Raw genomic sequence first — 72089 nt, 5'->3', positions numbered from 1 at the left:
TAGTTCAATTGCCTTAATACAGGTTAAAGTAACATGCATTACAAGCGTCCAAAGAATAGTCTTACAAACAAATACAATACATGTGTGAAAATGTGTTGGCCTATTAACAAGCTTCTGAATTAAGGGAAAATTTCAAGACACATCCTTACACCATTACATCATTAACCCCGATAGCGAGGTGTTGGAGTCACTGCTCCCTCCTCAAAGAAAAGATTACAGACTCTCAAGGCTATGTGGGACGAGCCAAGGTGAAAAGTCCTTTGCATATACAAATGAGGGGTATATATAGCCAAGGGTGAACTTGACCCTTGTGACTCTTTGACTTCCCTCATGACTGTTTGACTTACATGACTCTTCAACTTTATATGTGGGTATCTTGGACTTCCACGTTACATTATATTGATTACAACAGTATGGCCCACAGTGGTGATGTGACCGCCGAGATGACTCATGACATGAATCGACATGACAATGCTGGTATGTTCACGCTGATGATTGTGTCCATGTTGAGTTGCAGTGCTGCTGTGTGATGATTGTGCTTTTGTGTATCATAGCTTCACCATCTGCATGGCAAGGTGTGTGGAGTCTTCGATGATCTTGGTGTTTGCTTGATGTTGCACATGCATGTATCCCCTTCGTTGGTACTTGGCATGCTTCATGTGTTCATCCGTTCCCGAACAAGTCTCATAGCATGTGCTCCTTATTCATCTCGTTCGTCGTCGCACCATGTCTCATCCATGTACATGTATTTGCAATCACTTATGACAAGACGACATCAAATACATAAATCTCAGAGTCTACCGTGATGCATCATCTTTTGTTTTTGGGTGCAAGCGACCGGGAGAGAGGACAAGGCCCTGAAACTATGTAGAGCATTTCAGGCTAGGATGTGAGCTCTGAGGCATTGACAAGGAAAATTGTGCAAGGGTCACTAGGAGGTTGGGATGAGCAGTCCGGAATAGTAGTCACATTCTACAGGATCTGGCTCAGTTGGGAGGTAGAACTGCGCAATTTTTTTAGGGAGGCAGTGTGGGCAATAGGGAGGACATTGGAAGTGAAAACTGCGCAGATTCTTAGGGGAAGGTGGGAGTGGGATCTTGCTGGCCAAAACTACGCAGAACTGGGAGGTAGGCATGCAGGACATGTCTACGCAGTTTCTAAGCTGAGCGGGGTGTCAAGTAGCTAGTGGGTCATCCAAGAAAACTGTGTAATTTTCAAGAGGAGCAAAAGGCAATTGGTAGGGGTACTGACTAACAGAACTACACAATTTTCAGAGAGAGTGCAATGACAGGAAACAGGTGCCTATCCCTCATGTCTATGCAATTTCTTTAGCTAGTAGAGGTGGGCATGCTGACATCTTTTGCGTAATTTTTTTGAGGAGTGAAGCCCGGGGTCACTGCCTATTAAAAATCTTCAGTTGACCTGTGGTAGGCTTGATGGATTGGCTTGTGGGAAACACAAATTGAGATGGCTTCTTGGGAAACTTTTGCATTGTTATGGGTGATAATCAGCTAGGTCGACTCTAGGATTGCGCAGTGCAGATTTCCCGGGAGGCAGCCTAAAGATTTATGCAATTCTGGGTAGCAGTACTTGGTCACTGAGGGCTAAGGCTACTCAGTGCAACTCAGCAAAGGTCCGGCTGATGGAGGGTGGTTCAGTCGACAGGTCTTCGACAAAAATGACTAAGTGTGTGACTAAGTGGACTTGTGTATACATGACCTTGTGGACACACTTTCAACACGACTTGACGACGAGACACCTCAAACTAGCAAGACAACATATGCTCAGTGTGACTAACTGAAGGAAGCGAGCGAAAAGTGCGAGACTTGAGATAGATCGTTGAACGACCATGACAAAACTTGCGTGACATTGCATACAAATTCGTGTGTGAGTGCGACAGATGCTTACATAGCGAATACAACTTGTACACACGAAGATAGACCTTCAACATAGCCAGAACATGACTACAAGCATGACATTGTGACCAACATGCTAAAAGATGTCTGATGAACGGTCAAGCAAAGAGGGTGTCAAGGCTCAACATGAGCTCATGGGATGAGCTTAAGTGTTTGAAAACATCATGGAAAAAACCAAGGAAGGCTCTGAAATTGGACGCAGGCCAAAATTTTGGAGGGTGTTGCAACTGCTACAACACTTGGTGACACACTAGTTGAATACCAACTTCTCAGTTTTGGTGCATTGACAACATAGGGCCTTGGTCTATCAGGGAGTTTCGAATCGTTGTGCGGGTTACTTTGGCTGGATAGACATGGTTCACCTTTTTCCAACTCAGTCAAACACAACAACAAGTTTCAGCTTGACCATAGTGTTTCAAAATCAGGAAGGGTAGTTTGGCTTGTGAGTTTAAAATTTTTAGAGTATAAGTTTTCATCTCTGGTGTTGCTTTGTTGCCATCAAGCCTAGACAGTACCCCAACAGAGTCACAAAGGAACACACAAATGTCTCCACTACCAACGAGCCTGGTCAGTACCCCGGTGGAGTTGCATGCTTCACCTCTCTGCGCAGGAAGCCTTTCTCTTCTTTCACCTTTGTATTTTTAAAAGAGGACTATGCATAAGCACTTATTTATTTTTGGGGCAGAAGAGGGATCTTGACTTATTGAGAGCAGAAGAGGTTGTTCCTTCAGAGAAGCATGTAAGACCTCTCATATAGATTTTCTCGTTTAGATTTTCCCCTTCTCCATTTCTACTAGTTGGATGAGTTTGAACACATAGAGCAGAAGGCTGAGTACAGGCATGGGGTTTCCCAGTGTGGACATAGGTTCATGGTTGGACCAGAGCTTCCCTTGTAGACAACTTGTATTTTTCCGTCAATACTTCATTGGCCAAAGGTTATAACCAAGAACAAAGAAGACGAAAACAGGACTGGGCAAGTGCTTCAGTGTCATAGGACTCTTTTAATCTCAGCCACATACTCATTCGAAAGCCGGAACTCATTAGAGGGCAGAACTTATAGGAAAAACCAAAAATATCATGATATTAAGCAAACAAAACAAAGTGAAGAAAAATAATAAAGTAAAGTGAAAAGACAACAAGCAAGCAAAGCGAGCAAGCAGACAAACCAAACCAAGTCAGCAAGCAAACAAACATGAAAACCAGAAAGAAAAGAAAAGAAAGAAAGAAAGCACTACTCCTACCCCTACGCTAAACAATCAGGGTTACGTGAAATCAAATTTCTAGTGAAGCCATTGTAGGCATACTTGACCTGCAACCACAAAGATACAAGTGATTATAATAGATAAAAAATAGTGTGCAACAGAAAATACCAAAACTTGACAATCTTGCACATGAGAGAGAAGGTCTTGCCTGTGGGAAGAAAGATGTGTCACAACCACCCAACACACATGCTTACCTCTTCGATGACTACCATTTTTCAACAAACCTCGGAAGCCTCTTGTGAGTGTGTGTTCATCTGCACCAAGTTTCTTAGCGAGCTTGTGGAAGGATTGAATCTTGTTACCTGCAACATGACTCGCCAAGGTAGATTGTTCCATCCATGCAGCGATTGGATCATAAAATTTGTGATGGTTGTTTTGAAAGACTTGTGATCTTTGAGAAGATGGATTCCTGATTTGAGAGAGGGGATCATGATGGGAATCTGGTACAGATAGATAGATCTGATCATTCTCATCAGTCATGTCAAGACAGTGAGGACTTGCCATAGCCATTAGCATAGGCTAAAGTGCCTCACCTGCTTGACAGAAGTCTAAGGAGAAATATGTTACACGGTGAAGATCATAGTGTGTGAAGAAACTCTCATTGGATGTGCTATTGGGAAAATGATAAACTGCATGACAGTCACCCAAGATAGAAGAAAGATCAGACCAGTTGGTCGAGATTCCAGATTCCCTATTTGACATGAACAAAGAAATTTTTTGAACAACCTTGTTAACGCTTTGAATGATGGAACCAAGTTCGTTGTGCACTAGATATGATAGAACACCCACTTGTAACTGGTGAAAAATTGTGCAGGCACCATTATCATCACAGAAACGTAGAAAGGATTCTAGCATTATGAATGTGTGAAGCTAGTTGGGGTGTGTTGAAATGAGAGGAACTTGATTCGTGTGATAGCTTATGCACTCGTCATCACACAGGGAGATTGTTGGCGTGATGAGTGGGCATATTTGATGTGTAAGATTCGCAAGAAGACGAAGGAGTTGATCATGAGAGAGAACATATGATAAGTATGATTCCAGAAAAAGATAGTCTTTGAGATGATCAAATTCACAGTTCCATGATTTCATGAGAGATAGACACTCCCAAACCGAATTGGATGTAAGAGAAGTGCATGAAGGCAAACACACTGTAATAGAGTCATGGATTCAGTCATTAGCAAAAATTTGAAAATTTGAAATATCACACTCGGAATAGTAAACATTTTTTACATGGGGATCCTTGTCAAGTGCAACCATGCAGATAAATGGATTGTGCGTGAGAAACCAAATTCAATTTGGTTCGAGGGGCATGCCAGACTCATGAGATCCTAACATAGCCATCAATGGACGTTGAAGTGCCTCGACTCCTTCGCATGTTTGGAAACTTTCTAGAATTGAAAAATGGAAATTTGAGATGTGAACCAGATCATGCATGGCTTGAGGATGCCTATTGTCGTTGATTTCAAAACTGATCTTAGGATGGCATCCATCTCTGTGACAAGCTTCATCAAACTTTTTAGCTTCAACACGCTGCCTTGACTAGTTGTCTTCATGCAACATACAAGATGATGACAAGTGGGAAGAGTCCTTTACATTGAGATTTTTTTCATCATGGACAACCTCACTGCCTTTTGTTGATCGAGGAGATAACTCATCGGATGAAGAAACAAGACAACGCGGAGTATCTCAGACGCATGTCGATGCATTGTGGATGGTAGGACACATGGACAAGTGGGGTGAAGAGGAGGTTTCAATATGGATGTCTACTTTTACCAGTGCACATTCCATATATGAGTTAGAGCATATATGAGAGAACAACAGATTATGTGATGTGTTCGGGCGTTCATCACCACATACAAAAGCATGGGAGTGATGACACCAAGACTGGAGGTTGATCGAAAGAATTAATTTTGCATGATGTTTCACCAAGATTAGCGGATTGAGAATCGATCAAGAATGGAATCTCATTGCCTTGATGTGAACCATTTTGAAACATAGAAGAGGAATTTATTGTGTCTTCACCTTCCCTCTCCTTCGCCTGTGTAGTGAGACTATCTTGCACAAGACCAACTTGAGAATCAAGGGAATGCGCATAACTAGCTTGTGAAGCGGATTGATCAAGTGATTCATGGTACAAAGAGTCATGACTTATAGATGATGGAGGATGGGAGAGATGCAGATCAAAATCGAGACTTAAGCTATGAACAGTGATGTCCTCTTACAGAATGGAGGAATGAGTCTTCACCATAGGCTTTCTGAGCCATTCTGGAATTTCCTCCATTGGAGTGAGAGACGACTAAGAAGATGAGTTGGGAACATGCTACACAGATTTCTCAGCCTTGCGACCGCTGTGAGGGGGTACCCGCTACACATATTTCTTAGCTTTGCGACCACTGAGAGGGGGCACCTTCTTTGATACGAAAAGGGAGGAGTACAAGGAACAAACAGGGTGTTGGGCTCCTCCTCTACAAATTGAGGGGCCTCATGGTCTGCAAGTTTCGAGGGAGAAGGGAAATCAGGAGGTTCACCGTGTTGGGAAACATGAACCAAGTGTTTCAACTCTTGGCTCATGAAGTCAAGGTCCATAAACTGTTCAGGATGTTAGCTACCTATACCAATAGGTTTCATATTTCATGATTGGCACTGAAAAGGTCCAAATATGCTCTGCTTTGATGATGCAAAGATCACATATTTCCATAAGAATACAAGCTGTGCTCGTAGCCTGGTATGGACTCAAATTTTGATGGATGGTACAACAGTCTAAGCTGGATCATGTCATGTTTTAAATTTTCAGTTGTAGAATAGAGAAAGGAGTCTGTCCAAACTGTTTAATCTTGGCAGACAAGTAGTTCAGGTAGAGAAGAAAAGGCTCCCAACAGCTTAATCTGGGACCTTGGAAGAAATAAGGGTAGAAGTAGATAGAAAAACAAAAGAAAAAGCCAAAGAAAAGAAAAGGCAAGTAAGGGTCTGCAAGCCTAAATGCACCCTTCAAGAAGAAACAAAAAATGCTAGGCAAAGTAGCTGGGTAAGTAGATGGGGTTGCAGAAGTGGTATTCATTTCAGATTTAACCTTGATGGTCAAGATGAGAAAAGAAAAACAAAGAAGCATGTCTAACTTCCCAATTATCCCTTTTTCCCACTCATTACTAGCATCCCCTCATCAATTGAATTGCTTAGAAAACTTGAGGTTTGATGGTGGTTTTATTCATTGAAAAGCCACATTTCTTGTCTAAAAATTCTTTTCATTTTGATCTACTCCCTAAAATTAAGTGAGTTTCAAATAAACTTAGTAATCCCCCCCCTCATTCACATTTCCCCCCATATTAACTCTAACTCTACTATGTAATTCCCCTATGTTACCTTTCCCCTACTATTATTAACACCATGGTGTATAAACCCCAAATTTTGTATAAATATCCCTCCCCTTGGCATTATAGCCAATAAATCCTCTGTCAGGGATCAAATTGGCATCTAGTCACTTTGATGAACCTAAACCTCACCCCTCTCCCTTCTTTGAAGTCATTCCACCCATTAAGCCTTTGTTTGTAAAGAAAAAACCTTGTAAAAAAACCATTCCTAGCCATAACCCCCTCTGAAATTATGAAATTACCCAAAAAACCCACCTTTTGGCACTTATCCAAAGTTTCGGGCGCTATATTGGTTTTATTGAAAATACATTGAAAAACCTTACAAAGCACCATACCCCGATGGTCTTCCGCTAAGCGCGCATCCCAAAAAATATATTTTTTAAATCCCGCCCCCCTTCCGTATCGCTCGATCGTTTCATTAACCCGTCAGCCGTCCAATCGAGCGCCTCTGATCGGACGGCCCTTATGCATATCGGGTTGGTCCCCACGCCCGACAGTTAGCGCCCGAGAAAATGACGAAGGGTTACGTCAGTCCTCGGCCACGCGTCGCCTTCTCAAGTCTCTCGGAGCGGCCTCTGACAAAACCGGGGCCGTATTGTAAGCGGTCCGAGAAAACCGTTACCACTATTGCACTTACCGCCCGATTTGCTGGTCCCCTGTCACGCCCACGTCGGAGCCACGTCGCCGCCACCCCGCCGTCGCATCACCTCATTCGTCCGTCCCTCCGCTGACATGTCCGCCACTTCAGCATATCCATGGACCTGCCACATCACCCGGTGACGTCATGCTGACGTCATCCGACTCCGACCCCACCTGATGACGTCATCCCAAAAACGCGCCAATATTGCCAAAAATCTATTTTAAGCCAAAATTTCGTGTTTTTTCTACTTTTGCCGAAAGAGACTGTTGTTATTCCTGCATGAATTTAACGACCATACCAGCGCCAACCTGCACTGTTCGACTCCAAACCGCAGGCGCCTCCGTCGTACCTGCATCTGCAACTGTCAGTGGCAATCCGCAAGGTATTTCTCGAAATTATTCTCTGCACCTGGTTTTTATCCAAATTTCTGCAAACAAACTGTTAAGGGAGTGTTAAGACGCTGAATTCACCGTCTAGTATCCAGTAACCTGCACCTATTTCCCTCTGGCAAGGCAACGAACAGTTTACGAAACCTGCATTTGACTAAAACAACCTGAATTCACAGGTAGCTCGCGCAATTGTGAGCTAGAAACCTCTGCTGGCTAAATTCACCTGAGAAAAGTTCTGGTCAGCCCTGCTATTTGTCTTTATCAATCTATTAAACAGTATTTCAATTGTTGTGTGCTCAATTAACCCTATGGTCCCTAAAATTCATACTTTCATTGTAAGGAATCACCTCTGTGTTGTTCTGCATACTTCAACCAGTTCACCTGCAAGTCAGAAGCTAAATAGACCATGGAAACTCCAATTGCACTGAACATCAAGCCCCTCAATACCCCTCACAGGGAGTTAGAATGGAAAGCTCTGGGAGATATGGATTATCAGATGTTAGACTATTTTCCATTAGGCTCCAAATATAATATTCAGTTGCTAAATGAGTTGAAAGCCCAGCACCTTAGTGGAGCTGATATCCTAGGGATTTGGGACTCAAACTTGCCCATCTACAACCTCCCCCAGGTAAATCCTATGCCAGAATTGATCCACAGATGCCAGGAGTGCTATGATCCATGCCAAAGAGCTGTTCTCAGCCCCACAGGCTCAATTCTGTTCCATATCGCCCCAGAGAGCATAAATGAGATCTGCATTTCCACACTGCAAAACCATTGACCCCCCTCTACATGCAGAACTTGATAAAGAAGGGGACTAAGTTGTCAAATGACCAGATCATCAAAATCAATCAGCTGTTCATACAACCAGGCTCTGAAGCCATCAGAACTCCTCCTATTGGATATGCATACTTAAATGAATTGGGCAGAATGCTAGTGGATTTGATCAGCTATGTCCTAGGGTTCAGGGGAGTGGAGGATGTGGATGATAGTATAATGGCAATGTTGTCTATGTTCTCTCCTGGAAAGCCTCCAGCTGTACATTATGACTATGCCACATATATTGCAGATAGGATCCATGACCAGCTAATGAATCTGCAAAGGGAAAGACTGTTCAGATACACTTTGTACATTTACCATTTATTCTTGTTTTATCAACTAGGCAGCTTCCTCATTCCCCTGAAGCAAGTTAATGCCCAGGGGAATCCAAGGTCAGTTGTGTTTTGGACCTCTGTTTTTCATTGCACCTCTGTATCACCATACACATACTGTGAGTTCATAGACTTGTTCATTCATCCAGCTATGACATTATTGTATGGTGTTTCTCCTCCAAGGCTAACTGATGACATGAGGAGAATTCTCCATCTAAACAAAACCTACAGCATTGGTAATTGGTACTTTTACCAACACCACACAGTGATCAGAGTTTATGGCTGTGAGTTGAAGCCTTATAGGCTGCCAAGGTATGTCCCTATGAGACTTTTTGCCCTAGAATACTTCAGGCAATTTGGGAATGCCGACTACCTCCACTTCCAAAGTAAGAACAAGAAGGCACAGTTAAAGGTAAGGAGCCAGCTGGGCCCTTTCCTATATAACAAAAAAGAGGAGGGATGGAAAGAGGCAAATAGTATCCTAGAGGCCCTCAAACTGCAAACTAGTTTTGAGTGGATACCCTATGACCCCAATCATTTTGTTTCCCTCAGGAGGATAAAATACAAATTGGGTACCTATTCACATATGAGGCAGCCTGAGATTGAGCAGTATGCCAATGCATTGAGCTGGAAAAAGGGCACCCTAGAGGAGGAAATTACTAGTGAAGAGCTGCTAGAAAGAGAGGCTAGAAATATTCAAAAATAAGCTGACTTGGAAACTTGTGGACAGGTCCCCCTCTCATATCAAAGACAACTTGGAGCAGCTGCCTCATCCTCAACAACACATCATCAAGATGCCATGAATACTCCACAGACATCCAACAAAGGCAAAGAAAAGCAGGTGGAACAGCCACCTCCTATGACTGAAGAGCAAATGGAAACACTAGTGCAACAACAAGAAGAAATGATGCAGCAGGAAGTGCAGCAACAAACACAACACCAACAACAAGAAGAACAAAGACAGGAGCAACCTGTCCAGCAAGAGCAAATAGTGGAAGCCCCTAAATCCACTGAACAAACTGTGCCTCCAAGGCAAGAAACTTCAGCTGAGGCATCAATCCTCCAAACTCCACAAAAGGAGGATACAAGCAGGAAAAGGGACAGAGAGACTCCCCTTACAACATCAACAACTCATGGGGAGAAAAGACAGAGAATCAATCCCTTCTCAGAGGAAGAAATGCCAATGGGACAGTCTTTTGGTATAGTCCCACCCAACAGGGAAGCATCAGCAAGTTCCTTTCAACAGGAACAAGATAGAGCAATGGGAGGAGAAGTGAGTTCCTCAAATCAGCAAAGGGAAGGTGGACTCAGCATTAAACAGCAGTTCATCGACATTAAGAGGAGAAATGAGCCCATCAAGATACAGCTGTATAACCATCTGTTAAACATGGCTCCCACCAATCAACAAAGACTCATGTCTGCATATGATGTGCAGGAAGGCAAAATGATCATGAGTCATTTTATGCCAACAGCAGTGCAGCCCCAATCTGCCTCTGAGTACTTGAGGACCAACCTGGAGGTCCTTGCCAAGGATATCCACCCAATGGACAAAATAGAACTGCATAAGCAAACGGGTGAGATGGTCTATGCTTCCCTGGCAGACCAAACATTGGATAACTACAGACTACAAAATAGCCTTAACAACACAGCTGCTCAGCTTGAGTTGGAGAAGGCATCCTCTCAAGCAAAGGACAACAGAATTAGGTCCTTAGAAGACATCATCATAGAGATTGGGCATGATCCCAAAGACATCAAGGGCATACAAGAGATATTAAAATTGAGGGATGCAGACATGGCAGCTTTGAGGAGAAAGATCAAACTCCCAGCCACAATTCACCCTCAAACAGATGATGTTTCCCAGCAAAGACATGATCAAGAGGCCACAACCTTGTTGATATCTCTGTACAAGCAGCTAATCCAAACCCAAGAAAAACTGGGAGAATCAGAGGCTGCACAGGCAGCATTACAGGCAACCTTGAAACAAAGAGAAGAAGGCCAGACTTCTCAGCCTCCTCCTCAAATCATTAATCTTGAGGAAACTGCTCCCATTGTTACTCCTCCTCCTCAACAAACAGAACCAACAGCACCAACTACATCGACAGCTGCACCAACAACAGAGCAGACTCATAGTCTGGATATGCAGAAGCTTCAAAATGAAATTCAAGTCCTGGAAGCTCAAATGTTAGAGCTCAATCAAGCCAAAGAATCTTTGGCTAAAGTAAATGAAAGATATGATAAGAGCAAACAGAATGTGGCTGAGAAGGAAAGAGAGATAAAAGCTCTCAAAAAGAGAATAACTGAGCTTGAGAAAGAGCTCACACTAGATAAGGTGACAGCAGAGCTCAAAACAGTCCTATGGGCCAATATTGGCCAGTCCATTACTGATCAGTGGCAGTTCATTGAGACCATAGATGAACAGTCAGCACTTATTACAAAGGCAAATAGGGAGATACACAGAGCAAGAGCAAGCCTTGGCAACATGCCTGATGCTGCCAATAGAATGATCAACATACTAAATAATAGGACAAGCTCTCAACTGACCACCATGGGAATTGCTCACAGGACTGAGACAATCTCAATGGTTAAAAGGGTCCTGACATTAAGAAACCTGGTTGGAACATTAGAAAGGAGAACCCAAGACATGCAGACCGAAATCAACAAGTTCATGGACAGGTTTCAGGTGTTACAAAACAGAGGCCTCCCCAGCATACTAAGCAGTGTGGGAAGACTGCTTACCCATGAAAATTATGCTAAAAGGGTCAATGCCTTTGCTGCAAGTCAAATTGCAGGACAGCCCAGCACTTCAGCAGAATCAGGACCAGCATCAGGGCAGACTCTATATAATAGGGTGGAAAACCTGTTTTTCATCATGAACGAGATCAATCATCTGTTCGATGTGCCTCCAAATTTCTATAAATATACAGAAGCAGATGAAACCATAGAGGCAATTGTGAAGCACCAATTGCCCACACAGGAAGTCTGGAACAAATTGACACAGCTAATACTATCAAGCCAGAACCTGTAATGTTATGTTTTGTCAAATTTATAAGTGATCATACACACGGAAAATTTTGGTAGATAAGCATACAAAGGAAGGATGAAAGGCTGAGCCAACTCAGCAGGGTTATTCGGTCACCACAGAAGCAAGCACAGTCACAGGTGGCAGGGCCGAGAAGATACAGCGCAGCAAACGTAAAGGCACATTTTCCAGCATTAAAGCCAAGCGTTCCAACCAACTCAGTGACCTCCAAAGGTCAAAATATCCTCTGACAGACTTAAAGAGCAGTTATGTTGCATTCAAAGCTGCAATAACTTCTTTTCTACTTTTCTGTACGAAGTAATGAAGATATTTCTCTCTCAGATGACTCAATGCCTGAGATATTTTGTATAAACATTTCTATAAAGTCCCCTTCGCATGAGTTTGCAAGGGTTGTTGTTGATTTCATTTCTATATTTCTGTTGCTGTACAACTCTCAGAGAAATAATACAAAAGGTGGATGGAATTTCCAAAGCTCTGTGTTCCTTGATGCACTGTGGTGGCTGGCTGAATGTTACAGGATTCCTGCATGTTTCATAGCACAATAAGTCTTCTTTAAAACTCTGTGTTATATGTTTTCCAGTCTTTCATCTTCTTTCATGTTTATGAGTTTTACACTTAATGGCAAAGTAAAAGAATAGTTCCAGGATTTGATCACAGATTACCCTGAACTCAATCTAAGCTGTTATAAATGTTTTCTTCAGATAGAGTAAATAAGGTGTAATTCTTAATTGCTACACTTTTCAAGCTATATCTTTCACTGTGATAAATATTTTCAGGAATTCAAGTTTGCTCCTGAGGCATCTATCTCTTTCCCACACCCCAGCTTAGTGGAAAATTCTTGAATGCTTTTCACTGGTTGTTCACATATCACCATCATAATCTAACTTTGTTATATGAAGTATTTAAATGGCCCTGTAATTTCAGCAAATCATCTCAAGGTTTCTAAACACTTGTAGCCACAGACTCCATTGCCCAATGAAATAAACTCATCTGCAGGTTGCACACTTCAAGTACAGAAAGATATCCCTCAACCAAAGCACAAAACTAAATACCATCATTTCATAACTAGCCTAAAATCTCCACAAAACAGAGACAAATTATAAAGAGAGAGCCCTCTCTGATTACAGTGTGGCTAGGCACTGTAATCCAAAGATTGGTTAGTGGTTACCCCGGCCGTATTCCCTTGGGAGTCATAGGGAACAACCTGGGTGTTAACATAATTGGCGACTCCACTGGGGACTTCTTAGGATTTTCCAATTTCTATACATCCCTCAAAGCCTGAAATCAAGCCTGAAACAAGTCAGGAGGCCTTCAAAACTGTTTCTGTGTCACATTGACAGTTTTAGGGAAGAGCTCTTTCAGTGCATCTTCATCTCAGCTTTGAAATATATATAGCCATTCCAAAATCTTTATCCAGTCCTTGCAAATATAAAAAACTTCCTATAAAATCCAAAAACAGTTAGAAGCTGGCTCCCAAGAAAAATCCACGGCATACTAGGGCAAATCCTGACCCTAATCCACCCATCATTGTTGATAATCCAAATACCATCCCTAGAAACATTAGGAGGCAGCAAAGGCAGGAGCAGCCTGCTGATTTAACCTCAGATTCAGATCATCCCAGCCTCATCTCTACCCCATGCAAGGTCCTTTTCCGGTCTACCCCTAGTTCCCCTAGTTCACCATCCACATCTCAAAGTCCTCCTCTCACATCTTCATCCACTGCACATATCCCCTTGACCAACACTCTAGGTTCACCCTTACTTGTCACCCCTGTGGTACCCACTGTTCCTAATATCCCAGCTGCCCCTGTTAATCCTCAAAACCCTGTAAATATGGCTAACAGATATGCACCCTTGCAGATACCAGCTAATGTTGCAGCTCTACCCCAAGATTACCAAACCAAAATCTCATACTTTGACTTTAATGGCCCTCTGACAGCTGTCCAGCATGCTAAGAGGATGCAAGACCATTTTGAGACCTATGAAATAGATGATGACAGTGTCAGAATGAGGATGTTTGTTCAAAGCTTAACTGGGGATGTAAGAACTTGGTTTAGATCCCTGAATGCAAACTCAATCACAACTCTTGATGAACTGTATAATGCCTTTACTAGTAGATGGGAGAAGAATAAAGATCCTCTGCACATACTTGGGGAATATGACACTATCAAAAGAGGTCCCCAAGAGACTGTTTTGGAGTATTGTGCAAGATTTAACAATGTATATAACGCGATTCCACAAAATTTAAGACCTCCTCCTGATTTAGCCTTGTACAAATTCCCTGATGGTTTTGACCCTGACATGGCCTATCAGTTGAAGGAAAGAGATCCTCAATCCCTTGCAGAGGCCCAAAGGGTTGCTGTTACGGTGGAGGCCAACCTAATTGCCAAAAGGAACAGGGCAAGGTTGGAAAAGAGGACTGTTTTCAAAGAGGAACCCTCTGCCTTTGATCAAAAGCTAGATGCAATACTCAATGGAATGAAGAGATTAGGTGACAGAGTGGAATCGGTTGAGAGAAAATCATCATGGGAAGCACCACAAAACAACCCTCCTAGGAATCCAAATTTCAGGAGAACTCAGAACCCAAATGTTGGCAAGGCTAGTGCTGACCAAGACATAAGGCCCCCTTTTCAAGAAAATTATGCAGAAACTTCCACATCAATAGAGCCCAATGAAGATCCTGAGATTAACTTAATGGGTCTAGATGGTGAAAGTCAAGTTTTCTTAACACAAGAAGATCATGAGGACGATGAAGTCAAACTGTTCCAAACTAAATCAGGTGAATCCTTTGACTTTAAACAAGGCTATGACACTGTTGTTTATGAAGTCCATAAACAATACAAGCTGAGGAGCAGAACTGTGAATGTAAACCAGCCTGAAAAGATAAAGGATAATCAGCAGCCTGAAAGAGTCATAGTCACAGAGCCTAATGATAAAACAAATTCACCTGCCGAAGAAGTGATTATTGTAGAGATCACTGAACCACTGTCCTCAAAACAGCAGCCTGTGGCCACTTCACCTTCTCAGCCTAACTTGAATGATACTCCCCAAGAGATGAGTAAAAGAGGCAAGTCCCAAAGTTAAGATAAAAATCAAGAAGAAGATTTAACGAACAAGGAAAGGACTATTATCCATAACCCCAAGACCCAATCTAAAAAACCTTTTGATCTAGAGACTGAAATTGGCAAACTAAAGATAACAATTCCTCTCTCAGAACTAGCCAAGCATGACATCTATAAACTACAGATCAAAAAGTCCCTTCAACTCACTAGCAACAAAGATGATGTCAATGTGCTGGATGACACCCCAGAATTACTGTTTGGCCCGGAAGTGGATGGAAAAACGGTAGTCGCAGGGGTATTACCTTTCTATGTCAGTTTACATATTCATGATAAAATATTACATAATGCAATGTTTGACTCAGGTGCCTCTCACAATCTCATGCCAAAAGCAGTCATGGAAAGATTGAATCTAGACATAACAAGACCATACAAGGACCTGTTTTCCTTTGACTCCAGCCAAGTCAAGTGTCTAGGTCTCATAAAAGATTTATGTGTGTCTCTGGTTCAATACCCAAACAAGACAATCCTCATGGATGTGGTAGTTGTTGATATTCCACCTAAGTATGGGATGCTGTTATCAAGATCTTGGGGAGCTAAACTCCAAGGTTCCCTACAATTAGACATGTCATATGCCACCATCTCTGTTTTTGGGCAACCAAAAAGACTGTACAGAGAAACACTCATGAAATACATGGTCAGCAGTGAAGAAAAGCCTCAAAACTTTCCCATATATGCTGTCCATTCAGACATAGACTCATACATTCTCTTCAATGACAGCACAACTCCCTCAAAAGGTGAGGTTGAAACCAACATACTCATACAGGAGGAAGACTCAAATGAAAGAATTACCACCCATGAAACAACAGTCAATCAGACACTAGATAATGCTACTGTTCTAAATATCAAGCATACTCAATCAAATGATGAAATTGTCCTAGAAGACAAGCTAGATGAAAAACCACAACTGCTACTCACATTGCCAGCCCATGAACAGATCATTAAATCTCCTTCCCAACAGGATATTCTATGGTTCCTTGAATTTGATGGCTCAGTCAACAAGTTAGGGGCAGGAGCTGGAGTTTGGGTACACAATAAAGAAAATAGTCATGCAGAAGGCAGAGCCTATAGATTAAACTTCAGATGTACTAATAATATGGCAGAATATGAAGCTCTTTTACTAGGCCTCAAGTTAGTAAAGTTCTTACAAGCTGCCAGGGTTTCAATCATGGGTGATTCAGATTTAGTTATTCAACAAGTGAAGGGAAACTTTGTCACCAATGACAAAAGACTAAGGACTTATAGGTTTGCTGTTGCTGAGGTGCTAAACTTTTTCTCTGAATTCCAAATCACTAAAATTCCTAGAACCCACAATCTACACGCTCATAGTTTAGCCACCTTTGCAAGTACCTGCAAACTGCCGTTTGAGCCCCATCATTGTTTTACAGCTGAGGTAAAACACAGGCCCTCCATTCCAAACAACATTAATGATTGGCAAGTATTTGAGGATGACAAGCAAATAAACCATTTTTTAACTCTGCAACAAGAATTTGCAGGATTAAATATTGACACTGATACAGCAAGTCAATCACAAATACTTGATACAACAAGTCAATCACAAATACTTGATGGAGCAAGTCCATCACAAATACAGTTTCAACAGATTGCTCACCCAATATCACCTAGAACAGCAAAACAAATACTAAATCCAACTATTTTCAACATAGACAACATTCAGCAAATTCAATCAATTAATTGTGAGGAAGTGGCCAATGCTGAAACTGAAATCATAGAGCTGAAAGACAATTTTCTACCAACAGGCCTAACTCCACTAGAAGACATCTTTGACTCAAATGATATCCCCAGAAAACCAAAAATGCAGCCCTTAAATACAGCCATTCAAGAATGCAACATAGGTACAATTGACAAACCCAAAATAATTAAATTGTCTGCTTCTCTACCTCCTGACCAAAAGCCTAAATACATTGACCTCTTTAAAGAGTTCCAGGATGTCTTTGCATGGAGTTATGAGGACCTAAAGTCCTATGACACCTCTGTTATCCAGCATACAATCCCTCTCAAACCTGATCAAAAGCCCTTTAAACAAAAATTGAGGAGAATCAATCCTATGCTTCTCCCAGCAATGGAACAAGAGGTACAGAAAATGTTCAAAGCTGGCATCATAGCACCAATCAGATTCTCTGAATGGATCTCCAACTTAGTCCCTACAAGAAAGAAAACTGGGGAAATAAGGTTGTGTGTGGATTTGAGAAATCTGAACCAAGTATCCCTCAAAGACAACTATCCATTACCCAAGATGGATCACATTCTCCAAAGAGTGGTAGGGGCCTCAAGGATCTCATTACTGGATGGATTTTCAGGCTTCAATCAAATCCTGGTACACCCTGATGATCAAGACAAAACGGCATTCACTACCCCATGGGGAACTTTCAAATATGTAAAGATGCCTTTTGGATTAAAAAATGCAGGGGCAACTTTTCAAAGAGCCATGGATATTGCTTTTGCCAAGGAGATTCATGACTTTTTAGTCATTTACCTAGATGACCTTACACCTTTCTCAAAATCAGACCAAGAACATATAAAACATTTGAGACAGATCTTCCTAAAATGCAGAAAATATGGAATTTCCTTGAATCCCAAGAAATCCCTGTTTGGTTTGGAGGAAGGTAAGCTATTAGGCCACATCATTTCTAAAGATGGCATCAGAATTGACCCAGATAGGATACAGGCTATCCTACAAATGCCCCACCCAAGAAATGTCAAAGAGTTGCAAGGATTCTTGGGAAAAATCAATTTCTTGAGAAGGTTTATCCCAAACTTAGCAGAACTAATCAGATTATTAAATAACATGCTAAAGAAAGATTCAAAAGTCAAATGGACTGTTGAAGCCAATCAAGCCTTTGAAAGTATAAAACTGGCCCTTACCCAAACCCCAGTGTTGACCAATCCTCAGTTTGACAGAGAATTTATCATTTTCTCTTTTGCTTCCCAGCATACTATTGCTGTTGTTTTATTGCAAAAGGATGACCAAGGAAATGAGAAGCCAATTGCTTTCTTTAGCAAAGCTCTTAGAGATGCACCTTTAAAGTATCAAATCATGGAAAAGCAAGCTTATGCTTTGGTCAAAGCCATTAAAGACTTTAGGATTTATATCCTTTATTCCCATGTTATAGCATATGTGCCAAGTCCTATTGTCAAAGACATTCTCACCCAAGAAAATTTAGAGGGCAGAAGAGGTAAGTGGATTGCCAACATCTTGGAATTTGATATTGAGATAAAACCTACAAAACTAATAAAAGGGCAAGGCTTGGCTAAATTAATGACAGAAGCAAATTTCCAAGCCTTAGACATTAACCAGCTGGACAGTGAACCGGAGCTGGCGACTCCAAAGATCAATGTAGCCTTTGAACAATCCCCTTGGTACTCTGACATATGTTATGTATTGCAAAACCTGTGTGCTCCCCCAGGATTGTCCAGAACTAAATGTAGGTTTTTAAAAATGAAAGCTTCTAAATTTTGTGTTATGGATGGAAATTTATTGTGGAAAAACCATGAAGGAATATTGCTAAACTGCCTAATTGAGAATGAAACTGACAATATCATAAAGGAATTTCATGCAGGTGACTGTGGTGGACACTTGTACTGGAAGTCCACTGTGGATAAAATACTAAGGGCTGGGTACTATTGGCCCACCATGTTCTCTGATGTCAAGAAATTCACCACCTCATGTCATAAATGTCAAGTGTTTGAGGGAAAGAGACAGTTGCTGCCACTCCCCTTAAGGCCTATTGCAACAGAGAGACCTTTTCAACAATGGGGCTTGGATTTCATTGGGGAAATTCATCCCTCATCCTCAGGCCAACATAGATGGATCTTAACAGCCACAGACTACTTCACCAAGTGGATTGAAGCTGTTCCATGCAGACAAACAAATGATTCCACTATCATTCAGTTCTTGGAGAACAACATATTGGCTAGATTTGGCTGTCCTGATAAAATAATAACAGACAATGCTGCTGCTTTCAGATCCAAGAAAATGGTGAACTTCTGCCATAAATTTCACATCACCTTGGGCCATTCTACTGCATACTATCCCCAAGGTAATGGCCTTGCTGAGTCATCAAATAAAAGTCTGGTAAACATCATAAAGAAAGTGCTAGAAGACAACAAAAAGAATTGGCATAAGAAGCTTGTGAATGCCCTATGGGCAGATAGACTAACAACCAAAAGATCAATTGGGACCAGCCCATATAAGTTGGTTTATGGATTAGAGGCCAAATTTCCTTCATCACTAGGAGTGCCTGTTATGAAACTTCTTCAAGAAAGCCAAGCTGAACCAAATGATATGCAAAGAAGAATCAATCAAATCATATGTTTACAGCAAACTAGAGACCAAGTTTTCAGCAGAGTTCAAGTTCTACAAGAAAAATTAAAGAAGGCCTTTGATAGAAGAACTAAGGCAGAAGATTTCAACATTGGTGACAAAGTCCTCAAGTGGGATTCAAGAAGAGAGGATAAGGGAAAACATGGAAAATTTGATTCCCTTTGGAGAGGACCATTTGTTGTCCAAGCAGTACAAGGAAACAACACTTATTTCCTTAAGAGTCTAAATGAAACTGATTTGGATGAAGGTCCTGTGAATGGCAGGATGCTGAAGCACTATTTTGAATATCACCCATAAGTGCAGCCTGAGTTTTCCCTTGTACATATCCAGATGTATATATTATTCTCTGTCAACATGTAAAAATGCAATTTCTCAAAGTTTTCTTAAACTGCCAGCAAAAGGTGAATAGAATCAGAGGTCTACCAAGAAGAGAAGCACACAATTTTGGCATTTCAAAGCAGCAAACTTCAAGATTGGCAAGAGCAGTCAAGGTGCAAGGCAATCTGACCTGTTGTTCTTGGTCTTTCAAATGAAACACCACCCCCATGTGGAGCCACTGTTAGCTACCTATACCAATAGGTTTCATATTTCATGATTGGCACTGAAAAGGTCCAAATATGCTCTGCTTTGATGATGCAAAGATCACATATTTCCATAAGAATACAAGCTGTGCTCATAGCCTGGTATGGACTCAAATTTTGATGGATGGTCCAACAGTCTAAGCTGGATCATGTCATGTTTTAAATTTTCAGTTGTAGAATAGAGAAAGGAGTCTGTCCAAACTGTTTAATCTTGGCAGACAAGTAGTTCAGGTAGAGAAGAAAAGGCTCCCAACAGCTTAATCTGGGACCTTGGAAGAAATAAGGGTAGAAGTAGATAGAAAAACAAAAGAAAAAGCCAAAGAAAAGAAAAGGAAAGTAAGGGTCTGCAAGCCTAAATGCACCCTTCAAGAAGAAACAAAAAATGCTAGGCAAAGTAGCTGGGTAAGTAGATGGGGTTGCAGAAGTGGTATTCATTTCAGATTTAACCTTGATGGTCAAGATGAGAAAAGAAAAACAAAGAAGCATGTCTAACTTCCCAATTATCCCTTTTTCCCACTCATTACTAACATCCCCTCATCAATTGAATTGCTTAGAAAACTTGAGGTTTGATGGTGGTTTTATTCATTGAAAAGCCACATTTCTTGTCTAAAAATTCTTTTCATTTTGATCTACTCCCTAAAACTAAGTGAGTTTCAAATAAACTTAGTAATCCCCCCCCTCATTCACATTTCCCCCCATATTAACTCTAACTCTACTATGTAATTCCCCTATGTTACCTTTCCCCTACTATTATTAACACCATGGTGTATAAACCCCAAATTTTGTATAAATATCCCTCCCCTTGGCATTATAGCCAATAAATCCTCTGTCAGGGATCAAATTGGCATCTGGTCACTTTGATGAACCTAAACCTCACCCCTCTCCCTTCTTTGAAGTCATTCCACCCATTAAGCCTTTGTTTGTAAAGAAAAAACCTTGTAAAAAACCCTTCCTAGCCATAACCCCCTTTGAAATTATGAAATTACCCAAAAAACCCACCTTTTGGCACTTATCCAAAGTTTCGGGCGCTATATTGGTTTTATTGAAAATACATTGAAAAACCTTACAAAGCACCATACCCCGATGGTCTTCCGCTAAGCGCGCATCCCAAAAAATATATTTTTTAAATCCCGCCCCCCTTCCGTATCGCTCGATCGTTTCATTAACCCGTCAGCCGTCCGATCGAGCGCCTCTGATCGGACGGCCCTTATGCATATCGGGTTGGTCCCCACGCCCGACAGTTAGCGCCCGAGAAAATGACGAAGGGTTACGTCAGTCCTCGGCCACGCGTCGCCTTCTCAAGTCTCTCGGAGCGGCCTCTGACAAAACCGGGGCCGTATTGTAAGCGGTCCGAGAAAACCGTTACCACTATTGCACTTACCGCCCGGTTTGCTGGTCCCCTGTCACGCCCACGTCGGAGCCACGTCGCCGCCACCCCGCCGTCGCATCACCTCATTCGTCCGTCCCTCCGCTGACATGTCCGCCACTTCAGCATATCCATGGACCTGCCACATCACCCGGTGACGTCATGCTGACGTCATCCGACTCCGACCCCACCTGATGACGTCATGCTGACGTCATCCCAAAAACGCGCCAATATTGCCAAAAATCTATTTTAAGCCAAAATTTCGTGTTTTTTCTACTTTTGCCGAAAGAGACTGTTGTTGTTCCTGCATGAATTTAACGACCATACCAGCGCCAACCTGCACTGTTCGACTCCAAACCGCGGGCGCCTCCGTCGTACCTGCATCTGCAACTGTCAGTGGCAATCCGCAAGGTATTTCTCGAAATTATTCTCTGCACCTGGTTTTTATCCAAATTTCTGCAAACAAACTGTTAAGGGAGTGTTAAGACACTGAATTCTCCGTCTAGTATCTAGTAACCTGCACCTATTTCCCTCTGGCAAGGCAACGAACAGTTTACGAAACCTGCATTTGACTGAAACAACCTGAATTCGCAGGTAGCTCGCGCAATCATGAGCTAGAAACCTTTGCTGGCTAAATTCACCTGAGAAAAGTTCTGGTCAGCCCTGCTATTTGTCTTTATCAATCTGTTAAACAATATTTCAATTGTTGTGTGCTCAATTAACCCTCTGGTCCCTAAAATTCATACTTTCAATATAAGGAATCACCTCTGTGTTGTTTTGCATACTTCAACCAGTTCACCTGCAAGTCAGAAGCTAAATAGACCATGGAAACTCCAATTGCACTGAACATCAAGCCCCTCAATACCCCTCACAGGGAGTTAGAATGGAAAGCTCTGGGAGATATGGATTATCAGATGTTAGACTATTTTCCATTAGGCTCCAAATATAATATTCAGTTGCTAAATGAGTTGAAAGCCCAGCACCTTAGTGGAGCTGATATCCTAGGGATTTGGGACTCAAACTTGCCCATCTACAACCTCCCCCAGGTAAATCCTATGCCAGAATTGATCCACAGATGCCAGGAGTGCTATGATCCATGCCAAAGAGTTGTTCTCAGCCCCACAGGCTCAATTCTGTTCCATATCACCCCAGAGAGCATAAATGAGATGCTGCATTTCCACACTGCAAAACCATTGACCCCCCTCTACATGCAGAACTTGATAAAGAAGGGGACTAAGTTGTCAAATGACCAGATCATCAAAATCAATCAGCTGTTCATACAACCAGGCTCTGAAGCCATCAGAACTCCTCCTATTGGATATGCATACTTAAATGAATTGGGCAGAATGCTAGTGGATTTGATCAGCTATGTCCTAGGGTTCAGGGGAGTGGAGGATGTGGATGATAGTATAATGGCAATGATGTCTATGTTCTCTCCTGGAAAGCCTCCAACTGTACATTATGACTATGCCACATATATTGCAGATAGGATCCATGACCAGCTAATGAATCTGCAAAGGGAAAGACTGTTCAGATACACTTCGTACATTTACCATTTATTCTTGTTTTATCAACCAGGCAGCTTCCTCATTCCCCTGAAGAAAGTTAATGCCCAGGGGAATCCAAGGTCAGTTGTGTTTTGGACCTCTGTTTTTCATTGCACCTCTGTATCACCATACACATACTGTGAGTTCATAGACTTGTTCATTCATCCAGCTATGACATTATTGTATGGTGTTTCTCCTCCAAGGCTAACTGATGACATGAGGAGAATTCTCCATCTAAACAAAACCTACAGCATTGGTAATTGGTACTTTTACCAACACCACACAGTGATCAGAGTTTATGGCTGTGAGTTGAAGCCTTATAGGCTGCCAAGGTATGTCCCTATGAGACTTTTTGCCCTAGAATACTTCAGGCAATTTGGGAATGCCGACTACCTCCACTTCCAAAGTAAGAACAAGAAGGCACAGTTAAAGGTAAGGAGCCAGCTGGGCCCTTTCCTATATAACAAAAAAGAGGAGGGATGGAAAGAGGCAAATAGTATCCTAGAGGCCCTCAAACTGCAAACTAGTTTTGAGTGGATACCCTATGACCCCAATCATTTTGTTTCCCTCAGGAGGATAAAATACAAATTGGGTACCTATTCACATATGAGGCAGCCTGAGATTGAGCAGTATGCCAATGCATTGAGCTGGAAAAAGGGCACCCTAGAGGAGGAAATTACTAGTGAAGAGCTGCTAGAAAGAGAGGCTAGAAATATTCAAAAATAAGCTGACTTGGAAACTTGTGGACAGGTCCCCCTCTCATATCAAAGACAACTTGGAGCAGCTGCCTCATCCTCAACAACACATCATCAAGCTGCCATGAATACTCCACAGACATCCAACAAAGGCAAAGAAAAGCAGGTGGAACAGCCACCTCCTATGACTGAAGAGCAAATGGAAACACTAGTGCAACAACAAGAAGAAATGATGCAGCAGGAAGTGCAGCAACAAACACAACATCAACAGCAAGAAGAACAAAGACAGGAGCAGCCTGTCCAGCAAGAGCAAATAGTGGAAGCCCCTAAATCCACTGAACAAACTGTGCCTCCAAGGCAAGAAACTTCAGCTGAGGCATCAATCCTCCAAACTCCACAAAAGGAGGATACAAGCAGGAAAAGGGATAGAGAGACTCCCCTTACAACATCAGCAACTCATGGGGAGAAAAGACAGAGAATCAATCCCTTCTCAGAGGAAGAAATGCCAATGGGACAGTCTTTTGGTATAGTCCCACCCAGCAGGGAAGCATCAGCAAGTTCCTTTCAACAGGAACAGGATAGAGCAATGGGAGGAGAAGTGAGTTCCTCAAATCAGCAAAGGGAAGGTGGACGCAGCATTAAACAGCGGTTCATCGACATTAAGAGGAGAAATGAGCCCATCAAGATACAGCTGTATAACCATCTGTTAAACATGGCTCCCACCAATCAACAAAGACTCATGTCTGCATATGATGTGCAGGAAGGCAAAATGATCATGAGTCATTTTATGCCAACAGCAGTGCAGCCCCAATCTGCCTCTGAGTACTTGAGGACCAACCTGGCGGTCCTTGCCAAGGATATCCACCCAATGGAAAAAATAAAACTGCATAAGCAAACGGGTGAGATGGTCTATGCTTCCCTGGCAGACCAAACATTGGATAACTACAGACTACAAAATAGCCTTAACAACACAGCTGCTCAGCTTGAGTTGGAGAAGGCATCCTCTCAAGCAAAGGACAACAGAATTAGGTCCTTAGAAGACATCATCATAGAGATTGGGCATGATCCCAAAGACATCAAGGGCATACAAGAGATATTAAAATTGAGGGATGCAGACATGGCAGCTTTGAGGAGAAAGATCAAACTCCCAGCCACAATTCACCCTCAAACAGATGATGTTGCCCAGCAAAGACATGATCAAGAGGCCACAACCTTGTTGATATCTCTGTACAAGCAGCTAATCCAAACCCAAGAAAAACTGGGAGAATCAGAGGCTGCACAGGCAGCATTACAGGCAACCTTGAAACAAAGAGAAGAAGGCCAGACTTCTCAGCCTCCTCCTCAAATCATTAATCTTGAGGAAACTGCTCCCATTGTTACTCCTCCTCCTCAACAAACAGAACCAACAACACCAACTACATCGACAGCTGCACCAACAACAGAGCAGACTCATAGTCTTTATATGCAGAAGCTTCAAAATGAAATTCAAGTCCTGGAAGCTCAAATGTTAGAGCTCAATCAAGCCAAAGAATCTTTGGCTAAAGTAAATGAAAGATATGATAAGAGCAAACAGAATGTGGCTGAGAAGGAAAGAGAGACAAAAGCTCTCAAAAAGAGAATAACTAAGCTTGAGAAAGAGCTCACACTAGATAAGGTGACAGCAGAGCTCAAAACAGTCCTATGGGCCAATATTGGCCAGTCCATTACTGATCAGTGGCAGTTCATTGAGACCATAGATGAACAGTCAGCACTTATTACAAAGGCAAATAGGGAGATACACAGAGAAAGAGCAAGCCTTGGCAACATGCCTGATGCTGCCAATAGAATGATCAACATACTAAATAATAGGACAAGCTCTCAACTGACCACCATGGGAATTGCTCACAGGACTGAGACAATCTCAATGGTTAAAAGGGTCCTGACATTAAGAAACCTGGTTGGAACATTGAAAGGAGAACCCAAGACATGCAGACCGAAATCAACAAGTTCATGGACAAGTTTCAGGTGTTACAAAACAGAGGCCTCCCCAGCATACTAAGCAGTGTGGGAAGACTGCTTGCCCATGAAAATTATGCTAAAAGGGTCAATGCCTTTGCTGCAAGTCAAATTGCAGGACAGCCCAGCACTTCAGCAGAATCAGGACCAGCATCAGGGCAGACTCTATATAATAGGGTGGAAAACCTGTTTTTCATCATGAACGAGATCAATCATCTGTTCGATGTGCCTCCAAATTTCTATAAATATACAGAAGAAGATGAAACCATAGAGGCAATTGTGAAGCACCAATTGCCCACACAGGAAGTTTGGAACAAATTGACACAGCTAATACTATCAAGCCAGAACCTGTAATGTTATGTTTTGTCAAATTTATAAGTGATCATACACACGAAAAATTTTGGTAGATAAGCATACAAAGGAAGGATGAAAGGCTGAGCCAACTCAGCAGGGTTATTCGGTCACCACAGCAGCAAGCACAGTCACAGGTGGCAGGGCCGAGAAGATACAGCGCAACAAACGTAAAGGCACATTTTCCAGCATTAAAGCCAAGCGTTCCAACCGACTCAGTGACCTCCAAAGGTCAAAATATCCTCTGACAGACTTAAAGAGCAGTTATGTTGCATTCAAAGCTGCAATAACTTCTTTTCTACTTTTTTGTACGAAGTAATGAAGATATTTCTCTCTCAGATGACTCAATGCCTGAGATATTTTGTATAAACATTTCTATAAAGTCCCCTTCGCATGAGTTTGCAAGGGTTGTTGTTGATTTCATTTCTATATTTCTGTTGCTGTACAACTCTCAGAGAAATAATACAAAAGGTGGATGGAATTTCCAAAGCTCTGTGTTCCTTGATGCACTGTGGTGGCTGGCTGAATGTTACAGGATTCGTGCATGTTTCATAGCACAATAAGTCTTCTTTAAAACTCTGTGTTATATGTTTTCCAGTCTTTCATCTTCTTTCATGTTTATGAGTTTTACACTTAATGGCAAAGTAAAAGAATAGTTCCAGGATTTGATCACAGATTACCCTGGACTCAATCTAAGCTGTTATAAATGTTTTCTTCAGATAGAGTAAATAAGGTGTAATTCTTAATTGCTACACTTTTCAAGCTATATCTTTCACTGTGATAGATATTTTCAGGAATTCAAGTTTGCTCCTGAGGCATCTATCTCTCTCCCATACCCCAGCTTAGTGGAAAATTCTTGAATGCTTTTCACTGGTTGTTCACATATCACCATCATAATCTAACTTTGTTATATAAAGTATTTAAATGGCCCTGTAATTTCAGCAAATCATCTCAAGATAAGATGCCCTTCCTTGACTTTGTCACCTTAGCTCTAATACCATGTTGAGAAATCTAGTACCATTAATTACCGATCTTCCTTGAATAGTAACATTAATTACCGATCTTCATCAACAAAGACTCCACCATCAAATGATCCAAAGGGATCTCCCACTTTGTGCGATCAAGGATCGTTATTGAAGAAAACTATCTTCATCAAGGATATGTTTTCTATTCTCTATATCATCATCAACATCAAGGAAGAAACAAGGAGAAAGAGCATCCTATCAAGTAAGTATATTTATGGCCACATCTAAATATGTCAAAATTTATTTTTTCAAGGAAAGCAACAAATTGGTTGGAGCTTCAAACTATCTTGCATAGAAGAAAAGGACAGATCTGAATCTCATTGAAAATGAGGTGATGGAACATGTCAAATGATCTATCACAAAACCAGGAAAGGAATATGCTCAAGCTATTGCAAAGTATATGAAAGGGGAAGTTAAGGCTCAAAGGATTCTTATAGAATCCATCAAGTATCCCCTAATTCCATATGTATCAAAACTTGAAACTTCAAAATAAATATATGACTAACTAGTAGGGTTGTATTTCGTAACCACTGTTGGAGAAGTCATCTCATTAAGGAAATAACTCTACAAGATGAAGATGTTAAGGGAAGATGAAATATCCACATGCTTTATGAGGATATATGAGATCCAAGATCAAATTCAAGATCTGGGAGAAGTCATGTTTGATAGAGAAATGACTACAGTTGTACTAAATGCACTACCGAAGTAGTGGGGTAAATTTACTTCAAGCATTAATGAGAAGAAAGAAGCTACTCCATTCTAGGATCTATGGCCACTGTGCAATATTGAAGAATCTAGACTAAGGCCAAACTTGATGTGGGAGTAGGTGAGCAAAATCAAGCTTATGCTACAATGACAAGAAGAAAAGGAAAATTTCGAAAGTTTGGTTCTTGGAAAAAGAAAAGGTATATGACTAAGATTCAATGTAATGGGTGTCAATAATATGGTAACTACAAAAGATATTTTCCTAAGATCAAGAAGGACAATAAAAAAAGAGGAAGAGAAGAGTCGATATCACTGAAGAAGTGGAGGAAGCTGAGAAGAAGAAGTCAAAGAAAGAGGAAGTAAGAGATCTCTACTATGACTGAGATTGTCTTCCTCACCTAATTTCTTTTCATAGTTCCCGAGTCTTCTGTTGTAATATATGCCTATCATGATTCACTAAGAAATATAATGAGATGCGTCATGGCATCATAGAAGCATTGAAAATAGGAGCTTGTGACACCATCATAGAGAAGCATAAAATATGGTCGAAGCATGGTAATCAACTATGAAAGGATATAACTCTTGGAAACCTTATTTGTAACATAGGTGGCACTTGTGGAAAGGAAAGAAAAAGGTAATCTAATACAAGGCTCATTATATATTTGTCAAAAGGAAACATCGGCTGGATGGGGGTACTCTAGATCCTTAAGATTCTCTAACGGAATCTTCATTGAAAGGTTCACCAATCAAGAGAGGAGGAAAGTGTTTCATCAAGAATTCCAAACTTGTGGAATTCATGGGATGATGGTATGATGACATAAAAGGTGGAGCAGATCAAGGGATTGAAGCTCTTTCAATCAAGGAAGTTGTTGCGGAAGTCTGGATGACCCAAAGGAAAATGACGTATGTATGCTTACATTCAATGTTGAAGAGTCATGTCATATGGTTGTAGGTAACATGGATCAATGCTCTATCTTGAGAGCATAATCAAAAGGAAGGACCTCCTTCTTCGAATAGATGCAGGAATGCATGGATCAAACATTCACTAGATGAAATCAACATCATATGTCCTCATATGTAATATGAGGTGGTTGAAATTAATTGGAGGAACTCTGATTGGAAGCTCATGGGAAGAGAATGTGCAAAAAGAAAGTAAGGAGTGATCATGGAATATGCAACCATGAAAAAGGAAATCAACATCCAAAGAAAAAAAATATTTGACCAGGATATGTCCATGAAAGATATGAAGACTCTAATGGAGTCCGAAAAAGAAAGAGACCCTTGACAATATATATATATATATATATATATATATCTTTGGGAGTAGTGTCAAGATGTATGCAGAATGCTGATGCAAACTAGAAGATGTCATGATAAAAGACCATCACAAAGGTAATTTTTATTTAAGTTTTCATTTCTTATTTTTGAACAAATATCTATATGGGATTATGCAGGGTTTCGGAGGGAAGATCTATGGATGTATTCCACCACCAATGCACATGTAGTAGGATGAAAGATCCTTAAGGAAACATGACATGAAGAGGGTAGCATGGCATGAAGGAAGGCTAGATATGGAATGATGGATCACTTTTCGATGATGACATGGTTGACTCATGGATTAAAGTGATTGATGGTTGGTGCCCTATGAAGAAGTACCAAACATGAAGACTCCCGAATAACTAAAATAAGTTCATGAAATCGTGAGGAGGATTTATTCAAGTAGATAGCTGTCCCATCATCTCCACTTGAGGAGTTGTTATAGGTCCCTTATTAAGAGGGAGCATAGAAACAATTTTCTTACTTGGAAGCAAAATTCCTAAGCCAAGAGGGAGCTTAGGAACATTCCTTCTGTAGGAATGAGTACATTCCTTTATTGGAATAGATATGTCCTCCCTAATTAAGAGGGAGAGATAGAAACATCATTCTTGTCTTCACTTGGGAAGATAGAGTGGAGGATTGGGTAAACATCTAACATCTAATACTCTTTGAGGATGAGTTAGAGCATCCAAGATAAGAGTAGTCATAGAGGACTGATATTCTTTGAGGTCTGGGAATCCAAGATAAGAATAGTCCTAGTGGAGAACACCCTAAGAACCTGGTGGGGTATGTTCTGAGAGAGAAAATGATGAGGGTGTCTATACATCATTGGTCTCGCCAGCATTGTTCTCAAATATGATGGAGAGATAGATTTGTTAGTCAAGGCCTTGCTATGTGACAACGTTGGTTGATATGATGTTATACAGATGGGTTACCAATTCGAATCTTATTGTGAGAATTCTTAAAATTGAGAATAACCAAGTACCATTATGAATATGTCCCTAGTTAAGAGGGAGTGTTGAAAAGTGTAACTGGGTTCGGTCTTTAGAATGACATATGTAATTGTGATTTTATGTAATTGATGAAAAAAAAAAAAAACTTATTTTATAAGCACTTGAATCATGGGTTTCATGATTGACGAATTTTATTTTAGTTAAGGTTCCCATTGAGAAACTTTAGGTTTTTTCATCTAGTCATAAAATTAAATTTGAGTCAATGTCATGTATGAAGGACCCTTGTTGGGAATGTTACATTGTTGTATGAGCCATTACATGTATAGGAAGACCCTCCAAGACCAAGAAAAGACACCTCCTACAAGTCAGCTTCAAGAAGAATAATAATATCTCTCAAAAGGACATGTTAGCTCACCCTAAGTTCATTTAAGCTCATTATGGAGGCTCCAACAATTATAAATAGGAAACTCGACCTCATTTCAAAAGACAAAATTTCGGTGAAGCAAGTCTGAAATCAAAAGGTGTGAAGATCACTTAGGAAGGAGCCTTATCATCAAAAAAGTAAGAGGAAATACAAGCAAATTCTTTTATGCTATTTTTGGGTATGTTTTGGGCTAGGTACACTTCACATGTGTGAGAATTTGTTGTTGTCTACTGGAGGAAGAGTGAGTTACCACAATCACATTGTGAAGATAGTTTTTGGATGAGCAACAAAGAAGGTCTCAAACTGAAGTGTCAAGAAGAAGTCTCCTTTTAGAGCAAGGATAATAAAGAGACAAAATTGATCATTCTCATATTTTAAGGATTCTTGAATCAAGGCCAAGAAATTTCAGGTCTGAAATAGAGAAGAGGAAGCCACGGTAGCCGTGAAGGAAGAAGGAACAAGGATTTCTGACTTTCGTTGACTCAAGAAGGAAGAGGAAGCTTTGTGACTTGGTCTTGGAGTGGAAAATAGGTCAAGGGTCTTGGTATTGGTATTCGTCAATTGAAGTCTCTACTAGAAGAAGAATTCTTTCGGGTTTTCCTGATAACCTATATTCTGTGTCTCTTGTCTCTTTATGGTTTATGCATTGGTAACAGTTTAATGAATAATAACACTATACTAACATAAGTCAAAGTAGATCCTAATATAAGAATTAAAAAGCATTCACAAGAAATTATCTAAAGAAGAGAAATCACTTGACAATGATGCCCTAGATATCTCAACATTTGTCATATGGATGTCTTTGCAATTGATTTGGGGAATGGTAGGGAAAATACATTTTTGTAAAAAAAATTTATATCCCCTCTTTAGGCTGATGTCGATGGCTACACAAATATCATGTCCTTTACCATCGGCTCCCCTCTCGAACTCGATCACTACTGTTTCATCTAAGCCGTCATCTACTTCAAATACATCGGATTTATTCCCTCGCTATAATATGAGGTTGTGTTCACCCTTGCGTCTAATAGAACTGTAGGGGGTTGGCCTCATCATCCTCTGCCCCAGTGGAAGGAAAAGGGTGAGTTAGGAAATCTAGCTTTTCCAAGGCCTAGATTAAGGCTCGCTATGATATGGCTTCAAGGAAGAAATTGTTTATTGATGGGGTGCTTAGAGCATTGAAAGCATTGGATGGCATTTCCTTATGATTATTTTATCCTTTAATTGTAGGGGTTTGTATAGCCTGTCAAAAACATTAGCTTTGTGTCAACTTGTTATTTCCAATTGGTCCGTTATATTGCTCCTTCATGAAACTTTATGTTGGTATCCAGATCACTACTAAGAGGGGAGATGAATCAATAGTGAGGCCTATTAAATTTTAACACATTTATTAATTCAATTTTGCACCCTTTGCTGAAATTTTCTCTTGTGGTTTTACAAGTTTTTCGTAAGTGTGTTGAGGTTAGTCAACATTTTTCAAAATATTGGATTTTTACTCCATTGCTAACACTAAAATTGCATCGATAGGCACTTCCAACAAATATTTATACTACATTTTGTTCTTTCTTGATGGTTTTAGGCGCTATGAAATTTTGAACTACTAAAGTGAATATTTCTCATATAAGTTGGTTGAGGTCAACCAATATACAAAGAAAATAATCAATCTGCTTTGTACAACAATAAAATCCCTTGTAGTTTGGAAATGATAGTCTGACATCGAGAAGTCGAAACATACAACGTTTTATGCTTTCAGTCAAAATTATTCCACCAAAAATATAAAAAATAGTAATGTATTCACATTCACCATATTTCTAGAAACACCAAGATTAACTGACATCTTTGGAATTAAAACCTTATACAACTTCACGTCTATATGAACCTTCAATGCTTTTTTCCCATTCACTGGAGCAACCCCCTTGTCCAAAATGACATTGGAAGTGACTTTAACATCCTCCTTGTCCAAAATGTGTTAGGTCCCTATAATACTAGTGTATTCCCCTTATTGTTATTGTTAGTATAACCCCCTATTGTTATTTTTGTTCCCATGTATCCCCCATGTTTTTATTGGTGTTCCCCATAGAAGCTCACTATTCTTATTGTTGTGCCCTTACATTATTATTGTTATGTAGGCTCTGATTATATTGTGACTCCGTAGACTCCTCTATATACCAAAGAGGTCTTATCATTTGTATCATCCAAGAATTGTTCATTTATGTAATGTAAATGAGTTTTCCCCCTCGAAGAGACTAATTTTTAAGTCATTGATTTATCTTTTCTTCTATTTTGTGAGTTGGCTGCATAATGTTTGGTATCAGAGCTTTGGATTTTAGGGTTTCACTTTTTCAAATAGGTCATCTTGGAATTTTCACTATAATTTTTTTCTTGGAGGATTTAGAATATGAAATTGCAATCATGTGGATCATAAATATTGGTGAACTTGTAAAAATTTCAGATCTTGTTTCTCTATATTTTGAGAGATATGATCCAAGTAAGTTAGGGTGTTTGGAGGCTCCAAAATTCAATCTCAAACATGCGAATTAGGGAAAATCGTCATAACTTTCTCTCTGAGCATCGAATTTGTATTTTGTAAAAAGTGGCTGAAATCATATGGACTTTAGTTTTTTCTATATCATTTTCAGGGTCTAAGGTTGAAACAATGACATGTTGAACTCCGTAAAAGTTCTCTCTACAGAAATAGTTAATAATAAGGTCATTCGGGGAGATTGAGCATAACTCTTTCTTCAAGAATCCAATATCGGTATGACTTGTGGGGTTGGAAAGAAGACTTATAGGAATATCACAAGAAAAAAAATCAGACCTTGGAGATCCAAAATTACAATGATAATAAAGTTTCAATATCAAGCTCCTAAAAAGCAAGAAAAATGTGTCTTTTTTTTTAAATTTTGTATAACTTTTGTTTGAAAAATCAGTTTGAAATGATTCAAAGGGCATATAGAATAATAGATGTCATTGTTTGATTCCAAAATTCCTTGAAACAGAAAAATGGACACATCTACTAAGAAACCAGAAATCTCTTCTATGACGCATGAAGAAGAGCAAGAAATGCAGCATGATATATCAAAATTATGAGACCAAGTGCAACAAATTTGACTCTCACAAAGAGTAACCAAAAATGAATTGGAAGTGATGACGAATGTTAATATGGATGGTTTAAAAGGGAACATGGATGATTTAGAATAAAAAATGGAAGTTTTAAAGGATAGTTTAAAAGAATAATTGGAAGGTTTGACAAAGTTGCTCAAGAAATGCTTCCTAATGGTGACAAGGTATTCCACGAAACTCATGATAAGAACAAAATGAATATTAATCATGATTTTAGAGACTCTAACTTTGGATTGAAGGCCTACCACATTCCAAATATAAATATGAGGAAGTTTGATGGAAAGGATCCAGTAACATGGATATTACAAATGGAACAATATTTTGATCTACATGATGTGCAACCCTCACAAAAGGTACATATTGCATCTTTATATTTAGAACCCAATAAGTTTGTATGGTATATATAACTTTTTTCTTGTAAACCACTTGTCACCTGTTCAATTTTTATAGAAGTAATGATAGCACAATATGAAGATACAAAGAGAAACAACTTCTTTAGCCAATTGATAAATCTCAACCAAAAGGGTTCAATGGTGGAGCACATTGAAGACTTCCAAAAATTGAATATTAGGGTAACTGATATTCTAGAGGATCATATGATTGATGTCTTCATAGGTACTTTAAATGATAACATTCAACATGAGGTTCACCTTTGGGAACCTGATTCATTGGAGAAGGCATTCAGGGTGGCAAGAAAAGTTGAAAGCAAAATTATGGCAACAAGGAAGTCTACCACTCACAACTATAAAGATGGAAGTGTTGCTGCTCTTAGTATTCTACAACATACAAGGTTGACACCAAAAAAATTAGAGGAAAAAGGAGAAAAAGGGATTTGTTACAGTTGTGATAGAAAATACACTAAAGGTTATAAGTGTACTGATAAGAAATTATTCTACATATGTTGTGAAGAGGAGGAAGAAAAGGAACAAGAAACATCAAAAGAGGAGGATATACACCAGGAACCAACCCCAGAAAAAGAAGAAATGAATCTGAACATACCTTGTAATTCATTGGCAGGAATTACCACTCCTCAAACTCTCAAGATAGAAGGATATACTAAGAAGAAAAAGGTAATAGTTCCAATTGATTCGAGTAGTACCCATAATTTTATTCATTGTAAGATAGCCAAGGAATTAAATTGCTTCCTATATCTAGCACTAGAGTGTGAAGTGATGATTGCAAATGGAGGAACTAAAAATTGCTCTGGAAAGTGCCATAATATCAAGCTATCCATGGGGGAATATGTATTGAGTAGTCCAATGCTTTCCATTCCAATGGTTGTTGTTGATTTTGTACTAGGATTCCAATGGTTACAATCTTTGGGGACAATAAATTTTAATTTTCAAGAACATTTCTTGAAATTTTTTTGCAAAGGAAAGGAAGTTGAATTAATGGGTATCATCGGGAAACGAGGAAAGATAATCATCTCTAATGGCATGAAAAATATTTTGAAGATATAAATATGGGGCGTAATTTCACAGTTATGCTCACTAGAAGTTCAAATATCGAAATCATCCATTTCTCTAGATCTCCAAAAAGTCTTGGACAATCATTCCAAGGTATTTGAGACTCCTAAAGGCCTCCCACCTATTCGTGATCAGTATCATGCTATTAATTTGATTCTAGGAAGTTCTCTGCAAAACATTATACCTGACAGATATCTCTATGCCCAAAAGAGTGAAATTTAACATGTTGTTACAGAAATGCTAAAAGCTGGTATAATTCAACCTATTCAAAGTTCTTTCTATGCTCCAGCGGTATTGGAGCACAAGAAGGATGGATCATCATGTATGCTTCCATATTATATGGATCTAAATAAGCTCACTATTAAAGATAAATTTCCCATTCCTGTCATTGATGAATTGTTGGATGAATTACATGGAGGACTTTGCTTCACCAAGTTGGATCTTCGTTTAGGATATCATCAAATTAGAATGAAGAATTAAGACATTATGAAAACATCATTCAGAACTCATGAGGGTCATTGTGAATTTTTGGTCATGCCTTTTGGCCTTACTGATACACTTTCCACATTTCAAGGTTTGATGAATTACATTTTCAAACCATTCTTGAGAGAATTTGTGTTAGTATTTTTTGATGATATACTAATCTACAACAAGTCTTGGAAGGATCATGTTCAACATTTTGACAGGGTGCTAAAACTATTGGAGGAGAAACAATTATATGAAAAGTCCTCTACTGTTTCTTTGGAGTACAGGAGGTGGAATATTTGGGTCATATTGTATCTCATGAGGGTGTTAAGGTAGACCCTAACAAAATTAAATCCCTTAAGGAATGGAAAATCCACACAACCATAAAGCATCTTCGAGGATTTCTTGGGTTGACAAGGTATTATCGCAAGTTTGTTTATAATTATGGGAGAATAATAACACCTCTAAAAACATTACTGAAGAAAGATGCATTTTCTTGGACTCCAAAAGAATCTAAGGCCTTTGAACATCTTAAAGAGGCAATGTTCCAAGTACTGGTCTCAGCTACACCAGACTTCACAAAAACCTTTATTGTGGAATGTGATGTCTCAAAAAATAGAATCGACGTTGTTTTAATGCAATAAGGAAGGCCCATTTCTTTTGAAAGTCATCCAATCAAAGGAGAGTATTTACAAAAACCTATTGATGAGAAGGAAATTTTGGCAATACTACATGCACTAAAGCAATGACGGCCTTAGCTAATGGGAAGACACTTCAAGGTAAAAGAAGATCATGATAGTCTTAAATAATTTTTGGAATAAAGATTATCTTCAGAAGAGTAGAAAAAATGGGTCACAAAGATGTTGGGTTATGACTTTAAAATCATCTACAAGAAAGGGAAGAAAAATGTTGTTGAAAATGCACTCTCAAGAAAGGATGAGGATATGGAAGCATTGTTTTGCACCATTTCTATTATTCAGCATGATTGGATAACTGAAGCAAGGGATGAATGGAGGAATGATGAAGAGGTGTGGACACTCATTCAAAAGTTGCAACAAGATCCCAATACATTCGATACATTTATCTAGAAAAAGGATTCATTATGGTACAAAGATTGCTTATATCTTTGTAAGAGTTCCCAAATCAAGAAAAAGATTCTTTTGGAATTTCACACCTCACCTTTAGGATGGCACTCAGGATTTCTAAAAACTTACCACAGGGTCAAGTAGGAATTTTTTTGGGATGGCCTTAAATCTGATATTCAAAAGTTTGTGGTAGAATGTTTGGTCACTACAACAATATAAGCAATTTGTGCCAGATTTAGCGCTAGATTTTAGTGCATTTATTTCTAGTTAAGATGAGCAACTTGGTGCTAAAACTGGCTCTATTGTACAATTTTTAAACTATCCTTTTTTCCACAGGATTTTGCATCATTTTTTACACCATATTTTGCATCCTCTTTTACATCATATTTTGCATCAGGATTTGCATTTGGTTTTACGACATGTTTTTATTCTAGTTTCGCGCCTTTTTGCATATGTTTTTTCATCATTTTTTGATTCCTATTTTGTGTCATTCTTTGCTTCTAGTATTATTCCATCGTTTGCGTCAATTTTTACACCATATTTTTCATGCAATTGAATGCCTTTTTTTGCATCTAGTTTGTGCCAATTTTTGCATCTAGTCTTATGCCAGTTTTTGCTTCTAATTTTGTATCTTTTTTTGCAGCTGGTTTTGCACCATTTTTTGTGCTTATTTTTGTACTATTTTTTGCATCCAATTTTGTATTCTTTTTGGTATCTAATTGTGCATCCTTTCCAACATCCAAATTTTCATAATTTTTTCTTCCTCATTTTGTGTTCACATTTGCATTTCGTTTTTCACCTAGGTTTGAGTCTAAATTTGCATCTAGTTATGCATAATTTTTGGAATCCAATATGGTGTCCTTGGTTTCACCATTTTTTTAGCTCAATTTTGCATCCCAATTTTACACCATTCTTTGCATCCTCATTTGGCGTCTAAATTTGCATCCTTTTTTGTTTCTTTTTAGCACCCAACTTGGCATCCCCTTTTGCATTCAATTTTATGCCTAGTTGTGTTTCCTTTTTTGCATCTAGTTTAGTGTCCATTTTTGCATCATTGTTTGCACCCTGGGCATCCTTTTTTATGCCTTGTTTTTTTCCCTTTTGTGTTTAGTGTTGCATCTTTGTTTACTTCTAATTTAAAATCCTCTTTTTTTCCTTGTTTTCTTCTTGTCTTGATGCATAGTTTAAAATCCAATTCTACTTACATTTTTACATCCATGACTACATCCAAATTTGGCTTCTTGTTTAACGTGTACTTTTCCATTTATGACTCCCTTTATGGGTTCATTTTACCGATTTCAATTACATAGTGAGATATATTACAATTTCTAAATATCATTAAATAATATATCACAATTAAAATTGATAACATATTTTTTGTAATTAAATTTAAAGGAAATTGAAAACATCCATCCAAGAAATAACAATATCATCATATATAATAATTCTCTATCAAAAAATCATTGACAATTTTAATAAACATATATGACTACCAAATCAACACCTATCACAGATATCGTTATTCTAAGGTAAATTTACAACATCCATCCATAAATAGTAACGTCGTCATACATAAATTCTCCATAAAAAAAACATTGACAATTTTCAACATATATATAAAGTAACAAAATAATACTAATAATATCATAGTCATCTTTAATCAGATCAACTAAAATTCAAATGTGTGATTACATATATCAAAATATTTCGTGAATATCATTATTCTAAGGTAAATTCAAAACATCTATCCAAAGATAATAGTATAATCATACATAATAGTTCTCCATCAAAATAATGTTGATAATTTTCAAAATGTACATAAGGCATATAAAATTTAATCTTATAATGTAGTGATATGTGGTGAGCAAAGTAGTGAGGTTGTGGGCCTTGATCACACCATTATTCAACAAATGAAAGTTTGAACATACAAGTGGGAGAATCATATTCATAAATTTTGTAACCAAACGTCATTGGTATCATATACATTAATTTTGTAAGCAAACGTCATTGGTATCATATACATTAATTTTGTAACCAAACATTGTTGGTATCATATAAATAAGGTTAGCAACCTTCTAAAATAGTTGAGATATGGAGAAAATTCCAAAGGTTGCCATATGTTTTATACTGTATCATATACACAAGGTTAGAGGTTTTTTAAAATAGCTAAGATATGGAGAAGAGTTCAAAGGTTTCCATATACTTTAGATGGTCCACGCCTGATGTTTGACCTTTCAAAAGTACAACTTGGCAGCAAAGAGTGGTTGCAGCTACTATGGATGTATCTACTATTTTCAGTGGTGGTGATGCCTCAGGCACAGAATTTAATGTTGTTTCTACTACTTCCATTGGTATTGAAGCCTTAAATACCAGAGGTGAGGTAACCAATGGAGGAGAAGAAACCAATATACTAGAAGTGACACATGGAATATAATGGGGGTATGAACGCGACGTATACTAGATATATAGGGGGGTGGGATATGGAAAGGCCTCAACATGCACATATCCTTGTGCAACAGGAGAATCCACTCACAAATTCTAATGTTGCAGCTTTGAATAGTGGAAATGCAAAAGCATAACATTATTATGCATGCCTTTCCCCTCTACTATGAATCTATTTTTCTCATGTGTGAATGCATTGGATGGACCTGCATTATTAAAACACATCTATTAGTTGTTAGGTAAAAATGATATGAATTACTATATACCATGGTGATAGTTATAATAAAAGATATCTAACCATTCAATATAGGTGCGATGATTCTATATTATCGATTGAATGGGTTAAGCAGATTCATTGAGCTATAACTACTATGGACATATACATTTCACAACAATAAAAAACCAGAGTAAGTGGATAAAACTTGGTGCTCAAACCTTAATGCTTCTTTTGCTTATGATTTATGGAGCTCTTATCGTTGTTAAACCCGCATTATCAAAACCCATGCATTAGAGTCGTAGATCTAGCTATGGATATATGAATCTCACAATGATAAAATCTTTTTTTTTAAACCCATGTAGTATTGCTGGTATACCTGCATTATCAAAACTTGTGTATTAGGGAAATAGATCTAGGTATGGATATATGCATTCCAGCCAATAAAAATTCTCTATCTAAAACCCTTGTGTTAGATATGGATATATGCATTCCAGAACAATAAAAAATCATCTATCTAAAGCCCCTATGTCAATGAAATAGCTATATAAATCACTTGTATTGTCGAATTAGATCTAACAAACTCTGTATCAATGAACTAGATCTAGCAAACCCCTGTATCGGCAAAACTAGATCTAGCAAACACATGTATATGTGAACTCGATCTAGCAAACCCTTCTAGCAAATATCTGTATTATCAAACTGGATCTACTATGAGCATATGTATGAGAAAACTAGTGTAGCAAATGGATATATGCATTCCACAAAAAAAACCCACATATATTGACAAAGTCTATCGATAGGGAAAAAAGAGAGTAGGAAGGAAATTTAACAAATCAAGAAAAAACCATAATCTAAGGAAATTCAGAAATAAATAAATAAATAGGGAAAAATAGGAGAAAATTTAATTATTAATTATTTAATTAAAAAAAAAATAGTTTTTTCTATTTTTAATACATAATATCTAATTTAAAACCATTTTATTTCCAATTTAGTTATATATTAGCCCACGATTTAGCTTTATTTATTAAACTACTAATAACCTTATTTTCATTCAATTTAAAAAATGTTTTTTTTAATAATAGCTTCTAATAATTCATTATATATATATATATATATACTTTTTATTTGTTTAAATAATTTATTGTTTTATTAGTTTTTTTTTTACTAATTAAAGTTAACTTTTCTTTTTGTTTTTTCTCTACATAATATCTAACTTAATACCATTAATGAGGATTTAGCCTTATTTACAGGGCTTTTCACAACTTATTTTCATTCAAATTAAAAAAGAATGTTCTTGCTTTTAATAATAACTTCTAATATTTTACTTTTAATATATTCATCTTTATAAATATTTATATTTTTAATACTTATATTTTTTTAATGTTATTTTTTTATTATTTTTATGTTTTTATATGTTTAAATAATTTTATTTTATTTTATTGGTTTTTAACTAATTAACGTTGGCTTTCATTTTTATTTGATTTTTCCTTTGAATTCAAACATTTTTGCATTATTCATTTCCTCCATCTATGTCATGATGATGATTTTGGAACATTGACCCCAAAAATATTGTTGTGATTAATCCAAAGAAGTCATTCTCTTTAAAAATAATATTATGGATTATATTAATATTTAATTTCGATATTAGCGTGATTTTCATTCTTAGATTAATTTATGTTGAAGGTACATACTCATTCTCTAAAATAAAAAAAAATCTATATTAATTTAGGTTGAAGATATATTCTATTTTTCTAAATTATAGAAGTAGAGTAGGGTAAAATTAATATTAATTTAGGTTATTCTATGTTTGTAAAATACAAAAGGAGATTGTATTGATTAAAATATTTATCTTTACTTTTATTCTACCAAGCATAGAGAAGGATTGAACTTCTAGTGATGTAAACCTCTTTTTGAGTGCAAAATTTAAGAAAAGATTTGCACCTTGAGAGATTTGATCCCTCTCGACACATTTGGAATTAAGGTATATATTTGTTGGTTTTATCAAATTCCAAGAGGGATCAAATCTCTTGAGATGCAAACCCATTTTGAGTGAAAATTTTGAGAAAATGTCGAAAGATGTGATCCCTCTCGATACTTAATAGATTCGTAATTAAGATGGACATATGCTTGTTCTTTATAATACTATTTGTATTATATATAAATTTCACATCTCTATCTACAAGTTCTTATTATTAATTTTATTATAATCCTTATGATACATTTAATTACATACATGAAAAGTGAATTTTCAGACATGTTTTATTACAATTTTTATTTAATTTTTTAATGTAATATGCATAACATAAAGTATATATAAAGAGTGGATGTGCACATGCTTAGAAAAAGAGTTTATTGTAAGTATTAGGGTATTATATGTTTATTAACTAAATTTAAATTTAAAGTTTTGAAATGTCATTACTCCACGACAGATCATTTATTTGTGGTCGATGTATCATACACCAATGTTATGTTGGGAGTCCAATGGCTCTATACACTGGGCAGAGTCATGAAAGCTTGGCAAAAGCTTGAGATCGAGTTCATATGGCTAGATGGCAAGACCGTGTTGCTTCAGTGGATGCACTCATACCCCCCACAAACTGTCTCGAACCACAGGATGGAGGCTGACTTGAGACATGGAGACATCGAGTGGGATGTGGAGTTGAGGATCTTAGAGGCTGGGGGAAAGGCTAAGCCACCACATTCAAAGATACAGGCTATTCTTGATAGGTATCCAGTGGTGTTTAGGGACATACGACCAGGACAACCTCCTAACAAGGGATTTGAGCAAACCATCGAGTTGGAGCTAGGGGTGCAGGTCGTCATCACCACCCCTTATCGAAATCTCAAGGCTTACCGGGATGATATTGAGAGGGCCATCCATGAGCTATTGGAACTAGGGTATATTATACCCAACTCTAGCCATTTTGCTTCATCAGTTGTGCTGGTGAAAAATATGGGTGGGTCCTTACAGATGTGCATTGATTACAGATATCTCAACAAGAAAATGTTAAAGAATCGCTACCCTACTCCCCGTATAGATGAGTTGTTGGACGAGTTGAGGGGTGAGAAATTTTTCTCAAAGATTGATCTGAGCTCAGGGTACCATCCGATCCGAGTGAGGGACCAAGATGTCCCAAAGAGAGCATTCTAGTGCCACTATGGGCACTTTGAGTTCATGGTTATGCCCTTTCGGGTGACCAACACACCTACCACATTCCAATCGTACATGAACCAAGTATTTCGTGGGAAGTTGAGGAAGTTCATGCTAGTGTTCTTTGACGACATAATTATCTACAACCGAACGTGGGAGGAGCATTTACATCACCTTGAGATAGTATTGTGCATCTTGGAGGTGCAACAGTTCTATGCCAAACTATCTAAGTGTGAGTTTGGGCTGACTGAGATTCTCTACCTTGGGCATATGATTGGGGAGGATGGTGTTAGAGTGCATGAGGAGAAGATCAGAGCTATCTGAGATTGGACAAAGCCCCAGAATGTGACCGAGTTGAGGGGGTTCATGCGCATTTGCATCTATTATAGGAAATTTGTGAAGGGTTTCTCATAGTTGGCTACACCCCTCATAATTTTGACGAAGAAGGGGGCTTTCGACTACTCCACTACGACGCAAGAGACATTTGATCACCTTAAGGAAGTCATGAGTAGTTGTTCAGTGTTGGCACTCCTTGATTTCACTCAGCCTTTCGTGTTGGAGTGTGATGCATCAGGAGTGGGCATGGGGGCCGTATTGATGCAGGGAGGGCACCCCATAACATTTGAAAGCTAGAAGCTATTGGCCATGAGCTGCTCTACTCCATCTTAACAACGATATGCTGGCCATCATGCATGCATTAGCCAAGTTCAAGCAGTATTTGATGGGAAACAGATTCAAGGTCAAAACCGACCACAACAGCCTCAGGTTCTGGATTTAAGACCTCTGTGGTTTATTACTTTCGACTTAGTTACCGGAGAACCATTTTCTGCTAATGTTTCAAATCCCAACCGGGATCCATCATCATGACAACTTGAATGCTTGATAGAAGAAAAGCTTAATTGAGAGATTAAATAGTAATGAGGACAGTAAAATGTGATGAATGTCGGCTCTCAATTTTTGATAATTTTTGATAAGATGTCGGCTGTCTCTGATTAATTTTTATTTTTTTTCATTATTATTATTAATGGAAGAGTTAATTAATTGATTTAAATTAATATAAATTGTTATTATGTTTGATCATTATCATAATTAAAAATTAATATTAATTTTAATTTTAATTAATTAATTATAATCTTTTAATAATTAGTTACTTTTAATTTAATATGATAGTTATTATTAATATTAATTGTAATTACTATTATTAATTATTATTATTAATATAATAATTAATAATAATAATTAGTATTATAATAACTAATAATAATTAGTATTAATGATATTATTAACCTTATATTTTTAACATCCTTATGCTATAAATACATGTATAATTAAAATATGCATTTTTCTTAACTAATCAATATTACTTTTCATTTATTCATTTGATTAATTTTGATTTTTTGTTAGTTCTAGTTAATTGAACTAACCTTAAGAGATAGTGTAGGATAAAAATTTTAAAAAAAGTTTTTTAATTATATAAATAGAAATTGATATAATATTTTAATATCTATACTTTAAATAAAAATTTTATTAGAATGATTAGTTATTAAAGAATTTTAAATTGATATATTTATATATAAATAAATAAATAAATAAATAAAAAAAACACATATATATATATATTTAAACATTAAATATAATATTATTAGAATGTTAGGTATGGTAATATATTAATTTATATATATAATATTTTAAATAAATAAATGATTTAGTTTGATAACTAACCATTGATCTAATTCAATTTTTAGTAAAAATTATAGTTTTCTAATAATTTAAAAACTAAATATTAAATATAGTATTATATTAGATATTGAAAAATATTATATATAATTATATATTAAATATATAAATAGATTAATAATCTCTGATCTAGTTAATTTTTACCCAGTTTACTTAGCTCTAGTAGTATAATAATAATTATAAAGAATATTAATATTAATTTAGTTAAAGGGGTTTGACTGGGTCCTTAAGTTGAAAAATAGCCGTTAGTCTTTTTAGCCGTTGGAGTCTCTGCTTGGACTATTTAACTCGCTATACTGGATCTGTATCTTCAACTTGTCCTGACGATGAACCACACTAGTTGGTTCGAAACGCGTCGACAAATGATCAATTATGTGATTTCGCCAAAGATTTTTCTAAACAAACGTTATGGATCACAGAAGTCTAAATTCCTTGATCATAAGTAATGTTAAGAATATTAATCCTAGTATATTGTATTAATATTTAATATTTATTATAATATATGTTAGTACAATTTTTATTAATATATTTTAAGAATATGTTACTATTTAATAAAGAAATTATTATTAATTGTAAATATTATTGTTATTAATAATTATTATTTATTAATATAATAATTAATAATAATAATTAGTATTAATAATATTAATATTGATCATAATTAGTATTGATAATATTAATCCTAGAATATTGTATTAATATTTAATATTAATAACATTAATCCTAGAATATTGTATTTAATATTTAATATTTATTTAATATTAATTATATATATAAAATATGTTAGTACAATGTTATTTTTAAATAGAATTATTACCAATATATTTTGATATTTTGTGAGAAGTATTATTAGTGTAATGGGTTAATATTAGAATCAGTTAAAATTATTTAAAATGTATAGATATTAATAATTATTATTATTATATTAAAATTGATATTTTAATATTAAGAATCAATATAATTAATATTGATAATTAAAATAGTAAATTTTTCAATTTTATAAATAGTTTTAAAAATAGTTTAATTAATTAATGATAGTGGTCATTATCATAATTAATATTGTAAATGTTTAATTGTGTACTAATTATTATTATTATTATTATACTTAAATTATTAAAGCGAGGTTACTAACTTCCTAAGATTAGAAAAAGGGGGGGGGAGGGGCAGGAGGAAGAGGAAATTCCACCACAGAATGCTAAACTTGAAAAGTATTAGTGACCTTAATTTCTCTGATTAGGGGAAGCCAGCTTCCACTAATCTCCATACCATTGTCTCTGTTGAGATTATGTGGGTGTTTGATAATTTCAAGAGCTTCTCTGATCTTTCGCCTATGGTGTTGCTCTTCCCTAGCGATAATTGAGGCACTTTCCAAGCAGACATGGTGCTTAGTTTTTGAGGAGTGTTCTGCCAGGGCGGAAGTACGAGACCTTTCATTCTTAATATCAGCTCCATGTTCCTTGAGTCTGGTCTGTAGGGAGCGACCTGTTTCACCAATGTAGCTTTTTCCACATGAGCAATCAATTTTATAGACCCCTTTAAGTTGATGTCTATCAATATTATCCTTGACAGATCTCATACCTTGCCTAATAGTTCCAGGTGCTGAGAATTGTGTGCTTATGTTTTTCCTTCTTAGGATTTTCGCAATCTTATCTGTAACTCCATGAATGTAAGGTAGAAAAACCCTACCACCCTCAGGTTGATCTCGGGCCTTAGGTTCATGAGATAACATCATTTTCTCAGCTTTCTGAATTGCTCTTTTAATCTCATTTTCTTTGTAGCCTATACTCTTAAAGGTTGAGACTAAATGCTTCTTTTCTTCATTCAGATGTTCAACGTCAGAAATTCGAAGGGCCCTGATAGCAAGAGCGTTTAGAACACCAAATTTCTGGGTTGGATGATGGTGGGAATCAGCGTGGAGGTAGTTTTCTATTTTACCATGTGTCCATTTTATATTGGTATCATCGACGAATCGTTTCCACTATGTTGGCTTCAAAGGGTAAGATTCCAGGGTCTTCTTTTCAAAATATTCCATGTATAAGTTGGCCACGATTGGCGAAAGGGGGGATCCCATTTCCACTCCAGATGTCTGCTCATAATATGTTCCCTGGAAGGTGAAAACTGTTGATCGCAAGCAGATTTCGGCCAATCTTGCAGTCCCTGGATCAGTAACATCTTTTATAACCTGAATGGCTTCTTCAAGAGGAATCTTGGTGAATAAGGACACTACGTCAAAGCTAACAAGGATGTCATCACATTCTATCTTCTCATTCTTAATGAGATTCACAAAGTCATGGGAGTCTTTGATGAAAGAATCAGTGTTTCCGACAAGGGGCTTGAGGATTTTTGCAACATACTTAGCGAGCTCATAGGTTGGGGATCCAATGGTATTGACTATTGGTCTAAGAGGAACTCCTTCTTTATGGATCTTGGGTAACCCATAAATCCTTGGGATGCATTCACAAGAGGGAATTAATTTCTTTTTTAATTTATCATCAAGGTTGGATTCCAAAATTGCCTTTTTCATCTCTTTCATAATCTTGGGGATGGGATTATTGCTCAGTTTCTTATAACTACCACATTTGAGGTGTTTGTTCATTTTGTATACATAATCTTCTTTATCCAAGATCACAACTGCTCCTTCCTTATCTGCCTTAAGAACCACAATTTTATCATTGTTACGCAAGGATTTGAAGGCTCTTTGTTCTACTTTACTCAAATTACTTTCGGGAGCTTTGGCCTTTCTCATAATGAGGGAGCACTCTTGTCTTAATGCTTCTTTATCTTCCAAAGGAAGGTTGTTAATCCCATCCTCTATGCTACATATCATTTTCTCAATAGGAAGGTTTTTCGGAGCAACTGCAAATCCCAGACCTTTTCTGAGGACATTAATGACTTCGGGCTCTAATTCTTGGGAAGACAAATTTACAACTTTCCTTTTTAATTTTGTTTCGGAAGTGTTAACCGAAGATCTTCCATCATACTTTAAACCTTGATTGTTGTTAATTATGATTATATCAATGTTCTCTAATCCTTGATTGATGTTAATTTTGTTTACAACTGTGTTATGCGTATTACATTTGTCCAACTGAATGTGTGCATTATCTTCATCTAAATATTGATTGCTAATCACCGCATACCTATCCATGCTGCCCATGGAGTTACTTATATTAGAGTCGATTAAATTTCGCTTTTGCGCAAGTTACTTGATGCGATTCATGTCCACAACAGCGTTCTGCGTATTCATGCTGCCCATCGAGTTACTTATATTATAGTCGATTTGCTTCTGCGCAAGTTCCACCACAGCGTTATGTGTATTATTTCTTTGGTTGTTGCCTCCCGAGTCTGGTATATTACCGATAATTAGTTCTTGATTCTGTGCTGGAAGATTATTGATCTGCGTATTAATTATTTGAAATCTGCCCATTGGGTCAATTGGTTCATTGATGTAATCTGCGTTCTGCGTATTGTTTTTCCAATTACTGCTGCACACTGAATCATGTATATTACCGATATTTAAGTCTTGAGTCTGCATAAGCTCGCTGATGCCATCACTATCTACACCGTTGCCAAGGCTACTTACGTTCTGCGCATATCTTCCAACCGCGTCATGATTGTTGCTTCGATAACCGTTATCTAAACCGTTGTTATTGCCACCTGCGCAATGCGTTAGTTTATCTGAGTTTCTGTCCGAGCCTTCTGATGAACCACAACCCATTATGTTTCTTGATCCTTCTGCGTCTATTGAACTTTCAATGGAAATGTCCAGTTTTTCACTTTTATAATGCGATTTGTATAGTAAATTGGACAATTTCTTGCGCTGTCGTTTTTCAGTAACGTGTCCTTCATTAATGGCTTTCAGAGCGGCCCTGGCATCAATAACAGACCAGAGATTCTCGCTGATGATGCTGGCTAGCTTTAGGTGTGCTGAGAGCATTGAGCGTCCAAGATTATCCAAAGAAGCCCTAACCCTTTTAATTTCTGCCCTTATTAGAGACATGCTGAGTTGAAAAAATGCCTTGCTATTATATATGTTATGTAATCTATGATTAATTTGAGCAAATGGGGGAATGAGATTATTGTCACGACAGTTCTTAAGAAAATGCAGGTCAGCGGCTCTTCTTGCTATCTTCACTCTAGTTTTTTGGAGCAGAAATAGCTACAAGAGAGGCAAAGAAAGTGGGTGAGAAAACTAAAATCATATGACTTTGACATAGAATATGTCGAAGGGAAGCACAACATAGTTACTGATGTGTTGTCCAGGAGACCAACCACCTTATCCTTGATGAACATTTCCCTAGACTAGAGGCCGCAGTTACTCGATGAGTACTCCAAGGACAAGTTTTCATGTGAGATCCTTGATGGGTTGGTGAAGGATGAATGGTATTGGGTGATGAACGAGGTGATCTAATACCAAAATCAGAGTTACTTGGTGCCCAACTCCCCACTGAAGGAGAAGATTCTGCAGGCTACCCATGGTTCACCACTAGGAGGGCACCAAGTGTTTACGAAGACATGTCGGACCATTAGAAAGCACTTTTCATGGAAGGGCCTCAAGGAGGATGTTCTGAGGCATATACGGGAGTGTGACACATGCCATCAGAACAAGGGAGAGTAGACACACCCCACTTGTCTAATACAACCGCTTCCCATTCCAGAGGAAAAATGGGAAAGCATATCAATGGATTTCATCACCAGGCTACCCACAGTGCATGGAAAGGATTACATATATGTGGTGGTGGATTGCTTGATGAAGTACGCCCATTTCTTTGCCATTCCAACCCAGTACTCGACCTCACATGTGGCTAAATTATTTTTCTAGGAGGTATTTCAGCTACATGGTCTCCCAAAGACCATTATTAGTGGTCAGGACAACAGGTTCATGGGTATAGAACTCACCCCGAGCACCAGATACCAACCACAGATGAATGGCCAAACAGAGATAGTTAACAAGTGCCTGGAGGGATAATTGTGTAACTCCGTGACATGGAAGCATAAGGCATAGATACGATGGCTACATTTTGGGGGAATATTGCTACAACACTACCCATCCCATGTGTATAGGTATGTCGCCATTTCGAGCCCTATATGGTTATGATGCATTGTCTTTTGTTGACGTCATCATTGGAGACAGTAGGGCCCGAAGGGCCAAGGACTGGATACCATAGAGCCAAGACATCTTGAGGGCTCTAAAAGACAATCTGCAAATGGCCTAGAATCAACAGAAGCTTTATGCAGACAAGAGCAGAGTTGAGAGGAATTTTGAAGTTGGGGACTTGGTCTTTTTGAGGCTCTAGCATACTCGCAATCCACACTCAAGCAAAAGGGGGTTGAAAAACTCAAACCCCACTTCTATGGGCCTTATCGTGTTTCTCGAAAGGTGGGGGACCACCAGGGAGCCAGGTGCACAATGTTTTTCATGTGTCTTGCCTCAAGAAGGCACTAGGACAACAGGTCATCGCTACTACTAAGATACCCCTTATGGACGATGAAGGCCATTTGGTGTTGGAACCAACCACCATTTTGGATTCTAGAGAGAGGCACCTGCATAACAGGGTCATCAGGTAATTTCTTATTCGATGGAGGAATCTATTAGATGAGGATGCCACCTGGGAGCGGGAACAAATACTACAACATCCTTCTTTGCAGTTGCTTGAGGACAACCAAAGTTTTGGCGAGGAGGACTATGATATTACTGCTTGGTGTTTCACTAAGGGAATATCGAATTTTTGATCAATTTTGGCACTCACACTATCTCACTTAGGAAAAATGGGGCCTATGGGACCCATGTGTGATTTTTTGCCTGAGAGGCACTCCAACTATAGGCTCAGTGAAAAATTGTGGCTTTGGTGGAACGTGGAGGCCACCACGAAGGCATTTTTGGCCCACAAAGGGAATACACTTCATTGGCTCAAAGAAGGTGATGGAAGTTGATGTGGGCCCACATAGGCAGCCTTGGAGGCAATTTGATAAAAGGAGGAGCTTTCATTTTGGATCATTCATTCATCATTTTCGAATTTGTCTTTGACAAATATCATGCTTGAGCAATGAGCCAAGTTTGTATGTGTTGTTCAGCACACTAGGTGTTTCTGAGCGGAAATCCCAACCCTTGCTTCAGTGGAATTCAAGTACTAACCCAAAGAGGGAGTTCTCTTTAGCATAATCCACACCATCAACAAGAGTTTGCATTACACCAACAGAGGGAGCCACAACAGTGCAACAGAGGGAGCCACAACAGCGCAGGGACTTCGCAGTCATTGATAGAGGCACTCTAGGGGTGAGGGGAGATAATGAACTTTGAGTTGGAGAATTGGTGGGAAGGCTTGCGAAGCCTTCTAATAGGGTTTGCAGGTATTTTGGAGGTATTTCAACAGTAGATCATTCGGGGGGTTGAATTTCCCAGCAAGAGAGCTAGTCAAGCTCAAGGGGGTTGAAATTTTGGGGTCAAATGTTGGCCAAACCCTTTGTGGGTTATTCCAGGTTTTATTAGTAGAGGCTAGGATTAAATTCCCGAATTTTTCTAAGTAGTAGATTGGGCTCTAGTAGCTCTTCATTTCAGGTAGCAACACAATTTTATGGGTTTACAGTGCAGCAGTTGGGCCGAATTGACATGGTTTGGAGGTGGGTGATTCAGGGATCATTTTGGGTCGTGTTACCTTTCTTAAAGCAAGCCCATGTGCACACATTACAACACCTTTATTGTAATCCTTTCCCATTTAATAAAATGAGTAGACAATGTTGTTGTAGCACTTTTTGTGATCTGATTGTCTGTTTGATTTTTGTGATGTGTTGTCTATCTTTCTTTTAAAATTACAGTTAATTTTCGCTTTAGGGATATTATATTCGAAGCAAGAAATGGAAGAGGAGGTTGTGGCCCTCACACCAAAGGGGCACCAGGAGCAGCGAAGGAGGAAGAAGGACATTTCCAAGGTGGAATTCTTCAGATGTGGTGAGCTTGGCCACTACAACACTTAATGTCCTTTGAGAAATAAGAACAAAGAGGAGAAGCAGGTGTAGTAGGCTGCATTCACAAATATTGATAGGCTTTCCTCTAGATTGGAGGAAGAGTTTACCATGGTCACCAATATACCTCCATGATGAGGTGGGGTGATTTGGTTTTGTAACCCCAAAGAGCTACATGATGGGCAAAATTTTTGAGGAGGTCCACCTCATGAATCAATACCTTGCTACGTGAGCCCATAACATGCACTAGCAGGATGGATCAATGGTAGATGGTGCAGCGAGATTCTAGAGTGACAGATGAAGTGGTTACTAGCAGTCAGAGATTGAGCAACGTAGTGCAGAGTTGACAATAGTGTAGTTGGCACAAATAAAAGTTAGTAGTAGTGAAGAGGCTTCAGTAACAATGCAAATTCTAGCAGCAGTCAGGACTTAGGTGACAGATGCATCATATTGATTACAGTTGATTAAGTATTTTGGATTCTTTTCAGTTGTAGTTGCTGTAGTTGTAGCAACAATAGATGGAGAGGGAGTTGCAGTGCAGATGTCGTGTTGGTAGCATTTCAGCCAGGCCAACAACAGAACGAATGCAAATTTATCAGAGTTTCGCGGTAGTTGGTGGGCAACAACAGCTAGACATTAGCAGCGTAATAGGAGGTGGTGCAAAGACAAGGTGTTGCTTCAGTGGGTTGCAACGCTAGAACACATTCCTCCCTAAGAGGGAGTGTCGTTTTTTTAGCATCGGATGTGTTCTAGCCACAAAAATTTGTGGAGAGACTAGAATACATGTATTCTCCAAAACCCAGAAATCGTTTCTAGAAATTCCACCTAGAGATGACTTAATTAAAATAAATAATATTTTTTTAATGGTGTCTAAGTCTAAACATAGGAAAATTGATTAATTAAAGGGTATTAATTAAGTCATGGTGAGAATTTTCTAGAAGAAGAAATTGATCGATTTCTAGTTAATTGTAGACATCAATTATGTTTTAATCTTGGATGTTGATGTCTCAACGAGAGATTAAAAGAATAAATTCAATGGGGGTTGGGGAACACACTTGAGAGACAAGGAATTCGATTTTGCTGGGAAATCAAACTCCATAGTAGCATAAGTCAGTTGATGGAGGTGATTCACTGAATTTGAAGCAGTGAGAGAGGGGAAGCGATAGTAATACCGAAAGGAAGTTTCTCTAGTTCAGCGAGTGCATAGAAGAGAGGCAGTGAGTGCCACAGAGAGGTAGAGCAGAGCAGAGAGGAAGCGTAGAGCTTCAGAGGGAGATTCATATTTTGCTGAGGAGAAGTCAAAATTCAATGCAAGAAGCCGGAGTGGGAGTCCGTAGGATCAATTTTCCAGATAGCAACTGATTAGTTAGCGAGAGAGACGTTGGTCTGAATTGTGGGACGCAGATCTGCGTAGGCTAACGAAGAGGTAGCGTAGAGACAACAAGGGACAACTCATCTTGAGCAAAGATCAGTGTCAGAGGGATATTCATATTTTGCTGAGGAGAAGTCAAAATTCAGTGCTAGAAGCTGGACTGGGAGCCCGTAAGATCGATTTTCCAGATAGAAACTGATCAGTTAGCGAGAGAGACATTGGTATGAATTATGGGACGCAGATCTACGTAGGCTAACGAAGAGGTAGCACAGAGACAACAAGGGACAACTCATCTTGAGCCGAGATCAGTGTCAAATCATTGGCGTGAGTGAGATTTTTCTCGCTAGATCTCCTTTTAGTTATTTCTCTGTATGGAAAGCTAGATCTGTACTCAGGTTTACTACTGCATAATAAATAAAACCCTCAGCCGCTGCATCAGTTTTCCGAAGTTGGGTTTTTTCAAGGACATTGGTCTAAAAATAACAGTGTTATTTATGTGTGTGTGATTCTATTCTTCCAACATTATTTTTCTTCCACAGTACTGTATTTGTGAAGGCTGCAATGTATTAGTTTTGATATTTACTGTAGAATGCAGTAAATAATTTGTTTAAGTTTTAACAAATAGAAGAAACTTAATCCATTGTTACAGTAGGATTCAGGGTGAGCTGAATTTTCACACATATCTCATCCAAAAATGCCTTAGACGAAGATCTCCCATTCCTTAGAGATATTATTCAGGGCCAAAGACATAAGCTATGTAGTTTGAGGCGCTTGTCCTGTAGCTGCAAGCTGATCCCGGATATCCAGAATTTTGGTGAGAAAGGGATCTATGTCTTCACCCTTCTGCATATGAGGATTTATTGGCTTCTCCTTTAAGAACATCTTCCTATGTTCGGAAGGATTTTGATATAGAGAGGAAATAACATCCGAGATTTCTTTGGTCGTACTCTTGGTCTCCATATGTGAGACAATATCATATCTAACACCATTGAGAAATATTCGCTTTGCTTTTGCCATCTCCTTATTGTAGTTTGCTAGTTGGTCTGCATTTGTAGGTATTGTGATAACTCTTTCTACGTATGTCTTTAGACCATACGCGTTCAACAAGAAGGAAATCCTGGCCTTCTAGATACAATAGTTGGATGCACCCTCTAATTTGTCCTGATCTCGGAGTCCTGTTGAATCCATGTCTGAAAAAAACTTGAACTTGGATGGAAATATTCCTCTTTCACCTACTCGTTTGTTAGCTCTGTTATTCACACTCCTTCATGGAGTGAGAAAAGTTGTCTTCTGTTATTTCCTTTTTCAAGTGGAAAATTGGATTTCTGAAGCTAGAAGCTCTCTAAGAGAAATTCCCTCTGTATGTGCAATTTCTCTTCCAACTAACACTGAATCTAGAAAACTGTTGCGAACCCTTTGTGCCTAAACAAGAAATTTTCTCTATGAAAATATTGATTTGTTTCTCCCTTTGAGTGATGGAATTGCTTCCTTAGGGAATTCGAACTTTCCTACCACATACCCCCTGCCACTGGAAAATCAAACCCTATCTAGCAATTCAGAGTACCTGGCTAGGAACTATGCAGCCCAAGAAAATTTCGTTCTGCTACTCCCTCTAAACAACAAAATTTTCCTCCTCCGACTATTAGCCAATTGTATGTCAAATATGCTCTTATACCATGTGAAAATTCCTTGAAATGCAACAACTAGAAATAATTCTTCTAAATGATAAAGTTATAATGCAGTTTATTTTGTTTACAACAAAATAACAAATTATTCACACCGCAATCTAATAACAAATTATTCACACTGCAATTTCTTCACCATGAAAGATATTGTGGAAGCAAAAATAGGAATTGATAAAATCTAGCACACACACATAAAAATTGACACACTTATTTTTGGACAAATCTCCCCGAAAAACCCATTGTGGGAAAATTAGTGCAACAACTGAGAGATTTATTATTATGCAACAGTGAATTCTAAGTAAAATAAATTTGGATGCCCAACTGGATATCCAATTTGAGAGAGATACTGAAAAAATCACCTGAGGTAATTTACCCTTGTCTCCAAGCAATCCTAGCTCAAAACTGACAAGCCCAAACATGTCGTCCAAATCCTCTAGACAGGCTCTGTGTCACCTTTGCGCAACCTGTCAATCTTTTAGCATAGGATCATTGTTACTCAAGTTATCCTACCTATTTATGACTAGGGATGCGTTCCTCCTTCCTATTGGAAAATCCTCCAACCCTCTAGAAACGGAAATGACCTCCTCTCCAATTAAATCAAACTTCCTCTTTGTGGCTTTGCGTAGGCCCTGTGCTACCTCTTGGAGAAAATAATTTTACCTCCTCCCTCACCTCTCTGGAACTGGAAAATATTCCTCTAGATCACTGTTTTTGCCCCTCTCTAACCCTGCGTCCCCTCTCTAGCTCAAACTCTACTGATGGCTAGCTCGACCTGCCCAAGGAACTCGCACTATTAGCTCTCACTCATTGTGATGTGTGTTTTTTCATCTACCCATCAACCTCTTCTTATAATCTCCAGTTGGGACTCCAATGCCCAAGATTAAAACTTAATTGATGGCTAAGATCATCTCCAAGTCAATCCATGCGTATTTCTAGAGAATTCTCACCTTTCTCAATTAATTAATATTAATTAATCGTTTTCCCTCAGTTAGACATTTTTTAATTATTGATGAATTAATTTAATTGAGCTATCTCTAGGTGGAATTTCCATAAATGATTTTTGGGTTTTGGAGAACTCCTGTATCGTAGCCTTTCCACAAAGGTTTGAGACTAGAACATCTTTTGATGCTACAAAAACTAACAGAAAAGATAATCCTAGAATCAAAATGATATGCAACTATCTTAAACATATTTAGATTCCACATTGTGGCCAAACTGCCCAATAGGCCGATGGTGTTGGTCGCATAAATATGTCATTTAGGACTGATCTTAGATAATCCCTCCCTTGCCTTTTCTCTATGACACATAGTCTCCTATAATAGAACCAAATCAGAATAATGTAATCCAATCAAACTCTATAGGGATATATTTTTGGTAGCCAATCCCAATCCGCACACATTCAATGACATAATAATCATATTGGAAGGTCCTCTTCAGGTGCATAATTTATAAGACCCAAGATTTTGTAAGAGAAACATCCAAAAATCCAACCTTGATGCTAGCCTGATAATTATTAGGACAACTTGTATCCAAAAGAGAACCCTAAGTCATGGTGTTTGTTGTTAGTTTTGTGCTTTCAGTCTTTTGTTATTTGTTCGTGCTTGATTGCAGCTTTGTTTATGTCTGGTGTGTGGCATGCCACTCTGTTTGTGGTGTCATATCGTTATTGGTTTTCATTGTTTTTCTTCGTGCCTGTTTTTGTTCTTACCTTTTATGTTTTGATGGCCTTGGGAATTAGTTTGGGAAAGAGGGTAGTTAATGGAGCTCGGTGAGAGTTGTGTGGAACCCAACATATAATGTGAGACCCAGATGAAGCTTGGTGCATGTAAAGGGAAGTTGAAGGAAAGAATATAGCAGTTATTTGGATTGGTTGGGTCTATTGGTGTAAATGGATGTTGGCAGGAAAATTATGAGAAAGGTAACATGAATAGTAAAGTAAATGGATTTGAAGTGTCAGATGCCTTGGCTAGGTTGGGAACTGTTGTTCTCAATGTTATGCATGGTGTGCATGGGTAAAGGGAGTTCTCTTAACCTTAACTTTATGATATTTGGTAATTATGTTGTGATTATGATTATTTTTATGGCTATATGTATGTGAATATGTATGTATGTATGCCATTTTCTGAGAGGGTCGTCATGGATCATGATTGTTTTATGTTAGTGTTTATATATATATATATATCTGTGTGTGTGTGTCATTATCTGATAGGGTTATCAGGCATCATGATTGTTTTATGTTGATGTTTATATGTATATATGTATGTATGTATGTATGTCATTATTTGACAGGGTCGTAAGGGATCATTCTTGTGGAGGAATGATTGGTTATGCATGTGAATGACAGGAAGAAGTTCCTGGTCTTATGAGGAATCAAGTGGGAAGAGTAGCCCTGAAATATTTATGAGGATAGTATCATGTGGATATGAATTGATATTATGTGATTATACTATTTCTATGTTTATGTTATGGACAGGTAATGTTGAGGGATACATCAGTGGAAGGAAAGTAGTGCCATCTGCAGCATGTTGGAACAAACATGAATAGTGGAAAGCTACTAGAAGCAAGGTTGCTTGGTAGAGTTAGTGTGGTCTCTGGATGTGCAGTACTACTCTTGTACATATGTTTTTGTGTACATGTTGTATACCAATGCTATGTACATATGGTGATGTGTACATGTTGTATAACAATGCTATGTACATATGGTGTTATGTACGTGTTGTATATGCATTGCTATGTACATATGATGTTGTGTATGTGTTGTATATACGATGCTATGTACATATGGTGTTGTGTACATGTTGGATATGCGGTGTTGTGTACATATGGTGTCTTAGGCATATTGGATAAGTGGTGTTGTGTACATATGATGTCTTAGGCATATTGGATATGTGATGTTGTGTACATATGGTATTATGCACATATTGTATATGTGGTGTTGTGAACATATGGTGCTATGTACATGTTGCATATGTGGTGTTGTGTACATATGGTACTATGCACATGTTGTATATGTACTGTTGTGTGCATGTTGTACATGTGGTATTGTGTGCATGATTGTACATGTGGTGCTGTGTGCATGTGGTGTTGTGTATAGGTGGTGTTGTGTACATATGGTGTTGTGTACACGTCGTGCATGTGGTGTTGTGTACATGTGGTGTCGTTCACACGTTATGAAGGTGGTGTTGTGTACATGTTGTGTTGTGTACACATTGTGCAGGTAGTGGTGTGTACATGTGTTGTTGTGTACACGTCGTGCATGTGGCGTTGTGTACTTGTGGTGTTGTTCACGTGTTATGTAGGTGGTGTTGTGTACATGTTGGGAGCATTTATTGTAAAGCTTCATAGAAAAAACGTTGAATACATCAAGCAGATGAAGAAGCAATCCGTTCCATAAACTATTTTTAGCGAAATAAATATTAAAATAATTTCTTTATTTTTTACTATTAAAATAAAAATAAAAAATAAAATTATATTTTTTTTTTTTCAGAATATTAAAAATAAAATAAAGTATACTCCATTCTAAATTAAAAACTATATCTTAAACAATTTCGTTGGAATTTTGAATTTCTTTTAAGAAGTAAGAAATTTGACAAAAAGAGTGTTTAAATGTTTTTTTAATAATAGAAATAAATTCAACGTTATTAAAAAGCCCTTCCACCCAAAATCATAAAACTTAACCACCGTATACTAAATCAAAATAATTTGAAAAATTCTATTATTTTAAACGAAAATGTATATTTTCTACTATAAACAAAATGAAATCACCACCCAAATTAATCAGCTCTATTGTAACCCCAAAAAAAGGAAATGAAATCACCACCCAAATTAATCAGCTCTATTGTAACCCCAAAAAAAATGAAATGAAATCACCAATCATATTAATGTACTACACTGAGCTCTTAATAAAATGGAAAGAAAGAAAGAAATAAATCATGAGTCATATAAATCAGCTCCATTCCAAAAACATCGACAAGATATTTCTTTCACTATGTAACAACGACAAGAGGTGGCAGATGATCTGCATGGGATGACGGTGCACGATAGATTATTATGATAGATGATGTCGTGGGCATCCCCGGACAACGGTGGTCGACGGTGATTTTTTTATGTTGATGTTTATATGTATATATGTATGTATGTATGTTATTATCTGACATGGTTGTAAGGGATCATTCTTGTGGAGGAATGATTAGTTATGCATGTGAATGACATGAAGAAGCTCATAGTCTTATGAGGAATCAAGTGGGAAGAGTAGCCCTGAAATATTTATGAGGATAGTATCATGTGGATATGAATTGATATTATGTGATTATACTATTTCTATGTTTATGTTATGGACAGGTAATGTTGAGGGATACATCAGTAGAAGGAAAGCAGTGCCATCTGCAACATGTTGGAACAAACATGAATAATGGAAAGCTACTAGAAGCAAGGTTGCTTGGTAGAGTTAATGTGGTCTCTGGATGTGCAGTACTACTCTTGTACATATGGTTTTGTGTACATGTATACCAATGCTATGTACATATGGTGATGTATACATGTTGTATAACGATGCTATGTACATATGGTGTTATGTATGTATTGTATATGCATTGCTATGTACATATGATGTTGTGTATGTGTTGTATATATGATGCTATGTACATATGGTGTTGTGTACATGTTGGATATGCAATGTTGTGTACATATGGTGTCTTAGGCATATTGGATATGTGGTGTTGTGTACATATGGTGTTGTGCACATGTTATATATGTGGTGTTGTGAACATATGGTGCTATGTACATGCTGCATATGTGGTGTTGTGTACATATGGTGTTATGCACATGTTGTATATGTACTGTTGTGTACATATGGTGTTGTGTGCATGTTGTACGTGTGGTGTTGTGTGCATGATTGTACATGTGGTGCTGTGTGCATGTGGTGTTGTGTACACGTCGTGCATGTGGTGTTGTGCACACGTTATGAAGGTAGTGTTGTGTACATGTGGTGTTGTGTACACGTTGTGCAGGTGGTGGTGTGTACATGTGGTGTTGTGTACACGTCGTGCATATGGCGTTGTGTACATGTGGTGTTGTTCACATGTTATGTAGGTGGTGTTGTGTACATGTGGTGTTGTGTACACTTTGTGCAGATGGTGGTGTGTACGTGTTATGTAGGTGGTGTTGTATACAAGTGGTATTATGTACATGTGGTACACGTGGTACTATTGTACATGTGGTATTATGTACATGCCATACATGTTGTGTTGTGTATATGTGATAGTGTATTACAGATATTGTGTAGTTATTGCATTGTGACATGTGTAGTCAGTATGTTGTACCTTGTATACACATACTTATTGTATTTTGTCATATACCATATGTATTGTATTGTGTTGTACACTGCATGTAAGAATATGTATTGTATTGTGTTGTATCCCAAGTGTAGGGGTATGTGTTGTGTTGTACATCAGATGTAGGTGTATGTATTGTAATTAATAGTAATTAATTGAGAAAGGTGAGAATTCTCTATAAATTCACTTTGAATGGTCTTGTGTAAGGGTTTCCAAGTTGAAGACTTTGCCTCTTCATTTGGTCTTGATGATGAACCAGACTTGTTTATTTGAAACGTGTTAGCCAAAAATTTCTCTTATGTGATTTCTGCCAAAAGACTTTGCCTAAGTCATTATGGATCACAGAAGCTTGAATATATAAATTACTAACCTATACGGAAGGGCCACTGCTATTAAAGTTCATCACTTTAAACGGTCTCACATAAGGGTTTCCAAATTGAAGACTCTGTCTTTTCATATGGTCGTGATGATAAACCACACTTGTTGGTTCGAAACGCATTGGCCAAAAAATTTTCTTATGTCATTTCTACCAAAATACTTTGCTTAATGTTAGATATTCCTATAAACTTTTGGACATAGTGCATGGTCTTATGCCCTTTGTTTGGTGCAGCTACTCAGTGCGAAAAGTTGACATGTTTGGTGATATCACAGAAAAGTTAGTGTTAAGTGCCCATAGCAGGTGGTGAGGGTTGTTCACTATACTTTGAATCCAAGTGGAAAATTGATAGAGGATTGTCAACAAGGGTTGTATTGATTGAGAACGATCAACAAAGATAGTATTGATCCAATTTGTCATAATATAAAATGACAAAAAAAACTAATATATATTACTCGGAAAGTTATATGTGAGGTCTTCAAAGACAACAGGGAAAGAGAAGTTATGCATATATGCTAGCAACTAGCTCTTGGGATAATCTATTTAGGCAGGGGTTTGTCAACAAATTGGGAGCATTTATTGTAAAGCTTCACAGAAAAAACGTTAAATACATCAAGCAAATGAAGAAGCAATCTATCCCATAAGCTATCTTTAGTGAAATAAATATTAAAATAATTTTTTTCTTTCATACTATTAAAATGAAAATAAAAAAATAAAATTATATATTTTTTTTTTCAAAATATTAAAAATAAAATAAAATATGCTCCATTCTAAATTAAAAATTATATCTTAAAAATTTATAACAGAACACTCTATCCATAAATTTATTCATTCCCTGTCACTCCACTCGAACCAGAGATCTTTGTGAGAGTCATGTCCAGGGACAGGAAGGTGTGGGCAGACTGGAAGGAGCAAGTCTGGAAATCAGGGCCACTCCCAGAAGTGAATCTGGACACGGGCATCAATGGCTGGTCGTCGCCGCTGGGCGACCGTTAACTAAATATATTATGAGACGGGTGACTTATATTACTAGTTTATTAATAGACAAATAACTCCATATATATATTATTTTCCGTGAAATAATAACCTTGGAACTTTTTCCAAAAATGGGAATTAAATCATAATTTTAAAAATATTATTTAAAATGAATATCTATTCTTTTTAGCAAAATAAATATTTTATGAAAATTAAATCATAATTTTGAAAATGCTCTTTTAAAATAAATATATATTCTTTTTATAAAGAATCTCTAAAAGGGTAAAGCAATTAAGGCATTTTTTGAAGTTAATGTTATTGGTTCAAAACACATGAATCATCCCATCAACCTATTTAAAGAAGAAGAATTGAACCTTTAACATCATAAATACATTATATTCTTTAAAATTTAATTGAAATATTTTCATTAATCCATTGCTAAATTTGAAATTCATTTCTTACACAATGATTGTAGCCTTAAATTATATAAACATATTTACATTATCAATATTTAAAAAAGTGTTGATGGTGTTGGATCTGCCAACATTCAGGGTATCTCCCCGGTATGAAGTCCCAACTAGACCTCACATTGTTTGGCGTAGGAGTTTCATTCGGTATGATGGCCCGATTTCCATTATCTTAAAGATATGCCTTAGCTCTTGCTTGTCAGCACATGAGAGTGGGATACTTACTCTTTAAACAACAAGGTTCATGTGCCTGGTGAGTGCTTAGTGTCGCTAGTGTCAAATTTCTTTCATTGCAAAGGGAGAGGGTGAGAGTGAGTCTCAAGTCGAAAGGGAATAGTCCAAACTCTGTTAGAGACACACAACACAATAAAATCTGCACAGCTTCCAACGGAGTAGTCCACACGGATGCAGAAGTCACAAACACAAAGGTGAACAGATAGCACATACAACACCCAACAGAGTAATCCACACGAGTGTGGCAGTTGTTATAACAAGTATACATGAATGAATCTGTTGAGTATTCAACGAAATAGTCCACATGGGCGAGGCAATGTTAACGACTGATACAACACATTTCCAACAACATATGCACTAAAACAATCGAAATAGTTCAATTGCCTTAATACAGGTTAAAGTAACATGCATTACAAGCGTCTAAAGAATAGTCTTACAAACAAATACAATACATGTGTGAAAACGTTTTGCCCTATTAACAAGCTTCTGAATTAAGGGAAAATTTCAAGACACATCCTTACACCATTAAGCGTCCAAAGAATAGTCTTACAAACAAATACAATACATGTGTGAAAACGTGTTGGCCTATTAACAAGCTTCTGAATTAAGGGAAAATTTCAAGACACATCCTTACACCATTACATCACTAACCCCGATAGCGAGGTGTTGGAGTCACTGCTCCCTCCTCAAAGAAAATATTACAGACTCTTAAGGCTATGTGGGACGAGCCAAGGTGAAAAGTCCTTTGCATATACAAATGAGGGGTATATATAGCCAAGGGTGAACTTGACCCTTGTGACTCTTTGACTTCCCTCATGACTGTTTGACTTACATGACTCTTCAACTTTATATGTGGGTCTCTTGGACTTCCACGTTACATTATATTGATTACAACAGTATGGCCCACAGTGGTGATGTGGCCGAGATGACTCATGACATGACTCGACATGACAATGCTGGTATGTTCATGCTGATGATTGTGTCCATGTCGAGTTGCAGTGTTGTTGTGTGATGAGTGTGCTCTTGTGTATCATAGCTTCACCATCTGCATGGCAAGGTGTGCGAAGTCTTCGATGGTCTTGGTGTTCGCTTGATGTTGCACATGCATGTATCCCCTTTGTTGGTACTTGGCATGCTTCATGTGTTTATCCGTTCCCAAACAAGTCTCATAGCATGTGCTCCTTATTCATCTCGTTCGTCGTCACGCCATGTCTCATCCATGTACATGTATCTGCAATCACTTATGACGAGACGACATCAAATCCATAAATCTCAGAGTCTACCCTGATGCATCATCTTTTGTTTTGGGTGCAAGCGACCGGGAGAGAGGACAAGGCCCTAAAACTATGTAGAGCATTTCAGGCTAGGATGTGGGCTCCGAGGCATTGACAAGGAAAATTGTGCAAGGGTCACTAGGAGGTTGGGATGAGCAGTCCGGAATAGTAGTCACATTCTACAGGATCTGGCTCAGTTGGGAGATAGAACTGCGCAATCTTTTTAGGGAGGCAGTGTGGGCAACAGGGAGGACATTGGAAGTGAAAACTATGCAGATTCTTAGGGGAAGGTGGGAGTGGGATCTTGCTGGCCAAAACTGCGCAGAACTGGGAGGTAGGCATGCAGGACATGTCTGTGCAGTTTCTAGGCTGAGCGGGGTGTCAAGTAGCTAGTGGGTCATCCAAGAAAACTGTGTAATTTTCAAGAGGAGCAGTAGGCCGCTGGTAGGGGCACTCACTGACAGAACTACACAATTTTCAGAGAGAGTGCAATGACAGGAAACATGTGCCTATCCCTCATGTCTGTGCAATTTCTTTAGCTAGCAGAGGTGGGCATGCTGACATCTTTTGCGTATTTTTTTGGAGGAGTGAAGCCCGGGGTCACTGCCTGTTAAAAATCTTCAGTTGACCAGTGGTAGGCTTGATGGATTGGCTTGTGGGAAAAACAAATTGAGATGGCTTCTTGGGAAACTTTTGCATTGTTATGGGTGATAATCAGCTAGGTCGACTCTAGGATTGCGCAGTGCAGATTTCCCGGGAGGCAGCCTCAAGATTTACGCAATTCTGGGTAGCAGTACTTGGTCACTGAGGGCTAAGGCTGCTCAGTGCAACTCAGCGAAGGTCCGGCTGATGGAGGGTGGTTCAGTCGACAGGTCTTCGACAAAAATGACTAAGTGTGTGAGTAAGTGGACTTGTGTATACATGACCTTGCGGACACACTCTCAACACGACTTGACGACGAGACACCTCAAACCAGCAAGACAACATATGCTCAGTGTGACTGACTGAAGGAAGCGAGCGAAAAGTGCGAGACTTGAGCTAGATCGTTGAACGACTGTGACAAAACTTGCGTGACATTGCATACAAATTCGTGTGTGAGTGCGACAGATGCTTACATAGCGAATACAACTTGTACACACGAAGATAGACCTTCAACATAGCCAAAACATGATTACAAGCATGACATTGTGACCAACATGCTAAAAGATGTCTGATGAACGGTCAAGCAAAGAGGGTGTCAAGGCTCAACATGAGCTCATGGGATGAGCTTAAGTGTTTGAAAACATCATGGAAAAAACCAAGGAAGGCTCTAAAATTGGATGCAGGCCAAAATTTTGGAGGGTGTTGCAACTGCTACAACACTTGGTGACACACTAGTTGAATACCAACTTCTCAGTTTTGGTGCATTGACAACATAGGGCCTTGGTCTATCAGGGAGTCTCGAATCGTTGTGCGGGTTACTTTGGCTGGATAGACATGGTTCACCTTTTTCCAACTCAGTCAAACACAACAACAAGTTTCAGCTTGACCATAGTGTTTCAAAATCAAGAAGGGTAGTTTGGATCGTGAGTTTAAAATTTTCAGAGTATAAGTTTTCATCTCTGGTGTTGCTTCATTGCCATCAAGCCTAGAAAGTACCCCGACAGAGTCACAAAGGAACACACAGATGTCTCCACTACCAGCGAGCCTGGTCAGTACCCCGGTGGAGTTGCATGCTTCACCTCTCTGCGCAGGAAGCCTTTCTCTTCTTTCACCTTTGTATTTTTAAAAGAGGACTATGCATAAGCACTTATTTATTTTTGGGGCAGAAGAGGGATCTTGACTTATTGAGAGCAGAAGAGGTTGTTCCTTCAGAGAAGCATGTAAGACCTCTCATATAGATTTTCTCGTTTAGATTTTCCCCTTCTCCATTTCTACTAGTTGGATGAGTTTGAACACATAGAGCAGAAGGTTGAGTACAGGCATGGGGTTTCCCAGTGTGGACATAGGTTCATGGTTGGACCAGAGCTTCCCTTGTAGACAGCTTGTATTTTTCCGTCAATACTTCATCGGCCAAAGGTTATAACCAAGAACAAAGAATACGGACACAGGACTGGGCAAGTGCTTCAGTGTCATAAGACTCTTTTAATCTCAGCCACATACTCATTCGAAAGCCAGAACTCATTAGAGGGCATCACTTATAGGAAAAACCAAAAATATCATGATATTAAGCAAACAAAACAAAGCGAAGAAAAATAATAAAGTAAAGTGAAAAGACAACAAGCAAGCAAAGCGAGCAAGCAGAAAAACCAAACCAAGTCAGCAAGCAAACAAACATGAAAACCAGAAAGAAAAGAAAAGAAAGAAAGAAAGCACTACTCCTACCCCTATGCTAAACAATCGGGGTTACGTGAAATCAAATTTCTAGTGAAGCCATTGTAGGCATACCTGACCTACAACCACAAAGATACAAGCAATTATAATAGATAAAAAATAGTGTGCAACAGAAAATACCAAAACTTGACAATCTTGCACATGAGAGAGAAGGTCTTTCCTGTGGGAAGAAATATGTGTCACAACCACCCAACACACATGCTTACCTCTTCGATGACTACCATTTTTCAACAAACCTCGGAAGCTTCTTGTGAGTGTGTGTTCATCTACACCAAGTTTCTTAGCGAGCTTGAGGAAGGATTGAATCTTGTTACCTGCAACATGACTTGCCAAGGTAGATTGTTCCATCCATGCAGCGATTGGATCATAAAATTTGTGATGGTTGTTTTGAAAGACTTGTGATCTTTGAGAAGATGGATTCTTGATTTGAGAGAGGGGATCATGATGGGAATCTGGTACAGATAGATAGATTTGATCATTCTCATCGGTCATGTCAAGACAGTGAGGACTTGCCATAGCCATTAGCATAGGCTGAAGTGCCTCACCTGCTTGACAGAAGTCTAAGGAGAAATATGTTACACGGTGAAGATCATAGTGTGTGAAGCAACTGTCATTGGATGTACTATTGGGAAAATGATAAACTGCATGACAGTCACCCAAGATAGAAGAAAGATCAGACCAGTTGGTCGAGATTCCAGATTCCCAATTTGACATGAACAAAGAAATTTTTTGAACAATCTTGTGAATGCTTTGAATGATGGAACCAAGTTCGTTGTGCACTAGATATGATAGAACACCCACCTGTAACTGGTGAAAAATTGTGCAGGCATCATTGTCATCACAGAAACGTAGAAAGGATTCTAGCACTATGAATGTGTGAAGCTAGTTGGGGTGTGTTGAAATGAGAGGAACTTGATTCGTGTGATAGCTTATGCGCTCGTCATCACACAGGGAGATTGCTGGCGTGATGAGTGTGCATATTTGACGTGTAATATTCACAAGAAGACGAAGGAGTTGATCATGAGAGAGAACATCTGATAAGTATGATTCCAGAAAAAGATAGTCTTTGAGATGATCAAATTCACAGTTCCATGATTTCATGAGAGATAGACACTCCCAACCCGAATTGGATGTAAGAGAAGTGCATGAAGGCAAACACGCTGTAATAGAGTCATGGATTCAGTCATTAGCAAAAATTTGAAAATTTGAAATATCACACTCGGAATAGTAAACATTTTTTACATTGGGATCCTTGTCAAGTGCAACCATGCAGATAAATGGATTGTCCGTGAGAAACCAAATTCAATTTGGTTCGAGGGGCATGCCAGACTCATGAGATCCTAACATAGCCATCAATGGACGTTGAAGTGCCTCAACTCCTTGGCATGTTTGGAAACTTTCTAGAATTGACAAATGGAATTTTGAGATGTGAACTAGATCATGCATGGCTTGAGGATGCCTATTGTCGTTGATTTCAAAACTGATCTTAGGATGGCATCCATCTTTGTGACAGACTTCATCAAACTTTTCAGTTTCATCACGCTGCCTTGACTAGTTGTCTTCATGCAACATACAAGATGATGACAAGTGGGAAGAGTCCTTTACATTGAGATTGTTTTCATCATGGACAACCTCACTGCCTTTTGTCGATCGAGGAGATAACTCATCGGATCAAGAAACAAGACAACGTGGAGTATCTCAGACGCATGTCTATGCATTGTGGATGGTAGGACACATGGACAAGTGGGGTGAAGAGGAGGTTTCGATATGGATGTCTACTTTTACCAGTTCACATTCCATATATGAGTTAGAGCGTATATGAGAGAACAACAGATTATGTGATGTGTTCGGGCGTTCATCACCACATCTAAAAGCATGGGAGTGATGACACCAAGACTAGAGGTTGATCGAAAGAATTAATTTTGCATGATGTTTCACCAAGATTAGCGGATTGAGAATCGATCAAGAATGGAATCTCATTGCCTTGATGTGAACCATTTTGAAACATAGAAGAGGAATTTATTGTGTCTTCACCTTCCCTCTCCTCCGCCTGTGTAGTGAGACTATCTTGCACAAGACCAACTTGAGAATCAAGGGAATGCGCACAACTAGCTTGTGAAGCGGATTGATCAAGTGATTCATGGTACAAAGAGTCATGACTTATAGATTATGGAGGATGGGAGAGATGCAGATCAAAATCGAGACTTAAGCTATGAACAGTGATGTCCTCTTACAGAATGGAGGAATGAGTCTTCACCATAGGCTTTCTGAGCCATTCTGGAATTTCCTCCATTGGAGTGAGAGACGACTAAGAAGATGAGTTGGGAACATGCTACACAGATTTCTCAGCTTTGCGACCGCTGCGAGGGGGTACCCGCTACACATATTTCTTAGATTTGCGACCACTGAGAGGGGGCACCTTCTTTGATACGAAAAGAGAGGAGTACAAGGAACAAACAGGGTGTTGGGCTCCTCCTCTGCAAATTGAGGGGCCTCATGGTCTGCAAGTTTCGAGGGAGAAGAGAAATCAGGAGGTTCACCGTGTTGGGAAACATGAACCAAGTGTTTCAACTCTTGGCTCATGAAGTCAAGGTCCATAAACTGTTCAGGAATTTTGTGACAAAGGTGAAGGAAGTGGGTAGAAAAGTGCTCAATTGATTCCCCAGGCTTCATTATTAATCGAGAGATTCTTTCATAAACATCTTGGTGGTTACACTTACCAAAGGCTTGATGGAACTCCATGAGGAGAGTGAGAAGGGAATGGATGGAAGCAAGTGGCAGGGTATGACACCACCGGTTAGCACGACCTTCAAGGGTGAGGAAGAAAAGTACACAAACAAGCTCTTCACTATCGATTTCATGAGATTCGCAAAAATAAAGAAAATCGTAAATGTGCTTGGTTACGGACATTCTGTCCTCACCGTCAAACTTTAACAAGTAAAAGTGATCAAGAAGCTCATCAGGGATTGATAGTTGATTAAGGGAGAAATGAGAGAAACACCCCAAGAGCACAAATTGTGTATGATCCATTTGGTAAGAGTTTCAAACCAGATGTAACAGGCTTAGCTTGTCATCTGGTCCTCCTTCTAGTGGCAGAAATGTTGACGTGTTGGATCTGCCAACATTCAGGGGATCTCCCTGGTATGAAGTCCCAACCAGACCTCACACTATTTGGTGTAGGAGTCCCATCTAATATGATGACCTCGTTTCCATTATCTTAAATATATGCCTTAGTTCTTTCTTGTCATCACATGAGAGTGGTATACTTAGTCTTTAAACAATGAGGTTCATGTGCCTGGTGAGTGCTTAGTGTTGCTTGTGTCAAAATTCTTTCACTATAGAGGGAGAGGGTGAGAGTGAGTCTCAAGTCAAAAGGGAATAGTCCCAACTCTGTTAGAGACACACAACACATTAGGATTTGCACAGCTTCTAGCAGATTAGTCCACACAGATGTGGTAGTCACAAACACAAAGTTGAATAGATAGCACGTACAACACCCAACGGAGTAGTCCGCACGAGTGCGACGGTTGTTATAACAAGTTTACAGGAATGAATTTGTCGAGTGTCATGCGGAATAGTCCACATGGGTGAGGCAATGTTAACAACTAATACAAAAAATTTCCAACAACATATGCATTAAAACGAACAAAATAGTTAAAATGTCTTAATACAGGTTAAAGCAACAGGCATTACAAGCATCCAAAGAATAGTCTTACAAATGAATACAATACATGTGTGAAAATGTGCTGGCCTATTAACAACCTTCTGAATTAAGTGAAAGTTCCAAGACACATACGTACACCATTACATCACTAACCCCGATAGCGGGGTGTTGGAGCCATTGCTCCCTCCTCAAAGAAAATATTATGGACTCTAAAGGCTATGTGGGAGGAGCCAAGGTGAAAAGTCCTTTGCATGTACAAATGAGGGGTATATATAGCCAAGGGTGAACTTGACCCTTGTGACTCTTCGACTTCCCTCATCATTGTTTGACTTACATGACTCTTCAACTTTTTATGTGGGTCTCTTGGACTTCCACGTTACATTACATTGATTACAACAGTATGGCCCACATTGTTGATGTGGCCAAGATGACTCATGACATGACTCAACATGACAGTGCTGGTATGTTCATTCTAATGGTGGTCTCCATGTTGAGCAGCAACGCTGATGAGTGATAAGTGTGCTCTTGGTGTATCATAGCTTCACCATCTACATGGCAAGGTGTGCAGAGTCTTCGATGGTGTTAATGTTTGCTTGATGTTGCACGTGGATGTATCCCCTTCACTGGTACTTGGCATGCTTCATGTGTTCATCCGTTTAGGAACAAGTCTCCTAGTATCCGCTCCTTATTCATCCTATTCATTGTCGCACCATGTGTCGTCCATGTACCTATCTCTGCAATCACTCATGATGAGATGACATCAAATCCAAAAATATCCTAATCTACCATGATGCATCATCTTTTGTTTTTGGGTGCAGGTGACCGTGAGAGAGGACAAGGATCTAAAACTATGCAGAGCACATTTTAGGTCAGGATGGAGGCTTTGGGGCACTGTCAAGGAAAATTTTGCAAGGGTCACCAGGAGGTTGGGATGAGTAGTTTGGAACAACAATGACATTATGTGGGATTTGGGTCAGCTGGGAGGCAAAATTGCACAATTTTTTCAGGGAAGCAGTGTGGGCAAGAGGGAGGACACTGGCAGTAAAAAATATGGAGATTCTCAGGGGAGGCTCGGAGCGGGTTGCGGGAGCTTGCTAGCGAAAACTATGCAGAACTGGGAGGTAGGCATGCAGGACATGTCTGCGCAGTTTCCGGGCTAGGAAAGGTGTTAGGAAGCTAGTAGACAGTCCAAGAAAATTGCACAATTTTTAGGAGGAGCAACAGGTTAGATGGTAGGGGGACTGACTGATATAATTGCGCAATTTTTAGAGATAGTGCAGTGACAAGCAGCGGGTGCATGTCCCTCATGTCTGCACAATTTATTCAACCATTGGAGGTAGGCATGCTGACAGCTTCTACACAATTTTTTGGAGGAGTGAAGCCCGGGGTCACTGCCTGGTCAAACTCTTTGGTTGACCAGCAGGAGGCTTGATGCATTGGCTTGTGGGAAACGCAAATTGAGATGGATTCTTGGGAAAATTTTGCACTATTCTGGGTGACAATCAGTTAGGTCGACTCTAGGATTGCACAATGCAAACTGCCTGGGAGGCAACCTTAAGCTCTGCACAATTCTAGGATGTAGTACTTGGTCACTGAGGGTTGAGACTGCTCAGTGCAGCTCAACAGAGGTTCGACTGATGGAGGGTGTTCCGGTCGATAGGTATTTGGAAAAATGACTAAGTGTGTGTGTAAGTGGATTTGTGTATACATGACCTTGCAAACACACACTCAACGTGACTTGACGACGAGACACCTCGAACTAACAAGACAACATATGCTCAGTGTGATTGACCGAAGGGTACGAGTGATAATTGCGACACTTGAGATAGATACTTTGAACTCATCAAGTATTTAAAGCATCCATCATACGTGATAGAGTTGCAAAAAATGATTAATCCTCCCGTGCCTAATAGCTTTCTCTATTATAAAATAGACAGATCCAGTTCTCTTCCACAGATTATTAATAGTTTTTTTTCTATGAAGAGGAAGACGAAGACGAAGAATAGAAATATAAAATTGCTTATAACTATAATAAGAGAGTTGAATGGATTGTGCTCTAGTATGGATATCTCTAAAAAAGAGATAAACTTACTAGTTCAGTTTCTAATGACGGAAAAAACCCTTTTTAAATTTGAATCAATTTTTACTTACAGTCGTAATTTATTCAAGAATGAATTTGGAGATCAAATCATTAGACAGCCAGGGTTTATTCACTTACGATATTTGGCCTACACTTATCAAAAAGGTCTAATTAATTACGGGTTCAATCCATTTTGTTTAGCAGAAAGATGGGTATTCCTTGATTTTTGTCAGAAGATTACCTCTTCACAAATATTGTGTCAAACCAACCCCACATTTCATGGAAAACCTTTCTCACTCCACTCAGGATCATTACTTTCCAAAAGGGATTTTACTGATAGGTCCTATGGGAACTGGCCGATCATATTTGGTCAAAAGTCTAGCAGCAAACTCATATGTTCCTTTAATAAGAATATCTCTGAAGAAGCTCTGGTATGGTGAGTATTTAGATTACCTGTTGAATGTATTCCTACTGAGTTTGATCCTTTTGTGAAAGACAAAATGGAAGATTTCCATATTACCTTAGAATTGGCGAAAAGCATGTCTCCTTGCATAATATGGATTCCAAACATTCATGAACTGAATTTAAATGACGCAACTAACTATTTATTTGGTTTTGGCTTCATTGACTTGTTCCTTAGTGTATTAATGAGCAATCTCTTTAGATTTAGAGATGGTGAGAAAGATTCTATGAGAAATATTCTTGTTATTGCTTCGACTCATATCCCCCAAAGAGTGGATCCAGCTCTAATAGCTCCAAATCGATTAGATAGATCGATCAATATTCGCATGCTTGTTATCCCACAACGACAAAGGGAATTTCCTATTCTTTTATGTAGCAAAGGATTATACTCGGGAAAATTTCCCGATGAATTTGGATCTATAACCATAGATTATGCTGCATGAGATCTAGCAGCACTGGCCGATGAAGCATTAATACTTAGTATTACCCGAAATAAATCAGTTATAGACACTAATACAATTCGATCCGCTATTTATAGGCAAATTTTTCATTTACAATCTATGGATAATCAGGTTGGATCCAGTCAAAATGACGAAAGAATTATCTACAAAGTAGGAAAGGCTTTTATACAAAACACACTTAGAAGAAATTCTCCCATGAATCCTCTATCTACCAAAAAGGAATTATGGAAGAAAAGGTTTTGTTATTTGTCCGAATGGTATTTAGAACCTTCGATTTCCGAAATAACTATGAAGGAATTGACCATACTTCCCCATATTTTGGGTTGCTTGGCCGGATCAGCGGCTCGAGATTCTTGGTCTATATAAGAACGAAATAGAGAGAATTGGATTCCTTTCGATAAATTAGCTGAGCATGATCTTGATATAGCTTCTATTCTTTTAGAAAGTATTCTGGTGGAGTTTCCATTTTCTAGGTTAGGAATATGTTGGGGTAAGTCCGATAAGG

Source organism: Pinus tabuliformis, chromosome 7, assembly GCF_031772625.1.
Source record: "Pinus tabuliformis cultivar Carrire ecotype Pingquan chromosome 7, CPIR1, whole genome shotgun sequence".
In the NCBI taxonomy this organism is placed as follows: domain Eukaryota; kingdom Viridiplantae; phylum Streptophyta; class Pinopsida; order Pinales; family Pinaceae; genus Pinus; species Pinus tabuliformis.
Note: the sequence above shows the minus strand (reverse complement) of the source record.